Source organism: the organism of the source record quoted next, unplaced genomic scaffold (assembly GCF_019419815.1).
Source record: "Pyrus x bretschneideri cultivar Hongxiangsu unplaced genomic scaffold, Pyrus_bretschneideri_v1 Contig16, whole genome shotgun sequence".
NCBI classification, from domain to species: Eukaryota; Viridiplantae; Streptophyta; class Magnoliopsida; order Rosales; family Rosaceae; genus Pyrus; species Pyrus x bretschneideri.
This window is the reverse complement of record NW_025999457.1, coordinates 7,915,555-7,987,465: the sequence shown is the minus strand read 5'-3', so window position 1 is coordinate 7,987,465 and position 71,911 is coordinate 7,915,555. Positions and strand designations below refer to the sequence as shown.

Here is a 71,911-nt window from a genome sequence, read left to right as displayed (position 1 = left end):
GATACATATATGATTTGAATTGTGATTGTGGTGTAATTTCCATGGTGATTATGGAATTTCGTTTGTGGAAATTATGATTTGCATTGTGGCTGCAATATTTCATAATTTCTATGAATATGTGAGATACATATATATATTGTGGATTACTCACCTATGTGGTTGTGAGTACATGTTCCTATGAATTATGGATGCATATTCCATGAATGATTTGGATGACCTGAAAGTGAAAGGGACTATGAGGTTCCCTTGGGTTTCAATCCCCTAAACCTTCAAAGGGTGTTATACGGTTGGGTTAGTCCTGCGGGATAGTCTATGGGGTATGGCCGTTGGAAATGGACACTCCTGGATTGAGAGTTACTAGGAATGAGGGGCACCGCACGCTGCCTTGGGTTTCGATCCCCTAAACCTCTGGAGGCCTACACGACCGTACATGTATCATATTCCGTGGGGTGGGTACTTGGTTCTAGAGTGCAGAATTAAATGGACACTCTTGTTACCCTACTTCATGTTGTTGTGGTCGGATTGAAGTGAGGGTAATCGGCCGTAGGACTGGTCATCAGATTGGATTATGTTGGCACACAAATTCTGGGAGTGAATCGTGGTGATGGTTGTGTATAGCCAATAATGGTAAGTGATTTTACCAGTGATTGTGATTTCAAATTCCAATGATTTGGTTGAAATTTCTTATATTTGAATTGCCAATTTAAATGGTTTGGTTTGAAATTGTGATTTTTGCCTAGCCACTGATGATTATGGCTTGGTATTTTGGTATTTATTTGGTCGATGATGTTACAGCTTGAACTTATGATATTGGTTTTGCCACGGATGAAAATGGCAATAATGGTAAGTGCTTTCACCAATAGTAGATATGGCTTGAAATTTTGATATTTATTTGGCCAACCATGGTTACAGCTGGGAATTTATGATATTGGTTTTGCCATGGATGAAAATGGCAATAATGGTAAGTGCTTTCACCAATAGTAGATATGGCTTGAAATTTTGATATTTATTTGGCCAACCATGGTTACAGCTGGGAATTTATGATAATTGTTTTGCCAATGATGAATAAGGCAATGATGGTAAGTAGTTTACCAATGATTGTGATTATGATGCTAGTATTTATCTAACCAATGGTAGATGTGGTTGATAATCTGGTATTTGTTTAGGCCTGAGGATTATGGCTTGATGATTGGAATTATTTTTGCCAATGTGCATGGCTAGAATTTTCGATATTTATTCTACCAATGAGCATGGTAGGAAACCTGATTATAAATGATTACTTCGTGGAAGTATTTATTTATAGGGGCTTGAATAAAATCATAGACTGAGGTTATGATTTTATTCACAATAAATGGAATGGTGGAATTAGCTCTAAAATCATAGACAGAGGGCCGATGCTGCCTTTTTAAACTAATTTCGATATTCTGAATCCATATTTGAAATGTATTTGGTATGATTCACTTGTTTGAACCTATTTAGTGATTGTTAGTCACTTGAATGATTTTCGAAAATGAGTTAGAAATTGGAATTGTGAACTACGAATGGCTTGATCCCTTTGTAGGGTACGTAGGTAGTCTAACGAGGAGATTAGATGCAACCATAATATGATCGAATTTAATTTATGGTGGCTAATAGTATATTGATTAACCATGATAAATTTCGGGCCAACCTTAGTAATTAGCTTCCGAATTAGAAATTTCGGGACGTTACAGGCCATAACACTTTGCTCATCCATTTGGCACTTTTATGCTACTTTAAAATTTTCACTCCAATCAACTCTTCAAATTTTATCTTGTACTTCAAATTTTAATAATTTAACTTTATCTTATATTGTGGGCCTCAGATTTTATTTTCACTCTTTACTAAACAATATTTTTTATTTTTTGAACAAACGATATTTTCTACACTAAGAGGGAGGGGAATGAACTTAGCTACACAATGGGGTCATAATAATGTGGTTCAAATTCGTACTAAAATGTGTTGCTACCAATGTTGGCCGTAGTAGAGCAACATTGGTTGCACTTACCCCTATAACCAATATATTTCCATGTGCTTTTTATCTTGATCAATTGATCCCAATAATTAGTTCAAGATATCAATATTTTGTAGGTGAGTTTTAGGTGCATATGTGATGTGGTAGAAACTAACACACAAATTAAATCCTATAAATTATGCAATCGTAGTATAAGTAAGTAGGGATCGTTCTATTCTGGGGATTAGAAGGGATACTAAGCAACACAATTTAAACTTATAAAACTGAAAACTAAGTTAAACTAACAACAAAACAATAACTGGGGGGATTAAGTTGTGAATGAAATATGGATGAAAAGATAGCTAAATGATTCTTCTCCACACATGAAACATATGCATACAAATCGATTTCCAATTATTCTTCCTATAAACCTTGAATGACGATGCCCAAAAATAACTGTGAACAACACTAATTAACTCTCAGATTTTCCTAGGTTCATTGAATTGGACTTAGCAACGCAACCAAATTATTCTTCTCAAGTTCCCTAACTATGAAAAGCATGATAGAGATACATCTCAAAGATCATCAAGTTCTGTGAAAATCATAAGCATTGACAAAGCATTCGTAATTATGAAAAGCATGATACTCCTGCCAAAAATTTACTTAACTCAAACATGACTAGTGACTTTTACTACTTGCAAATATAAGTTCATAACGATTAGGTGAAATTCCCTTATATTCTAGCATCAAATCCCTATATGCAAACTAAGTACGCATCCTTAATAAACATTCAAGAATAAGTTCTCTATAAAGCAGATAAGTAAATTGCATTCATATTTTATGAAACAATAACCAATTTATATAAAACATATGATCATGGCTTCGAATTCACCTCTAGCTAAAAAGAAACTTAGTTACACATGTTCATCATAACTAAAAAACAATCTAAAATAAACATTGAAACTTAAAATAAAGATAGAAAGAACTCTAAAAATTCCAGCAACTTCAATGGATGAATGGTAGGCATGGCACCCTCTAAATCTCTACAGGAATTTCATATATATAGGGCGAATGGCTGAATCCATGGAGGAAAAGGTTTTCGCATTTTGAATTGTTTTAGGACTTTAAAAATCAGGTAGAGAGTCTTGGAATGTGATTAGGATTCCTCCTTGCAGCTGGAGATAAGATACGATAAAATTGGATAGGATAAGATAAGGTTGGATAAGATAAGATAAGATAATGTTCCTCTCTAACTAGGATTCCTCTTTCTTGTCTAATTCCCTGCCTTCCAATCCTTAACCTTAATTTATTTAGATTTTAGCACATATCTAGCACCATTTAAACACCAAAAATGTCTAGCCCATATGCTATCTACGCCTGTTATCCAATCCAACTCCAAAACTGCTCCAAATTGTTCCATTTTGCCATTTATTGTGATCTTTACCAATTAGACCTACAATAATACGAAAATAACTTAAATTACCAAAATAAATGGAAATTAACTACGTAAATCCAAAGAAATAAGATAACAAAGTAGCATAAATATGCTCCTATCAATATGTGTGTTGGACACATGCATATGCAAGTGCTTGTCAGTTGAACAAGTTCTCTGAAAAATGACTGCCTAATAAACTCAAATGTAAGGTGCTTAGCACATGTCAAATGTTGCAAATCTTCAGGTTGTAGTATGCAAATAGTTCCTAGACCTAAGGCATCATCATATATCTTGTGCTCATAGTTATGAACTTTGACTTCACCTTAAAGTCTTCACTACCTTGTAGGGCCATACAGTGTGTTGATTTGGTTCATGTGTATGAGTATGGAGTTATATGAATGTGCAATCTATCACCTTTTGATACTTATTCAATAAAAGGAGATATCCCTTCGAAGCCATTTAAAAATCCATTTAAAAAACTTTGGTTGAGTTGCTTGTTGATCAAGCTATGTTTGTAAGAACTACTTCAACATGAGATGCATCATGGTGATCATAGATATCTATGTATGCTTTGACATAAATCCATATCACATAAATCTTGGTCGTGATATAGATGATAGAAGAGCAGAATTGCTTATAACTACAATCAAGGTTTCGATCGAGTATCATGATTATACCACAAATACTTCTAATCTAGATAGCCATGACATGTTACTAAGTATCACTCATAGCTAATGGAATTAAATTAATTTATTAATTAGTTTCACTACCGGCTTTAGTAGAACCTAAGAGGTCACACACATATGATAGTACCAACAACGTTATATGGATAATGGTTATAATTAATTGTTAATTTATTGGATTAATTATGTGGGCCTATTGGAAATGTTTTTAATTAAAATAAGCTTTTGAGATTTATTTAATTAAAAGAGGTCCAAGTCATAAGCCTAAGTGGGCTTAAGTGATGGATTGTAAGGAGTTGGACTCCATTTCGTCAAGGCTACCAAAGGGTAATACATGTATTCTCTTATACATTCCAACGATCAGTTTTTGTGATTTGAACCTAGGATAGGATGATTATGGAGGGAGAAGTGTTGGTGAATTTCAAGCCAGTAGGAATTAGCAACAACCCTATCCAATCTTTAAAAAATAAGCATATCATCCTTATGTTTGTTTGTCCAAGTAAATGGGACACCTAAGGCTTGTAGAGAAATAAGGCTAGCATTGTTTAAGAAATTCACAAACTTTGTCATAAATATATTTCCACTCTGATTTCCACCCTATTTTTCTTGAATACTAGTAATACAATTAACATCACGAAGAACCATCCTGAATTTTTTTTTTTTTTTTCAAAATACACATGGCATAAAAAGAATTCACTTTGCCTAACCTAAGATCACTCGTATAACAAGACTCAAACTGAGGATTTAAATCAAACAGATCATCAAACACAGCATAATCAGGCAAGACCCACTCATTAATGAACTTAACAACTAGTCAAAAGTTATATCTAGCAATGCCCTGACAATCTAAAAACCCCATACTTACCTACTGATCACGCTCCTTAGCTTTCTTAGCCCTCCTCCAGTCTTGCACAATATCCGCCTTAGCCACCAACTTTGGCTTCGGGCTAGCAACCACCTCCTTATATGAACTATCCTCCCTAGAACTTTCGCCCAATCTTCTCTTATCCCTTTTTTACCTCCATCTTGGAATCACAGTAGTCCAGCTCTCTTCATCTGGGCCCACGTCTTCCACTCATTGTCCAGATTCCTTATACTTAGTATAGTTCTCCTCCACATGTGTAGCATTATGAAAACATAACATCCTATAAGCAACTATTGATATCCTCATCCACAATCAATCCTCCAGGTAGACATATGGCTCATCCTTAAAGCCTTATCAATCATAAACCAGCCATCTTCCGCTTTAACTTCCGCACACACATGACCTTCAAGCCTTATTCTTCCGTAGTAAAAACACACCTCAAAAATTTTCTCATAGCTAATCAAGATTGGACAATTGATGCGGGAATTAAACGCACACAAATTAAACCCTCTTTTCGTCAAATTGTAGTATATGTATAAGTAGGGATCGTTCTGGACTGGGGATTAGGAGGGATTGTTAACCACTTGGATTTGACTCAAAACGTAAAAACACAATATGAAATACTATACTAGACTCAAAGAATGCAAAACTAAACTTTAAAACACTAACACAAACCAAAAGACTCAAACATCACCCAAAACACTCAAAACTGCCTTAAAATCACTTTCTGGGCAGTTTTAAGCACTTTGGTGAATTTGGACGAAATTGGGAAATAAAATGAATCAAAACACTCATAAACACAAACTAAATGTATTTCTAACTAATCTAACACTTTAAAATAAATGGGGGATTGGTTTTGGATGAAATTAAACTAAAAATAGAAACTTGGAAACAAAACAGATTGTACAAACGAAATTGATGGAATAGAATGAAGAAAAACTAGTTAGAGGGTTCCTTATCCACACATGAACATAAGCATATAATTTGACTCCCAGTTATGACTTCAACAAACGATGAATGACAATGCTCCAAGTTAATTAGGTCTGCTTAAATTAACCTTCAGATTTCCCTAGATTCATTGGATTGAATGGGATACGCATTACAACCAAATTATTCCTAATCAAAGTCCCTAACATGGAATACGCATGATAGAGACATTCAACAAAGATCATTAAGTTCAACGGAAATCATAAACATCGACTAGGCATTCATAACTATGGAATACGCATGTTAATCCAGCCTAGGGTTTGCTAAACACAATCGTGACTAGCGATCTTTACTACTCATGAATATAAGTTCATAACGATTAGGTGAAATTCCCTTATATCCTAGCATCAAGTTTAGGCATGCAAATTAAGTGTCGACCCTCAACCCACATAAATAAACAAGTTCTTAATCAAAACAGAAAAGTAAACCACATCTAAAGTTCATGAATTCATAACTGGAGTAAATCAAATCATAACCAACATATGTAAATGGCTTCAAATTCGCCTCTAACTAAAAAAAGAGAAATTAGTTCCACATGTTTAACATAATTGAACAAGTTAAATTAAACATGAAAACATAAACAAGTTAATAAACGAGACAGAATGTAAATATGAAATTGAAATAGAATGAATGAAATTGAAATGGATGAATGCTAGCTAAGGGGTTCATCTTCACATATGTTACACTTGCATAATAAAATGATTTCCAATTGCATTTCAATAAACCATGAAACTCAACACCCCGGGTTAATTAGGTCCGCTTAAATTAACCGTCAAGTTCTCCTTAAGTTAATGAATTGGATGGGTTAGCGCAACGCAATCCATAACATTCTCCAAAAGTCCTTTACGTGAACATCACAATAAAGATACAATCAAAGATCATTAAGCATCATGAAAATTATAAGTATTGACGAGGCATTCGTTACTATGGAATACGCATGAAACTTATGCCAAGAATTCGTTTAACGCGATTGTTTATAAGCAACCTCCACTACTTGTGAATATAAGTTCATAATGATTAGGTGAAACTCACTTATATTCTAGCGTCATATTCATGCATGAAAATTAAGCGCGCATTCTCAATAAACATACATAAATAAGTTATCAATCAAACGGTTAAACAAATTGAATCCACAACTTATAAAACGCAATTAGAAGTAATCAAATCAAAATGCAAGCATAAACATATATTCGAATCATCCCCTAGCTAAAGGGGAGTTTAGTTCCTCATGGTACAAAACAAAGAGAATCAAAGAAACACCTAAACATTCCAACAACTCAAACTTGAATTGTATGAACGTTTAGGCCCTCTTATCTTCCATTCCTCATTCGTACAAAACAAAGAGCATTGAAATTAAATATTGAAATCAAAGAAGCACCTAAACATTCCAACAACTCAAACTTGAATTGTATGAACGTTTAGGCACTCTTCTCTTCCTCTTCGTTGTAGCACAAGGTCTAGGGATAGTTTGATGGTGTGAATGGTTTGGGGAGTGGTGGAAATGGAAGGATGGTGTTTGGATTGTAAGGGAAGGCACGGCACAAGGGTGGTTTGATGTTTACATTTCTGCAATGGATGAGTTTATGAATGGAATGGATGGACTTTGTGAAGGGCACGGCCCCAAGGGACTAATTTCTGTTCTGAATGAATGAAATAAGTGTGAATGAGAATGAATGAGTATTTATAGGTGAAATGGGGGGAACATGACAGCTAGGTTGCATGTGCTAATGCTGGAATGGTATGGTGAATGAATGTGCACGGCAATGAGTGTTGTTGGTGCTGAAAATGCATGTGTGTGCATGTGAAAGCTGCCAAGATGTGGTGAATGATGATGAATGCATGTGAATGAAGTGGATTTTCTGATGGAGTGTGCATGGCAATGAGTGGTTTGTGCATGTGGAGTGCTTGATTGAATGAGTAAATGCATGTGTTGGCTGATTAGAACTAGGGTGAATGGTGTGTTGGATGTGCATGTGAATTAAAGCTAGGTTGAATTAATTAAAGGGATTGCATGTGAGTTGGATATGTGGCTGAAATAAACAAAGAGTGAGGGGAATGATATGCACGGTTTTGGTTGATTTCTGGTGGTTGTGAGGTGGAAAGCTAGGTGGAAATGCATGTGGATTAAAGGGACATGTGGGGGTGGAAATGATGAATGAAATGCATGTGAATGATAGCTAGATATGTTGATGAATGCATGTGACTTGTTTGTGGTGAGTGAATGCATGTGCAAAGCTGGAAATGCAATGGGAGCTTACGGCATTGAGTGATTTCTGGGTGCATGTGAAATGAATGATTTCTTGGTGAGTGGATGCATGTGTTGATTAAAGGGGGAATGCAAAGGAAAAGCTGGAAATGGGAGTGAAGAGTCACGGCAATGTGTGGTGTTTGTTTGAATGTTTGCAATGATGAAATGGATGGGAGTGGTTTGATGAATGAGTGGATGGAATGATGAAAGAATAAATGGTGCATGTGTGAATGATTGAATGTGCATGTGGAATGGCTGAAATGTAAAGGGGATGCACGGCATGGTTATGATGAATGTATGTGACTAATGATGAAGGGAGAAAGGTGGATGAATGATTAGGGTCTTGTAAGGGTGGAAATGCATGTGGAGTACATGGTTGAATGATTATGTGTGAGGTGTGGCTGAGATGAAGGAGTGAAGTCACGGCACAAAGGTGAATGGGTGATGTGTGAATGTGTTGATGGTTTATGGAGATGCATGTGCAAAGGATAAAGGAAAGGTTTAAATGTCCTAGAACTAAAGGGAACAAGGTTCCAACACTTTGGTCTTCAATTAGGTCTTCAATTTCGTCCAACACTTTGGCTCCAAGCATAGGCTATCCATCCTTAGCCCAAAAGTGCTCCAAAAGTCTCCAAAATGCATCTTTTTGCTCCTTTAGCCCTTTGGACCTACAAACACACGAAAATAGCTTAAAGTACTAAAATAACTAAAGAAACATAACGTAAATGCATGAGAACAAGCCATTTAAGTCGCATGAATATGCTCCTATCAACAATCCTCCTCATGGCTGACAATGAGCACACGTTTAAGAGGGAAACATAAATCCACCTCTAATAGAACTTTAACAAACAGGCCATTCAACCCCATCGTCACTTCATCCACTTTAATCACTCGACCGATAGGTTGAGTAATATCCCTGATAATCTCTTCCTCTTTATATTGCACCGAGACACGATGACATCAGTATCCTTGAAGCTTGTTGTCCATCTTTCAGAATGGAAAATTTGACCACGAACGTACCACAACGTATTCATGAGGATAAACTTTAGATCATCTTCAGCAGTAAACTCGAGAGCAAACCATTTCCTTCCATTGTGATCTAGATAAAAGCTACTTTTCACCTCATTCTTCCGTAAGAGTCCCAACTTCCACTTGATCAAGCGAGCATCAAGTGGTTGGCCAAACATCTTCGCCATAAGAATCCTAGAAAGTATGTGCTCAACATTAATGGATGAGCAAAGGTGGGTATTAACCCTAGTCACACCACGCTCCATAGTGAATGTGCTCATAGCTTTTTCAACAACCACCGGATCTTGCCCAGGTTGAGGAACAGGAAAAGGATTCTCCCAGCTCAGGATATAACCCTCCGAGCAGATTCTAGGCTTATGGGCATTGCTAGAAGAGGAAGCAGCAGGTTGATGGTTTGTCATTATGAGAACACTAGGAAAGAAGGGGGTCAAAACCAGATAATTTTGTGGGGAAAACAAACGCCCCAAAGGTCGAATTATATAGAGCCACTTGGGGGGAAACCAATTGTCAAAACATACTAACACAATGAAGCTAAACAAGTACATGAAAGCCAAAAAACCTACATCATCGGTCATAATTACCAACAACCACCAATTACTAGGATAGAAGTTCGCGTGCTTGAAGCCAGGACAAAGAAACTCCAAAGTAACCGGCCTAGCTTCAATCAAAATGAATGGATCGGGGCTTGGGAACATTAACCGTCTCTAGGGAGAACTATCCCCAAAGAAAGTTAACCTAGCCCGACACCCCAAGTAAAGCCAGTAATAATTCAAATTGCAACCAAGAACCCTAAAAACGAGGAAACAAGTTCCCCAAATCTCATAATATAAAGAGTCACAAAAAAAACACAAGCCAATTAAGCAAAATCCACAAAACAGACAATCAAATAGACCAAATAAAGAGTAGAAAATACAACAAGCAATACTTAACCAGGTTAAGAAGCCTAAAAGCCCTAAAAATCATACCACATCGCCAGACATCACCAAAAACCTCTAGCACTTGGGAAAGGAGGATACATCAGTTTAAAGGTCTCCTCGGGGTTCTTTCCTCACTCAACTAGCAACCAATCAACAATCCACCCTAACCTATTCAAGCTCATGATTAACTTTTTCCCAATTATCAAGCATCCAATTAGGTTAACTAGGCACTCACCTAACACAAAATCATCAAAGCTCTCCTTACCCTAAGCCACTCAACTTCTTTCCAATTGATCCAAACCGACGGCATATACTGGAAGCCAACGCGATGGCGCCCGTGGCACCTCGCTCCCATAAGCCCTAGAACACCCATTTCTTATTGATATATTTTAATATATGAAAAATAAAACATTGGGGTGGGTATAACACCTTTCTTAAATCTTAATCCTACATGATTTATGTATCCTACTATGCAATGACAATTTTGACCTTATTAGGTTTTAAAAAATAAAAAATTTCTAAATACACCACAAATCACTTTTATTAGTTATCTTCATCAACTATCAAAACTCCTCCCACCCTCCATTTTTTTTTGGTTATCCTCAACTAGGTTTATCTAGTAGAAAAGAGAGCACAGAGCATTTAGGAAGCATGAATACTACAAATTGGATGAACACAGATATCCGATAGCTATAAAATTTGTTAACAACCCATAAATTTTCATATGAAAAATGCCTACAAATTGGTAAGAGCTTTTGGTTTCATTACACGGGCCAAACGTTGCTTCGTAAGATACTACATCAAAGCACAACTTACAAGTTCACATGTAGCAAAATCACCGTCAAAATATAATAAGCTACACACATAAGCCCTTGCCTGAACAACAGAGTAGAATGAAAAACAAAATCATAAGACGTTTAATTTCTAAGATGTTAGAGTGTGATTCAGATGGTGAAGCAAAAAACTCGAGTCACAGTTCAATGAGTCAACTAAGCTGTTTAAAAATGAATGAAAAACAACAAAGTAGAACAAAAAGCAAAATCATAAGACGTTTAAAAATGAGTGTTATAAGATTTGAAAAATGTAGGGTGTATGGAGAAAGTGTGAGGTGTATGTTGAGAATGTAGGGTATGAGGGTATTATGGGAAAGTGTGTGGGGTGTATTAAGATAATTTTTAATTAAAAAAGCAAATGTAGGATTTATTAAATAGAGTAAATCTCTGTTTACTACCCTCATGTTTCATGGTTTTCAACATTTAGTACATCAATTTTTTTTCGTCCTAGAGTCATACCTAAAGTGTAAATTTTGGGACAGTCTCATACATCCATTAGTCAAACTGTTAACTCTGCTGTTAACTGATGTCGTGGCACCCATATAAACAATGACTGGATGCCACGTGTCATTAAAGAGTCCACGTGGAATTTAAAAATTAAAAAAAAAAATTCGCCCAAATTTAAAATATTAAAATAATTAATTAAAAAAAAAAAACACCCAACCCCTTCATCTTCCCCACACTCGACACCCCTCCACGGCTCCACCCTATTCGTCTTCCCCTCATCGCCTACTCGATTAGCCTTCTATCCGTCAATGTGAAGCTTTCTTAGCAGCTTGCAGCATTCGGCGACAAAGACCAATCCTACATTGGTCCACTCAGGGCTCTTGACCAGGTGCAGAATCTCTGGATCCAAGCAATTAGAGATGGTTGGCAGTCTTATATCGCTAACCTGAAGCTTTTCTAAGTGGATCTCAACCATGGAAGTCACTTGCTCATTGATTTCGACAACCCAGTCATCGAAGACTTTCTCGAGTAGGCAACAGAAGGAGACCTCGTGGGGGCGGATGTGGTTTTGAGGAAGAAAACGAGGAAAGGTAATGCGACGAAATGGGTGGATATGGGAGATGCGGCCATGGATGAAGTGGGTTGGAACTAAATCTGGGTGGGGATTGAGCAATGGGGTTTTTAGGGCTCGGGGAATATGCCCATTTGCAATTAAAGGTGAATTTCTTTGGTTTTTTTAGGGTTTGGAAGTGGAAGAAAGCAAAGGACGAGGGTAAAGAATATGGAGGGTCCGCAGCGATGACGAGTACTGAGAGGTGGACGACGACGAGGGGTTGCTGATGAATATCAAGTCGTTGTGCTTGAAGATGGGTACTAGAGGTTCGTGACGGCAAAGAAGAAGGAATTTGAGGCTATGACGTCGCAGATGCCTCTGGCTTTGGGCGATTGTGTCGATCCGGCAAAGTTTGTGCTGGAGGCGATATCGAAGGAGTTTCTGGTGGACAATAGAGTGGAGAGGAGCGATAGGGGGTCTGCAGAGGAGAGTGGTTGCAGAGGAAAGAATAGGAGGGAGGGGGTTGGGGGGAGGTAGAAGACGGTGTACATGTTTTTTATTTTATTTTATTTTTTTTTAATTCCACGTGGACCCTTTAATGACACGTGGTGTCCAGTCATTGTCCACATAGGCACCATGTCATCAGTTAATGACAGAGTTAACAGTTTGACTAACTGATGTATGAGACTGTCCCAAAATTTACACTTTAGGTATGACTCTGGAATGAAAAAAACTTGATGTACTAAATGTTGAAAACCATGAAACATGAAGGTAGTAAACAGAGATTTACCCTATTAAATATGTGTGGTTTATTCAACAATACGTAAGGTGTTAATATAATAAGCCAGGAAAAATGCATATAAAATCTAAAACCATGTCTTCCTTATGTCGCTATACTTCCTCCTCTTCCTTCTATATCCACCGCCGCCTCCCAATAACCCCACAACCCTTTGAATCAACGTTGTTTATCGCCGCTCCACATTTCCTGCTTTGATACAACTTATGTATGCCTGTAACTCGAAGCAGTACAAATTACTTCCTAATTTCAATGGAAAATGGAAACAATTGAAATATTAACCAAGCCACCCACGGCTTAAGATTTACTTCACTGATTCAAATACATTTCTTCATATTATAAAAATTATTCCATTTTCAGCTTATTGTTATATGATAGTTATTTTGTTTTCAATTTTTAGGTTTTAGTTTTTGTATTAGAAAAAGAGGAATGGTGCGTGGAGGAATATGACGGAGGGAGGAAGGAGAATGAAGAAGAATACATGCAATAAAAATTTTTGTCCTTAACTTTATATTTTTATTTGTGTCTCATTCCATATATATTTACTCATCCGTGTCATCTTTCCCACCATTATTTATCTCATGTAACAAAAAACTAAAAATGAAGTGACTGTTGTAGTGCTAGTTATATTAGGAATGTGATTGTATAAATTTTAGGAAATTCTTATAGGATTCTACCATATCTTTTAAATAGTATCCTATTTAAGTTGTTATTCATATTGGGTAAGGAATTTACCTTCCCTACTACTAAAATAAGGTATAATGGGATGAGATAATACACACCTTAGAATTACACCGAACTCTCTCTCTTGCTTGCTGCATCCCTCTCTCTTTTGCTCTAAAATTCTTTAGTTAGATAAATCTAAATACGTTATTAGCACGCCTTTGCTTGACGCTAAGGAACTAAATGTTCCCGGAGGACTTTTTCTACAAATTGAAAACTCAATTTGTTTTCTGTGCCAATTTGGTTCTCCTAAAACTCAAGTTTAATATTTCTATGTCCTGATGCATGAAAAGATTTCTTATAAAATATGAACCCGCAATTTATTATTTTGCAATTATATATATATATATATATATGTTCATGCATTTGCAACTGATATTTGCTATGTTGAATTTTTTGAATCAAAGAAACCGAAAGAAAATAGAAGCATGAGTTTTTTGGTTCTAATAACCCTACAACAAAAAAAAAAAAAAGGAAAATCGCATCGAATTGCCGCGCCAACCGCTGTGGCTAGCCTGCGACCAAGCCGCGTTGAGCCAAACCACGACGACGTCGTTTTGATGTCTGGATCGCGACAGTAGCCCTCTGGGCTTTTCTGCGTGCGCGCGGACCAGGCTGAAGCGTAGGTTCTTTCCTGATGGGCTTCCAGCCCTCGGCCCACGGACCATCAAGTTTTCTACTTTTAGGGGCTTTTCTCTTTCTCGACCTACGTTACAGCAGCAAGCCTGAAGCTTGCCAACACACTGGGCTACATCTGCAGCCTTTCCCGAGCCCACGAGCAACTTTCCTTTGCTGTTGGGCGTGTTTTTCCTCGGCCTGCCCACCTGCAGCAAGGCTGCACCTTGACTTTGCAGCCTTGCCTAGAGCCCAAACTTGCGGCCTTACTGCACAGCAGCCAACACCCTTTTGTTGTGCTGCCACGATCCTCACGACCCAACGCCAACATTTCGGCTCCCGTTGCTTCTCAGCCACACCCAATTTTTGTGGGTTGTCCACAGCTAGAGCCCTATTAGGCTATATTTCTTAATTGCTTAGCCCGACGACAACCAAAACTAATATGACCTGAATGTCATTATTTTTTGCTTCCTTAGTCGATCCTATATGATCCCACTATTAAATTAAATTAAGTGACCAGTAGTCTATTAATTTAACAAAAATCCAAAATTATTGGCCTAGAGTTCACTTTTTAGAGATTCGATTCAATATTTTATTTCATTTATTTGAATTTTCTTAGTCCCGAAGCTACGCACACTTGGGCTTCTGAAGCAACCCCAAATTCACTACACTCGAATTGTATATTGTATTATGATTTCTTATAGATACCCATTTTTTATGAACCGGAAGTTTATACTAAATTTGAACTTATCGTTCTGAATTTAGCACCTTTGAAATTGGAAGTTTTCAATTCAAAACATACACCATGAAACCCGAAGTTTTCATATTAAGTTAAACCAATACATGTCTAGAACCCCAATGTTCTAACAGTATGTCCATGGATCTTTGATTTCCCATAAAACGAACCATGATCTTGTTCCATCCATTGCAGCGACATGTCAAACTTTAATAAACTCAACTTTGCCCCGCTCTCTGGAAGTATCCAGAAGAAACTACCTGAAGTGGGTTCAAGACGTGAAACTCCATTTCACCGCCAAAAGTCTCAGAGCCACCATTGAAGAGGCTACGAATGTCCCAGTTGGTGAAGCTAACAAAGTCATTGCGATAATCTTCATTCGAAGACATATGCATAATGCACTGCAACCTCAGTACCTTGCTGAAGAGGATCCACATACTCTCTGGCTTGCTTTGGTTGAACGTTTCGATCAATAGAAAGATATATTATTGCCTATAGGAAGACACAACTGCAGCAGTTGTGCTTACAAGACTTTAAGTCTATGAATGAATATAACTTTGAAGTTTGTTAAATTCGATCACTACTTAAGTTATGTAACAAGAACTTGAATGAACATGAACTTCTAGAGAAAGCCTATTCGACCTTCCATGCCACCAATATTGTCTAACAGTAGCAATATATGGCACAAAAGTTTACCAAATTTTCAAATTTGATTTTTATTTTACTTCTCGCTGAAAAGTAGAACCAGCTGTTGATGAAAAGTTACCAAGCTCGACCATCACTTTTCAAGGCCACAAATGCCACAGAAGCCGTCATGGCTGCGGCAAGGGACACAAATCCTAGCCACGAGCTTAAGGTCAATAAAGCAGAGGCCTAACCAAAGGAGGAAATTCTTTGCTTGGTTGCTACTTAGAATGCATTTCATCACTATAGTTCCAAATACTATAACTCATGCCCGTTTCATTCAAAGCATAAAATTGAGTGCATAACATATAACAAGATGAAGTTGTTTAGTTAAAACCAAAGCCAAAAAGCCTCACCATTTGGATACGTATCATAGGTTTAACCCCTTTGAGCCTTAGTTAGCCTATTTTCTTTGTTAGCCACATTATCCTTACCTAGCCTAGAATAGGACTATCCATACCTTTGTTCTTAAAGAATAGTAGAGCATGACTTAGAGGGAATTCCTTTTGATCAACATTTTGCAAAAAAACAAGTGTGGGGGAAGGTGTTTCTTTGGGATTCTATGAGGTTGTACGTTTTGTGTGCCAAAGAAAGAAAGAATAGGGCACGAAAAAAAAAAAAAAAAAAACAAAAAAAAAAAAAAAAAAAAGAAAAGAAAAGAAAAAGAATTGAGAAATAAGAAATAAGTGAGATTGAACTCACAAGTATTGGGTGTTGAAGAAAAGGTCCAAAAGTTTGAATCTGGCCCTAAGAGTTGTGTGAAGTTTCCCTTTGTGTTCAAAGTTGATTTCTGCATTCAAAAATGAATTCTAAGTGTTTATTTCATTACTTTGCTTACTATTGCTTTAAGAACTTTTGTTTATCCTTAACCTTTCTTTGTTAGCCAATACCTTAGCCCCGTTACAATCCTTAGACGTCTATCTTGATTGTTATGTGTTTCAATATGTGGAGTTTAAAATTGGTAGGAGCATATGGTATCCTTGGTTCTTGCGTCTAAGCAGTGGCATTCCGTTCATGAGATCATATACATATACATGTTAATAATTCCAGAAAATACCTTCTTTGATTATACATATGTGAATGCTAGTCTACATGTATACATCAATCTTCTCACATATATCTAGTGTAGGGAGTATAGTTAGAAAATATGTGTGAAAATAGAGAGTATATCCGGTGAGGAGTTGAGGGATTCTCTAAGGCATGTTACTACATTCAAAATGTTGTTTTAATTCATTAAATGCGAGCTAGTGAGTGGTGATTGCAATTAAGTATATGCCCAAGGGTAGAGATAGCTAAAATCTATGTGAGTGGTGATTTTTAACATGTCATGTTTCATTGGAAATCCCTAAGGCAATTATTGGAAGGTTTAGGTTGTGTTTGTTTGTTTTATTTTGCTCGGGGACTAGCAAAAGCTAAGTGTGGGGGAATTTGATAGGAGCATATTTATGCGACTTAGTTAGCTTGTTTTCTTGCATTTACATAGTTAATTTCTATTTATTATAGTGATTTAAGCTATTTTCGTATGTTTGTAGGTCCAAATGGCCAAGTTGGCAAGAAAGTGCATTTTGGAGCATTTAGAGCAGTTTTGGGCTTGGAATGGATAGCATAAGTATGGAGGAAGGTGGATGGATGAATTTGAAGATCAAGATAGGCTAGGAATGTGCTTAATATCTGGAGAAACAAATTTGGAAGCATTGAAGGTAAGGAATTAGATATAAAGAAGGAACATTATCCAAATTACCTTATCTTATCCAAACCTTATCCAACCTTATCTTATCTTATCCTAATCCTATCTTACCTTATCTCCAGCTGCAAGGAGGATTCCTTATCACATTAAACCACCTCCCATTTGATTTAAGGAGTCCTAAAATCATGCAAACAAGTAACCCTTTCCCCCTAGGAATCTGCCGCACCTCTCTTTCATTTTCCTCTTTGGTTTCTGCCATATACCTGACCTTTTCCTTATGGATTTGAAGTGCTAAAATCCTTTTCCTAAGCTACTTTTGTGCCACACCTAAGCCTATAAATATATGTCTATGCCACATAATTCAACCCACCACCCTCTACCATCAGATCACCACACCATTCACCACACCTCAAGAGCCTAAATTCAAAAAATCCCCATTGTGCTGCAGCAAGGAAGGAAGGAGGAGCCACCTGGAGCCATGCTTGCCATTCAAGACGTTGGATTGTTGGAGCGTTTCTAGGTGTATTCTATTCTTTGTTTTCAATGTTAAATTAATTATCTTTGTTTTGCGAACATGAGGAACTAAATTTGTTTTAGCTAGAGGAGACTTTGAAACCATGATTATATTTGCAATATGAATTGATTGCCTTCAGTTGTGATTTCATAAATTATGAATGCAATTTACGTAACTGTTTGATTGATAACTTATTCTTGTATGTTGATTAAGGATGCATACTTAGTTTGCATGCATGAATTTGATGCTATAATATAAGGGAGTTTCACCTATCGTTATGAACTTATATTCATAAGTAGTGGAGGTTACTAGTCACAATCGTGTTAAGTAGATTCCTGGCATGAGTATCATGCTATTTATAGTTACGAATGCGTTGTCAATACTTATGATTTTCACAAAGCTTAATGATCTTTGATTATATCTCTATTATGATGTTCATGTAGGGAACTATTGAAGAATAATTTGGTTGCCGATGCGTATTCCATCCAATTCAATGACTTAAGGAAAATCTGAGGGTTAATTAGTGTTGTTCACGGTTAATCCGGGGTGTTGAGGTTCATGGTTTATTGGAAAAGCAACTGGAAATTGATTTGTATGCAAGTGTGTCATGTGTGGAGAAAGACCCTCTAGCTAGCCATTCACCCATTTAAACACCCAATTTTGTCCAAGTTGTTTAGAGTCTTTAAAATCTGTTTGTCTTTACTTTAAATTCATCAAAAACTCAATCCCCTTTACTTTGTTGTGTCAAATTAGTTAGAATCTGTTTTATTTTGTGTCTTTTAGTATTTTGAGTCAGGTTAAAGTTAAAATTCGTTCAAAGTAATCCCTAGTGTCTAGTTCGAGTCAGTTTCATTGTTTTGTGTTGTTTTGAGTCATTCTAGTTTGTTTTGAGTCATAAGAGTCTAGTTTAGTGTTACTGAGTCTAATTTGAGTAGATTAGCATTCCTTCTAATCCCCGGCCTAAAATGATCCCTACTTTCATATACCACAATTCACAACACACATCCATCATACACACAAATCCCCATTATGCCGCAGCAAGGAAGGAAGGATGAGCCACCTGGAGTCGTGCTTGCCATTCAAGATGTTGGATTATTGGAGTGTTTCTAGGTGTATTCTATTCTTTGTTTTTAATGTTTAAATTTAATTATTGTTGTTTTGCGAACATGAGGAACTAATTTCTTTTTAGATAGAGGTAAATTCAAAGCCATGAATGTATATGTGATATGAATTGATTTCCTCCAGTTATTGTTTCTTAAAACATGAATGCAATTTACTTATCTGTTTAATTGATAACTTATTCTTGTATGTTGATTAAGGGTGCACACTTAGTTCGCATACATGAATTTGATACTAAAATATCAGGGAATTTCACCTAGTCGTTATGAACTTATATTTACAAGTAGTGGAGGTTGCTAGTCACAATCATATTAAGTAAATCCATGGTAAGAGTATCATGTAGTTCATAGTTACGAATGTCATGTCAATGCTTATGATTTTCACAAAGCTTAATGATTTTTTATTGTATCTCTATTGTGCTATTCATGTAGGGAACTATTGAAGAATAATTTGGTTGCCGATGCGTATTCCATCCAATTCAATGAATTTAGGAAAATTTGAAAGTTAATTTGTGCTTTTCACGATTAATTTGGGGCATTGTCATTCATGGTTTAAAGGAATAATAACTGAAAATCGATTTATATGCATATATGTCATGTGTGGAGAAAGACCATCTAGCTAGTCATTCACCTATATTACACCCAATTTCGTTCAAATTGTTTAGAGTCTTTAAAATCTGTTTGTCTTTACTTTAAATTCGTCAAAACCCCAATTCCCTTTACTTTGTTATGTCAAATTAGTTAGAATCTGTCCAAACTTGTGTTTTTAAGTGTTTTGAGTCAAGTTAAAAGTAATTTTCATCTAAACCACCCTTTAGTGTCTAGTTTGAGTCAATTTAACTTAGTTAGTGTGTTTTGAGTCTATTCACCTTGTTTTGAATTGTTAGAGTCCAGTTTTCTGTTTTTTAGTTAGTTTAGTGTTTTAGAGTTTAACTTGTGTAGATTAGCATCCCTTTTAATCCCGGGCCTAGAACGATCCCTACTTACACATACTACAATTATAGGGTTTTAATTTGAGTGTTAGAATATTTCACATCATTGTTCTACCTATACAAATCCTCGAGAGGATCTGCTACCCCCTCTGTCCTCGGGCTGATTCTCGCCTTGCTGGTTACACTAATACTGGTTACTTATCTAATCTGTACAACACACGTTCTTAAATGGGTCACATCTTGATTGTTGGAGACACCGCAATATCTTGAAGGTCCACTAAACAGACCTAATGCAACTGTTTCAAACCATGCTGACTTCCCTGCATGAAGCTACTTGAGAATGCTTCTGGTTGAGAGTAGTAATGGCGCATATTCGAAACACCTAAGGTATTTCTTTCATCGTTGACGTCTGTGCAACATTTTATGAAGACAACACAACATATATCGACCAAGTTAAATGGAGATATATCAAAAGAGACAACACCAAGCACATTGCGCTGAAAATTCTTCTTTTCACATTAACAACAGAAGTATTAGAACACTAAAGTCAAGCAAATCTATTCCCAGGATAACTTGGCCGATCTCTTCACGAAGTCATTGCCAAAGTCTACCTTTCAGAAGATTGTCCAAGGAATCAGTATGCATAAATTATCGGATCTAAATTTTCTGTATTTCTCATTTTTAGAAGTTTTATCAAACTCAGGAGGAGTATTTAGAAGTATACTCACTTGATCTTAGTGTACTTTTTTTCCGTACAATTAGGAGCATTTTTTCCACTGGGTTTTTGTTACCTAACTAGGTTTTAATAAGACACTCATCCTGGGCTGGTCATACCCTTGTTAGATTTTACTACTTTAATCCTGTAAACGTTTAGTTTTGACATTATACATACTTCTCATGTTTGTCCATAGTCTATGAGTTTTTCTCCCATACTGGGGGTTTACCATAGCGAGGTTTTATGAGTTTTACTACCAATGTATAATTCCATTAATATGAGACTTGTTGGGACCAAATTTGCTCACCGCCACAAATGGTGAAGATGCACAAATCCGAGTAACCTATAAAAGAGTAAACAACCATGAGCAAGCCAAAGACCGGATGAGGGGTGTGTGTGCCAGTCAAAGGCTCTCTGACGGTCAAGTTAGTAAGCAATAATGCGACTCAAGTAGTGGGTAAAAGAGTTAGAGTGCAATAATTGCGTAACTAGAGATGAACCCTAGAATGTTGTAATTATACTAGTTAGGAGAGAGACCTTTTTAGGTTAGAATCCTATATTAAACCCAGAGAATCCTAGAGGATATTTAGGAGTGATATTGCATTTCCTTGGGAGTGTGATTAATTGTGCTGCATGCCAATTCCTAGATTGTAGGAACTCAAAACAATATAGAAAATCTGGCTTATTTTGTGTTGGATCAGGTTCCCGTATCTTGTGGAATAAGCATGGTCAATCTCGATGAAGTCGTCAGACTTCACCCACTACTCTAGAATAAGATGATGGTGGCACCACTACTCTGTTAATCCAACTGCGCTCGAAGATATTGAGTCCATGACCAAACATCTGAGGAACTTGTATTCCGGTTTGCCTTATTCCAGTCCTGGAAAATCATGGTCCTATAAGATTCGCATTCGTCCGTTATGCCGACGACCTTATAAGCTGAACTTATGTGATGTTTTGTTTGTGTATCATTCCATATATATTTACTCATCTAGATCATCTCTCCCACCATTATTTATCTCATGTAACAAAAAATAAAAACTAAAAAATAAAAAATGAAGGGACTGTGGCTGTCTTAATTAGGTTAGGAATATGATTGCGTAAATCCTAGGAAATCATTACGGGATTCTACTATATCTTTTAAATAGTATCATGTTTAAATTGTAATACCTATCAGGTAAGGAATTTACCTTCCCTACTACGATAAATTGAGGTACAATGAGGTGAGGTAATACACACCTTAAAATTACACCAAACTCTTTCTCTCTCTCTCTCTCTCTCTCTCTTGCTTGCCGCACTCCTCTCTCCCACATCAGTCAATAGTAAAAAGTTATCTATAACTCGTTTGGAAGTGATTTTAAAATGAATGAAAACGCGTTTAAAGGAAATGTTTTTAAGTTACAAAAGCACTTGAAGTGCTTCATGCGAGAACCACCACTTGATTTATATTCCAGCAGCACCGAATTATTATATCACTATACGTACAACAATGTGTGAATCTATATGGACATAAGTGATTTTTCGACACTATTATTCTTTCTAAACATTGAAAAAAAAAAAAAAAAAAAAACAAAAAAAAAAAACAAAAAAAAAAAGGAAACAAAATATCTAGAAAAAAAAGAAAAGAAAAATAGTGTGTGAAAATCATGGGCATCTGATTTTCCCAAGAACATCATGGGCATCTGATTAGACAGCAAGCAAGCACATGTTCTTTGCCCTAAGAAGCATGCACTGTGTCTAGGAATTTGACACCTACCAAAGTTGTGATTTAGTGGAATCATGCTTTTCACCGGTTGGTAGTGGGTGAAGTTAGGTTAGGTTTGTCATCTTTCACATATGTATGTACTGATTGGTACCCGTCTTGCACACACTAGGACCATATATTTAAGTTGTTAGATGAATGAAAGATTAAGGTGATTTTCAATTATTTTTTATTATTATAATTTTGATAACCATAATATTTAGCTTCCAAATAATTGAAATTATCTTTGATATTTTATTAACAATTACTTGGACAAGATGTTTGAATACAATCACATTTGATTTAAACATATTGGTATAACTCAAATTGAGTTGGTTGGGATTGTTTGGAAGCGGTTTATAATTGTGGTGTTAATCTGGAATCAGTGGTGCATCAAAGCATAAAACTTTCTAATTGGCTGATGCATGCAACTGTTCTAAAGAGCCATACCATTAAGAGGGTGTTGGTTTCACGTGGTTTTGACGGAATACATGGCTAACATGCATTGTCGTTGAGTTTTAGGATAAGTCTTGACAAACACCAGATAATTGCCTATAAAATATGGCATTTTCGGTGGAACTCAACACACAAGTCAACGCTCTAGCAAACCCTCTCATCCATTTTGAGAAAAACTCTAACTGCTTTACTAGTTGTCAGTATGAATACAATCTAGTTACATAGATTTGGGTTTGCAACCAACAGACAACCATTACCTGGTTAGACGAGGTTTTCCATAGGCAACCAGGAAAGACAATAGCTTGGTTAGACGACACTGGAGTTGTAGAATTAGTTTGGATTAACAGTCTTGATTGCTTGGTTAGACGACAAGTTTCTCAAGCTTAAGTGAATAATCGGCGAAGTGTCTTTGATTCTTTCGCCGAAAGAGGTCACTTCATTAGTCTTTTCGCAAAAAGAGGTCACGTTCAACATTTGACATTTAGACCGTCAAACCCCTTTTATAATAAAGGCACTCATTTCCTTTGAGTGTCTTTGTCCCTAAAATTTGATATCGATTCAGTAGACCTATATTCTCACCAATATAGTCGATGCTGCTGAACCCGGTGCACAAGATCCAAAACTTCATGGTGATTTGCATAACCTTGCCTATAGACCTCAAAAACGAGGGTGTTCCTTCCTTGCCCAAGGTCATTTGATTCAGGAGTCGATGTGCGATCCACCACATTCACCACACTTAGAAATATTCGCCCAACCGAACTCAGTAGCAAATTGACAAACCCGCATCAGCAATTAACCACCAAAAAACTTAATTAACTTCTTTGCCGGCATTGAGCTACTTTTGATGTGGTCATGTTCATCAAGAGTTGGAGTTCGACTAAGTGGAGAAGTGGGGGTTTCGCGTGGTGCGATTAATGATGATTTCCTTTAAATTATACGCACGACTCTAATGTTTTTAACTTTCTATTCTTCTTCTTTAATTTCAGCTAAAGTATCTTTGTACTCATTTCTTCCTTTGACAATGCCAATATTCCACTAAACATCACGAAAATAACGCATGTCAGATAAGGCTTCATTGTTAAATATTTTAATAACCCAAAATTATCCTTACTGAAAAAGTTAATCCCACAACTGCTTCATTTTTAAGGGATCAAAACAAAAAGGAAATGAAATTTCATGCCATACAGAAATTTTGTAGTGGATAAGGGTAAAATGAAATAAACAAAAGTCTATTGATATGCGCTCACACACATCTAAAAGCCAATATTCATAAACACATAGAAGAGAGACAATTAATGTATTTGAATTTTTTTTTTTTTTTTTTTTTTAAATAAGAGACTGTTAGAGTCTTCTTCCAAAATGTACTTTCTCTCTTATCTGTTTATATTCTCTCTCACAAGGTCAATTACGTGTTTCACAAGCAAATTACCTATATCATACGCAAATATTTCCAGGCATGTGAGAAACCGATGATCGTTGTCATTATTTATTAGGTGAAGGTATCGCAATGTCATAGTAGTAGCAGAGTAACAATTTGTTTCTACTTTTATTATCTTACGAGAGAATATGGAATATTAAACCTACCACTCCTAACCCTATCTCAAAAGCGTAGTTATAAGAAAATGATCTGAAAGCCAAATAAAAAAAAAAAGGCATGGTACGTTCAACTGGAAATATTATTATTTCTTTGATCTTGATACTTGTAGGTGGTGTGACTTGTCATGATGGTTAGCCATATTCTTTTTCACTCACTATGTCTCGAGTTTAAAACCTCATTTTCCACAATTTAATATTTTGGGTTGTAATATCGTTTCTACTAAAAGAATAAAAGACTTCATAAAACCACAAGGGCAAAACAAGAGTGCTCTTCACAAAAGGAGAACTTCCGACATCAAGGTGAAAACTTGGCCCTTGGTACTAACGGGCAGGCTTTTATATGATGCCAAAGCCAATAGCGACGATACTCTATTTCATTGAACTGAAGTTAAACTTTCAAGTATCAATTCCCTTTCTGCAGTTGTCCAAACTCAGATGAGGAACTATCCATGGAGAACCACTGAAGAATGTTGCCGGCCAACGTAATGGAGATTTAATTAATTGCCTTACGACTGGGACCTCAATCTTTAAAGATAAATAAAATCAACTCAGGTTACTTTTGAGTTTCATATTAACCAGGGACGTGTGCCATGGCTCCATCACTAGTGGTCCTATAAAATGGCTCCATTAACCATTGGAACTGCTTTCTCATCTGTTTGTTTTATTCTCTTGGCCGCCTTTGTCCGTTCCTTTTTTCTTGGGTTAAATTGTTTTAGTTAGTACATAATCGTGTTGTAAGTGGCTATTGACTTTTTTCTTTCTAATAATATTACCATTTGACCAAAAAGATTTAAATAAAATCACTAACTCGAAGTGATTTTCAAACTATTTGGAGTAGGGGTGTGCACGGTACAATTTGGTTTGGTTTAGGACTTGAACCACATGTCAAAGTAATAAGATTTTACATATGGAGTTATTTTGGTTTAGACTTCAAACTAGCTAGTAGACCACAGGTCCACAACTAAACCAAACCAATCTCTACAGTGCGATTGGTTTCGAGATCAATTTCCATCCGATTTTCTAAACCAATCATCTCATTTTAATCGACATTAATCTATTTTATCTCGTTTTATCCCTAATTTTCTCTCATTACGTAAGAATGAATTTGGAAAATTTTACCCATTCTTAGATAATGTTCACAGTTTCATATCGCACACTGAAGGTCAAACAAATCACCGAGAGTTATATTTCAGTTTGACATGGTTTTAACTCGACTTTTGGATGTTGAACGAAACCAAATCGCACGTACTAGTTAACTTTTGGTAGTTTATTACCAATGAAAAGAAGTTAACGCAATTGTTACCATAGTTTTGGCGTGTAGTGAGTGAACTCTGTAGACGGCTTTGACTAGGGAACCATATCCATTATCCAACAGATTTTGCTACTTTGTGGATTCTTATTCGATGTAATCAATTAGTAGCGTGATTCTTACCAGGAGGTAATGATAACGTTTTGCTTGTCGTGACCTGATTGGATAGTAAAGAACACTTTCCTATCCCGGATCGACTCACAAATGAGGATGGACTTATACAGTACAGGTACACTGTCACAGTAGCATTCTCGTGACTATGTAAGTTGTTATTCCACAAATGAAAAGTGGTGTTTGCTTTGCCAATCAATAGTATTTCGACCAATGGATAAAATCTAGGGACGTTTTGATATAGACGCCTCATTTTTAAATGTCATAAACTATATATCTATTCCTTTCGCAGATTTGATAAAACATTTTCCCTAAAATTTTGATACTTTAATTTTATTTCATTAGAAGTCTATTCACGTCAGCATTCCCTTTTTTTCTCCTATTTTATGCATCTCTTATTATGATGATTTAAGATTTTTTTTTTATTTTTATTAAAATATTTATTTTAGTAAATTAAATAAAATGTAACAAAACTCGTTGTTAAGTACGTTTGGTTATATTTGTACGTTTGATTATAATGGTACATTTAGTTACTTGGTATATTTGAATTTTTGGTCCATTTAGCTTCTTGATACATTTGAATTTTTGGTACGTTTGTTTTCAAAACATAAGTTTTATTACTTTTTGCCCTAATAACGAGGAATTACTTTAATTAATTATTTTTTTATAGAAAGATTTGTTAACAATGTAAAAGTTTAAATTACTTAAATTAATTTTTTTTTATATAGAAAGAGTCATTAATCAACGGATGATAGCCTTTTTGTTAATTCAAAATTATATGATTTATCGTTATTATTTAGCATTATCTACAATAATAAGGATTTATCTCCGATCAAATAAAAGTTGTTCCAGAGACTTATTCTACCAAAAAAACAAGATTATCTAGAGTATTGTGTGTGAATCAAACATATTTTTAAACATTCCAAAAAGATGAATATTCATTTTAATATAGTTTATAATTGGGTACGTTTTAATTTGGGGTTGGTACGTTTTCGTTTGACATTGGTATGTTTTCATTTAATGTTGGTACGTTTCCATTTGGTGTGGGTGTACATTTAGATTTGTAAAGTTTAAATTTTTAGACTTAAATATAGTTAAAATTATTTAAAATATATAACAGATATTTAAATATAAATTAATTTCAATTAATATGAAATAGTTCAAATCTGAATATCTTAATCAAATGTTTCAAAAGATTAATCAAAAACTCAAAAAGCATAAATGTTTAGTCTACAAAAGTTTAAAATGAGGCATCCAATTCTAATTTTTCTATATAAACAGAACTCCACTTGTAGCTCAAGCAATATGTAGTTCTCTCTTTGATAAGTAACTTTCTGTTTCTCTCTATGATAAGTGATCTTTCTATTGCTCTCTAAATATAACTGATCTCTCTCCCTCTCTTTCTCTCTCTCTCTCTCTCTCTCTCTCTCTCTCTCTCTCTCTCTCTCTCTCCCCCTCTATTTACCCATCTCTCTATTTATTTTATTCTACGTCTATCATCAAAGATGGAGATGACTGACCGGAGAGCTGAAGATAAGGCCATCACCGGCCAAGCCCAAAACACGAGTATCGCAGACTTTGATCCCCCAAAGAAAGCCAAGACAAAGAAGTTTGCCATTGCCTGTGGCGTTTTGGCTTCAATGACTTCAATCCTACTTGGTTATGGTAATTGTCCAATATTCTTCTGTAGTTCCCTAAAAACATATATCTTATGAAACAAGCTAGATAAACAAGAAGAGTGCTTATTGACTAATTTGGAAAAACTTTTAAAAACAGCTTTATTTTTATTTTCTACTTTAAAGAACACTAGAGAAGAAAATTTAGAGTTGTAATTTTTTCTCTCGAAAGTTTTAGTACTTTTCTACTTTGAAAGAAAGTTATCTTCACATGGAATGCATGTTTGTTCCACTTTTATGTACAGATATTGGTGTAATGAGTGGAGCGTCACTCTTCATTAAAGAAAACCTCAAAATCAGTGATGTTCAAGTCGAAATTCTGAACGGTACTTTGAACCTCTACTCCCTTATTGGCTCCGCCTTGGCTGGTAGAACCTCCGACTGGATTGGACGCCGGTACACCATAGTACTTGCAGGAACAATCTTCTTTATTGGAGCTCTCCTCATGGGCTTTGCCCCTAACTATGCCTTCCTCATGTTCGGACGATTCGTTGCTGGAGTTGGAGTTGGCTACGCTCTTATGATAGCTCCCGTCTACACTGCGGAGATCTCTCCGGCCTCATATCGTGGCTTCCTCACATCTTTTCCCGAGGTTTGTCACATTACAATATTATGTTATCATATAATAAAGTCTAAGAAGCTTTTGTCAAAAAATCATTGGAAACAGTATATATCAATATTCTAAAAAGTCCCACTTAAGCGTTGTTGGCCACTCCTACGATTAATTTCTAGACGTTTAAAAAATACAAAATTGTGCCTAGATGACCGCCTAAGTCGCGACTCTCACATAGACAGAATGTGAGATCCCACATCGTCCGGGGAAGAGGAGGTGATGTGCCTTATATGTACATGCCCACCTCCCTATAGTAAGATGTGATTTGGGTGGAAGTCTAAGAACAAATCTGTGAGGGCATGGCCCAAAGCGGACAATATCTTACTATGCAGACTGGGATGTGACAATTTGGTATCAGAGCTACTCCTCGGCCGGAAGTGTGCCGACGAGGGCATTGGGCCCCTAAAGGGAGTGGATTGTGAGACCCCACATCACCCATGGAAGTGGATGTGACGTGCCTTATATGTACATGCCCACCTCTCTATAGTAAGACGCGTTTTAGGTGGAAGCCCAAGAACAAATTCTTGAGGGCGTGGCCCAAAGCGGACAATATCTTACTATGCGGACTGGGATGTGACAATTTGGTATCCAAGCCACTCCCCAGCCGGAAGTGTGCTGATGAGGGTGTCAGGCCCCTAAGGGGGGTGGATTGTGAGATCCCACATCGCCCAGGAGGAGAGGAGTTGATGTGCCTTATGTGTACATGCCCACCTCCCTATAGTAAGATGCGTTTTGGGTGGACATCCAAGAACAAATCCGTGAAGGCTTGGCCCAAAGACAATATCTTACTATGCGGACTGGGATATGACACACAAAATAGATAACTTCTATTTTACATTTTATTTTTTAAATAAATTATAAGAGACTTGGATAAATACTAATTATATGCTTATTCACAATATTTTCAAAATGTTCCAACTCTTCATAATTTATGTATCATTCTATTTTGCATTATGTATTCCAATACGATTATGCATTTTTCAAGTAGACATTTATTTATGGGTAATGCTAATTAAGTTATTATTAGTAAACTTCATAGAATATTATAATCGTTATTCATTTTTGGGCTCCTTGCCTTCACGTTTAATTGTGTTGCAACATGAAATTAACATTAAATGTCTGAATTACAAGAAATGTGAGATTACACTATAGTAATCAAAGTTTACACTCCAATTATCATATAATAATGTTCAGTTTAGTAAATAAAATATAATGACATAGTATTACTGTAACAAGTTTGAATTTTTTGTTTGAACATCATACTACACTGTTAAAAGGTAAAATTTATGTTTGCTGTGAGGTTGGACAGATAAAAAGTTCAGGCCTCAAACATTTCACGTGAATCTTTTTTCTTCAAGGCTCTGCTTCATATTTATGGATTCGATTTGTTTTGAAAATATGTAGGTGTTTGTTAATATTGGCATATTACTGGGGTACGTATCCAACTATGCCTTCTCCAAGCTCCCCATTCACTTGAACTGGAGGATCATGCTCGGTGTCGGCGCATTTCCATCTGTTATTCTTGCCGTCGGTGTCTTAGCCATGCCCGAGTCGCCTCGTTGGCTCGTCATGCAAGGGCGACTTGGAGACGCCAAGCGAGTTCTACAAAAAACGTCAGAATCCATAGAAGAGTGTCAGCTTAGACTAGATGACATCAAAGAAGCCGCAGGAATCCCCAAAGAGTCCAACGACGATGTTGTTCAGGTATCTAAACGCAGCCACGGTGAAGGCGTGTGGAAAGAATTGCTCCTTCATCCCACACCAGCCGTTCGCCATATTTTAATCGCAGCTCTTGGTATCCACTTCTTTGAACAATCGTCAGGTATAGACTCTGTCGTTTTGTACAGTCCCAGGATCTTCGAAAAGGCAGGAATCACCTCCTACGATCACAAGCTGCTCGCAACGGTGGCTGTTGGAGTTGTCAAGACTATTTGCATCTTAGTCGCCACGGTTTTCCTTGATAAGTTTGGAAGGCGTCCTTTGCTTTTGACTAGCGTGGCTGGAATGGTATTTTCACTCAGCTGTCTCGGTGCAGGCCTTACAATCGTCGATCAACAGCACGGAAAGATCATGTGGGCCATCGTGTTGTGCATCACCATGGTATTACTTAACGTCGCGTTTTTCTCCATCGGGCTGGGCCCGATTACATGGGTCTACAGCTCCGAGATCTTCCCATTGCAGCTGCGCGCGCAAGGGTGTAGTATGGGAGTGGCCGTAAATAGGGTGACGAGCGGGGTCATCTCCATGACTTTTATTTCATTGTATAAGGCCATCACGATTGGGGGAGCCTTCTTTCTTTACGCAGGAATTGCTGCAGTTGGTTGGGTCTTCTTTTATATGTTGTACCCAGAGACTCAGGGCAGAACCCTTGAAGATATGGAGGTATTGTTTGGTAAATACCATAAGTGGAGAGAAGCAAATGCCTTGCTTAAGAAAACTAAGCAAGTTGATGGCGACGACAAGGGTCAAGTCCACTAGGCATAAAATGGCGAATGGTTAAATAATCGGTGTTTGTTAGACAAATAAGGAATATGGTTGGAGTCCTTGTGTAATTGTATATAATATTATTATTGGAAAAATAAGCCGTCCTACAGCCGTCCTACCTTGTCCTACGTACACACTAGCCGTCCTACAGCCGTCAAGCCGTCCTACAGCCGTCCTACTTTGTCCTACCTACACACTAGGACGGCTACCTTGTCCTCTACAGCCGTCCTACCTTGTCCTACCTACACACTAGGACGGCTACCTTGTCCTACCTACACATTTGTATCATGTATATATATCCTTGTAATCTTGTAGAGAAAAATTAATGAGAAAAAGCATTCTCTTCCATATTTTCCACAAAGCATTCTCTTCCATATTTTCTACGGTGTTTGATGCACTTGATGATGGATGGTCGTTTCCTGATAAGAATTTCTTTCTTTCGAAACGTCATAGGATATTTCACTTATATATGTGTAACTGTTGCCAATTACATCTTATCTTCCTTTTCAAGTTGGAAGAACTTGTGTGTAAGGAAGAAATTATGTTTGTCAGATATGTTTATACACGTTTGATCTTCAATTTGATTCCCTTACCATTGAAAATAGCTTACGAACGCAAGCTTAAACGACCAATAATAGGACACACACACACATACGTATATATGGATAATGCTAGGGAGATTAGAATTGTAAACGAAATTTTGTAAACTAAATGACATGGAAGTTGATGATTGGATTATTACTTAAGTGTTTATAAACATGCTCATTCTATTGGTGGCACATCATGTAGTTTACAAATTTTGTCTTCAAATTTAGTCTCCCTAGTATTATCCATACATTTACATATATGTATGTGTACATTTACATATATGTATGTGTATGTATATATTCTGACGTGATAATGTTTCTTGTCTAACATACATTTCTTGAGAACAAGGTTAATAATTGCACTTTTAGGTTCTTTTCTGTTTGGATTTGTGAATTGCCTTTCTTCTTCATCTTCCAATTCCTCTTTCCTCAATCCTAAACCTTTAACCAAAAGTGTTTTTTTTTTTGTCAAATCTCATGAGAACCTTGGGAAAACAACAAAAAGATTCTGAAAGTATATAGTTCTCCATTATCTTACGTCGAGTACCATTGTTGTTGATATTAACGAGTAATGCTACACTTATCACATTTTTTATGTTGTATTTGTACCATATCTACTAGAGGTAGTGTCCACCAATACAAATGGGTATCATCTCTATAAGAGATGTAGTGTTACAAATATGGTATAGAAATGTGGTAAGAATAATATTTTTGGACATTGACATTTTCCACTTTACTTTCATAATTGAGAGCAACATCAAAAAACAAACTCCAAGTATAGGATGAAACATTGCTTGTCCAAGTGGCTTTGTAAATATGTCAGCAAGCTGATTCATAGAGGACACATGTGTCGTTGTAATGGCTTCTGACATGATTCGTCCACGAACAATGTGGCAGTCTATCTCAATTTGTTTGGTGTGTTAATGAAATACCAGATTTGCAGGTATGTGAAGTGTTGCTTGAAATATTTGAGAATCGAAAAGAAAATGGAGTAGAAAGAGTAATTGAGAAAGATGAACTAGAGAGAATATAGAGAGAGAAATATGAGAACTGTATATTGACTTGAAAGAATCACTACCACGAAACCATTTATTAGTGTCGCTTTAATAACCAACAAGAAACGTGTATTACTGTTGGATATTAAGCAAAATTCGACAGAAAATGAATGCAGTGGTGGATATAATAAGCGATAAAATTGCCAGCATCAGGAAATGAATTTTTCGACACAAAATACTCTAAAATCGATAGAAATTGTGTGGGATATAACCGACAGAGAATAAATTAGTAATGAATAAATAAGAGCATTCTATGTCGGATAAAATTGACAGAAGATACATAAAACCAACAGAACTTATGTCAGCTATAATTGATAGAGAATATATTAATAATAAGTAAGAGCATTCTTTGTTAGATAAAACCGACAGCAATATATTAATAATAAAAAAATATAAAAAGGACATGAGAGCATTCTCCCTTCTCCTTCTCCTTCTCATTGAGCATTCTTCTCCCATTCTGCTCGAAATGACCCAACTTGCTTGAACCAGATTCTGCAGCTAATGAGCAAACCAGATTGAGCTAATGAGAGATTAAGACATCATATTTTTCAATTCTTCAAGACAAAAGATACTCATGAGAGATTAATATTAAGGATACTATTGTAAATTCATCCTCAAGAGATAATACTTAGAGACTAAGTAAAACTGTTAGTTTGTTATAGGTTTGTTTTCTCTTAGTTAGAAAGTGTTGTGACTTGCTTTTGGCTCACAACTAGTATATATACTCATATTGTAAACTTATTCATTTGTGAAATACAAATATAATTTCCAAACATGGTATCACCCGCCTGAGTCTCACGACCTTTCGATCCCAAATTTTTCCCGCTTCTCTGTCGATCTTCTTTCTTTGATCTTGTTCTTGCTCGTCTTTGATCTTGCAATCCTTTGCTATTGCTTGTCTTCTCCTCTGATTTCTGTATCTCCAATCATGGCGTCTGATTCCTCCTCGGCCTCAGAATCTCAATCTTTTCCCCAAATTGTTTCTTCAAACCCTAATTCTTCGATTACGGTCCAGAACATTGGATCTATGGTTCCGATTAAGCTCACCACTACCAATTACCTGACCTGGAGTGCTCTCTTTGCTCCAATCTTTCGTCGTTACAATCTCACCGGGCTGATTGATGGCTCCATGGTGGCGCCGCCTCAATTTCTCACTGATTCCTCCGGTGCTCGCACTCTCAATCCGGCGTATATTGCCTGGTATGAAAATGATCAGAACATCCTCATCTGGATCAACTCCTCTCTCTCTGAATCCCTAATTCCCTATACTGTTGGCGTTTCTTCGGCTCGTGAACTCTGGGCAAAATTGGAGTCACGACTTGCTGCTGCCTCCCATTCTCATATCCATGAACTCCGATCTCGCCTTCGGAATCTTACCAAAAGTGATCTCACTGCTGCTCAATATCTTCAACGCACTGAAGAAATTGCAGATGCTCTTGCCAGTGCTGGTGCTCCGGTTGAAGATTCTGAATTAATTTCTGTGGTTCTTCATGGCTTACCTCCTGAGTTTGATTCTTTTGTGGATGCTATCCAATTTCGTCTCGGCTCTACAACTCTTAATGAGTTACATGGATTGCTTCTCAGCAAAGAGATTCAATTGACCAGTCGCAAGCAAAGTACCCCTGTGTCTTCCTTTCAGGCTTACAACACCTCCACTGGTCTTCTACCTTTGCCTGTCAACTCTGTCTCTCAAGGTCCTGTTGCTCAGTTTTCTTCATCTTTCAACAATTCCAATCGTGGACTGGATCGTAATTCTAATCGGAGCAATCAGTATAATCGAGGTAATTTCAGGCAATCTAATTCTCAGAGGTTTTCCCACTTTCATCGAGGCAATAATCAGAGGTTCAATCGTGGTGCTCGCCCGAATTTTTCATCCACCCGGAAACTCTCGTGTCAAATCTGTCGCCAATCTGATCATGAGGCCTGCGCCTGTCCTCATCGCATGGATCCTCACTATAATACCAAGTCCTCTCAATTGGCTTTGGCTGCTAGCACCTCCAATCCTTCTTCTTCTCCGTGGATTGTCGACTCCGGTGCCACCTCTCACATGACCAACAACTATGCCACGCTCCAGAATCCTGAAGCTTACACAGGCCCTGAACAAGTGTATATTGGTGATGGCAAAGGTTTGCCTATCACTCATTCTGGCTCTTCTCTTCTTACTGCTTCACCTAGTAATTTTGCACTCAAATCTGTGTTGTATGTGCCTGCTCTGAAACACAATCTTCTGTCTGCCAATCGTTTTTTAATTGATAATCAAGTCTCCATGCATCTTTATCCATCTCACTTCGTTGTGAAGGATCTTTCTTCGGGGAGGATGCGTTTTAAAGGTCCTGTTCAGCATGGATTCTATCAGTTTCCTCCACATTCTTGTACTACTGCCAGGCATCTCGCTCTCACTGCTGCTCCCAAAGCTTCCAGGACTCTTTGGCATGGACGATTGGGCCATCCTTCTGTTGCAGTTCTTAATAAGCTAGCTTCCAGCTCTCGTATCTCTATGTTACAGAATAAGAGCACTTCTCTTTGCTCCTCTTGTGTATTAGGCAAAAGTTCTCGGTTGCCCTTTGTTTCTACTACTAGTACTACAAAGAAACCCCTAGAACTCATTCATACGGATGTTTGGGGCCCCTCTCCTATTGCTTCTAAGGAAGGTTTTCGGTTTTATGTCATATTTGTGGATGACTTTACTAGATATTGCTGGTTCTACCCTCTGCGTTACAAATCTGATGTACTCTCGTGTTTCATGCAATATAAGTCATTGGTTGAGAATGTTTTGTGTACTAAAATAATTGCTCTAAGATCTGATTCTGGTGGTGAATTCTTGAGCACTCAATTTTCCAATTTCCTGGCTCAACATGGCATTCAACGTCAACTGTCCTGTCCTCACACTCCTGAACAAAACGGATGTGCAGAACGTAAACATCGCCATCTTGTGGAAACTGCAAGAACTCTCTTGGCAGCCTCTAAAGTCCCTCATATCTATTGGGTTGATGCGTTTGCTACTGCCATTTATCTCATAAATCGGTTGCCTACTCTATCTCGCCCTTCTCCTTGGGAGTCTCTTTTCCAGAAAGCTCCTAATTATAGTACACTGCGAGTTTTTGGCTGCTTATGCTTCCCATGGTTGAAGCCTTATATTTCTTCCAAGCTGGATGCTAAGAGCAAGCATTGTGTTTTCCTGGGGTACAGCCTTCACCATAAAGGTTACAAATGTCTTGATCCTGGTACAGGGAGACTGTACATCTCTCGGCATGTGGTCTTTGATGAGGTTCAATTTCCATTTCATACTCTTCCTCCTCCTCCTCTCTCTTCCCACCCTCCCTCTACCCTCTCCACCTCTCCTATACCATCTTCTCTTACTTTTACCTCAATCCCTCCTCCTTCTTCTCCTCCTGTCCCTTCCCCTCAACCTGTCCCTTCCCCTCAACCTGTCCTTTCCACTCACCCTCCTCTTCACCCTGTTTCTTTCTCAGCTTCCCCACCCCCTGCCTCTTCCTCCCCACTGTTAAACACTCATCCTATGCAAACTCGCTCAAAATCTGGCATATACAGGCCTCGAGCCCTCACTGCCACTAAACATCCTCTACCTTCTCAATTGTTCCCAGATTATCTTCCCACCACTTATCTTCAAGCTTCCAAACATCACCATTGGCGCACTGCAATGCAGGAGGAATTTACTGCTCTCTTACACACTCGAACCTGGTCATTGGTTCCTTCCCATCCCTCTCAAAACCTAGTGGGTTGTAAATGGGTCTTTCGGATTAAAAGGAAGCCCGATGGCTCTATTGATCGTTATAAAGCCAGGCTGGTTGCCAAGGGATTTCATCAACAAGAAGGTCTTGACTACACTGAGACCTTTAGCCCTGTGGCTAAACCTGTGACAATTCGTCTTCTCCTTACTTTTGCTGTTCAATTTGACTGGTTCTTGAATCAACTTGATGTCAGCAACGCCTTCTTGCATGGTACTCTTTCTGAATCGGTCTTTATGCAGCAACCACCTGGTTTTCAAGATCCCTCTAAACCGAATCATGTATGTCAGCTCCATAAATCCTTATATGGTCTGAAACAGGCTCCTCGAGCCTGGTATGATAAACTGCATGCTGCTCTTCATTCACTTGGATTTGTTGGTTCTCAGAGTGACCACTCTCTCTTCGTCAAAGCGGATCCTTCCTTAATCTTCATCCTGGTTTATGTGGACGATATTTTGGTTACTGGTCCTTCCTCTGCTGCCTGTCAAGCTGTGATTCACAAACTCAGTGCTATGTTTCCCATCAAGGACCTTGGAGCTTTACACTACTTTCTTGGCATTGAGGTCAAACGTTCCTCTACTGGCATTCTTGATTTGCTTACTAAAGCAAACATGGTTGGTGCCAAGCCCTGTGCAACACCCCTTAGCACCTCCAAACTTGATCATGACTCTCCTCCTCTTGAAAATGTTACCGAGTATCGATCCTTGGTAGGTGCTCTCCAATACTTAACCTGGACACGGCCTGATCTTAGTTTTGCTGTTAATCTTGTCTGTCAGTTCATGCATCTTCCACGAGTGTCCCATTTTCAAGCTGTCAAGCGTATTCTTCGCTATCTTAAGGGCACTCTTGATCTTGGCCTATGGTTTACTAAATCCTCATCTCCTCTCTCTCTCACGGCCTTCTCCGATGCTGACTGGGCAGGTTGTTCGTTAGACAGGCGCTCTACTGGAGGTTATTGCATTTATCTGGGCAATTCTCTTATTAGTTGGAGTGCTAAGAAGCAACTCACTGTTGCTCGTTCTTCCACCGAGGCTGAGTATCGTTCCCTTGCTAACACTGCCTCTGAAATCACTTGGATTTGTAAACTGCTTACTGATATTGGGTATTGTTTACCTTGCTCTCCTCACCTCTGGTGTGACAATATCTCTGCCCTGTCTCTTGCTAAGAATCCTGTTTTCCATGCTCGCACCAAACATGTCGAGATTGACTATCATTATATCCGTGAACAGGTTCTGGCTCAGCAGGTCTCTCTTCATTTCATATGCTCCCAGGACCAAGTTGCTGATATCTGTACTAAGTCTCTGTCCAAGCCCAGATTTCTGTTCCTCCGTGCCAAACTTCCACTTCGACCTCTCCAGTTTCGTTTGAGGGGGGATATTAAGGATACTATTGTAAATTCATCCTCAAGAGATAATACTTAGAGACTAAGTAAAACTGTTAGTTTGTTATAGGTTTGTTTTCTCTTAGTTAGAAAGTGTTGTGACTTGCTTTTGGCTCACAACTAGTATATATACTCATATTGTAAACTTATTCATTTGTGAAATACAAATATAATTTCCAAACAATTAAGACATCAGCAACATTCAACATTTATCAGTATCTCTTCCCTCTTAACACTTCTACAGCTAAAAAATAAGGAGAAAAAATGGCGCACTCCGCCGAAGCTTCTCTAGATGCTTCCCTTCCTACAGTTCATCCTGAAAATACAAAGCACAAGGCGCAAAGATTAGTAAATAGATTAGTAGTATTAGTTGAGTAACTGCAAAAGGAAATAAGCTTACATATCTCTCAGACTCCTCGGCACTCTCTTCAGTTGAGTCCGGTTTAGATTTAGCATCAGAGTCATCTTCCACATCATCTGTGTTGGCGTCATCCTCTTCCTTAGCCTGAAAGAACACTGCAAAGCTGTTAGGGACCACAAAAAAAGATGACAAAGCTGATAAACTCTCAGGTGTCACTTTCGTATGCCTACATCAGAGTCAACTGGATATTTTGCTTCCTGGTAAAAGGAATAAGGTAACAAGTTAATAAGCATGAAAAAAAAAACACGATTACTGATTGTTAAAATAATTTTGGACTACTTGAATAAATCCCTAAATATCTATGAAATCCCAATAAGATGGAGCCTTTATTGATATCTTCCAAAATATGAATTATTCATATCCAATGAAAACATAAATTAAGTCATAGGTGGAAGCATGTGAAGGGACTTATAGTGCTTCGCTTGTCTCTGTGCTCAAGGGCTTGCATAGCTTTTGCCTTGTTCATCCATAGTGATTGAAGCGAGAAGGAGAACGAAATGAGGATAGGAGAAAAGGGGGAAGGGAGAAGTACCGGTGCAAGGAAGAGATGGAGGGTTTTTATTTTGGAAAATTTTTCATTACTGTCAATTAAAACCAACAGAAACATTTTTTTTAAATAAAAACCGACATAAAATTTTCATTACTGTCGGTTTTTTAAAATAAAAACTGACAAAAAAATTTTCATTACTGTCGGTTATAACCGACAGAAACAAAATGGCGGCAAAAATCCCCCCAAAATTCCCTCCCAAAATTTTGTTACGATTTTAAAAAATAAAATAATAATTGTTTGGTTTAATAAATAAATAAATAATATGTATTTAAATAGAATACGTTTGTGACATCCCACATCGCCCAGGGGAGTGATCCTTAAATGTATATTCTCATCCCTACCTAGCGCGAGGCCTTTTGGGAGCTCACTGGCTTCGGGTTCCGTAGGAACTCCGAAGTTAAGCGAGAAGGAGGCTAGAACAATCCCATGATAGGTGACCCACTGGGAAGTTGCTCGTGAGTTCCCAAAAACAAAACCGTGAGGGAATGGTAAGCCCAAAGCGGACAATATCGTGCTACGGTGGTGGAGCGGGCCCGAGAAGTGATCCGCCCTGGGCTGGGATGCGACAAATTGGTACCAGAGCCTAGTTCTGGCCGCGTGTGTGCCGACGAGGACGTCGGACCCCTAAGGGGGGTGGATTGTGACATCCCACATCGCCCAGGAGAGTGATCCTTAAATGTATATTCTCATCCCTACCTAGCGCGAGGCCTTTTGGGAGCTCATTGGCTTCGGGTTCCGTAGGAACTCCGAAGTTAAGCGAGAAGGAGGCTAGAGCAATCCCATGATGGGTGACCTACTGGGAAGTTGCTCGTGAGTTCCCAAAAACAAAACCGTGAGGGAATGGTAAGCCCAAAGCGGACAATATCGTGCTCCGGTGGTGGAGCGGGCCCGGGAAGTGATCAGCCCCGGGCCGGGATGTAACACGTTTTTAAAAATTAAATAAATAATTGTTTGGTTTAATAGATAATTTTTACACTTTTGGTTTAATAGATAATAACCCATATAAAACATGCGATAAAGAAACAAAAAGAGAATTGTACAATGAAAATGTCAACATACAAACTAAATATTGTCTAATCAATACTTGAAAAACATAAATAAAAATTTAGCACAAATCCCACTTCAAAATTTAAGCAAATTTAACGAAGATATGTATTCTAGGAAACTAGTTTTCATGATCTAACCGTCAAATTTGTTTTTAGATACTAAAAGATCACATACGTAAAAAATCGCAAAAAAAAAAAAATTAAACATTCAAAGATTAGGTAACGGAACAAAAGTTTTCGACGGTTTTAAACGAAAAATTACAATTTAACGGTTATTTTAGCTCCGGCTTTGATGATTTTTTTACAGCTACACTCCTCGACCTTATAAGAATGCAATGAACGATTTTGATCTTTAATTTAAAATATTTATGCTAGTGGATACCATAAAATCTTATTTTGTACTTAATGGAAATATAATATTAACTCTAAGTGTTTGTTTAATATACCATTTTGACGCGATATGCATTCTACAAAATTTTTTTCAACGATCCAACCTTCAAACTTATTTGTACACACTCCGAGATTGCATACGTAAAAAATCATAAAAAAAACAAATATTCAGATATTACATAACGGAACAAAAGTTTTCAACAGTTATAAACGAAAAATCACAATTTAACGGTTATTTTAGCTCCGATTTTAATAATTTTTTTACAGCTACACTCCTCGACTCTATAAGAATGTATTGAATAAATTTGATCTTCAATTTAAAATATTTACACTAGTGGACTCTTAAGTGTTTATTTAATCTACCGTTTTGACGCGATACACATTCTACAAAACTTTTTTCAATGATCTAACTGTCAAACTTATTTGTACACACTCTGAGATCGCATACGTAAAAATCACAAAAAAACAAACATTAAGATATTGAGTAACAGAACAAAAGTTTTCGACGGTTATAAACGAAAAATCACAATTTAACGGCTCGTTTAGCTCTGATTTTGATGATTTTTTACAGTTACACTCCTCGACCTTATAAGAATGCAGTGAATGAATTCAATTTTTAATTTAAAATATTTACACTAGTAGATACCACAAAATCTTATTTTATACTTAATGGAGAAGTATAACATTAACTCTAAAGTGTTTGTTTAATCTACCATTTTGATACGACACGCATTCTACAAAACGTTTTTCAATAATCCAACTGTCAAATTTGTTTGTACACACTCCAAGATCGCATACTTAAAAAATTAAAAAAAAAAAACAAACATTCAGAGATTAGGTAACAGAACAAAAGTTTTCGATGGTTATAAACGAAAAATCACAATTTAACGATTATTTTAGCTTCAATTTTGATGATTTTTTACAGCTACACTCCTCGACCCTATGAGAATGCAATGCATGAATTCGATCTTCAATTTAAAATATTTACACTAGTGGATAAATCTTATTTTATACTTAATTAAAGTATAACATTAACTCTTTAAGTGTTTGTTAAAATATTTAAACCATCTGTTTATTTATTTATTTATTTTTAATCAATACAACATTTTAAAATAATAAAATAGTCAATTTTTGTCGATTATAACCGACAGAATACTAAAATAATAACCGCCAAAATACTAAAATAATAAAATAGTCAACCGCCACCATTAACTAAAAACTGCCGGAATATGTTAAAAATAAATTTCTACCAGTTATAACCATTAGAATACTAAAATAATAACCGCCAGAAACTAAAATAATAAAATAGTCAATTTATGTCCGTTATAACCGCCACCATTAACTAAAAACCGTCAGAATATGTTAAAACTATTTAAAAAAAACAATTACAAATACTGGTAGATATAACCGACATGATTTTATTTTTATCCGACACTAATTGAATGATGTGTCGGATATCTTTTATCCGACATAATGGCTTATTAAAGACACCTAAAACTAATATTGTAGTAGTGAATGAAGATTACACACTGTTTTTATACTAGAAAGCATAACAACTCTAACGAAGTACTAACATACTTGCAAACTATAGTGCTAACTATATTTATAACTGTATTGCTAACTTATACCCTTAATACTCCCCCTCAATCTCAACTGGGGAAACCCAGTTTGAGATTGGAAGAACATATGCAGTCACTACTATGAAACCAGAAAACAGAACAGAGTTGAACCATTTGCATTCTTGTAATCCCTATGGATGACTGAATTTATCCACCTCAGATTCATTCCATATCATAATATCTTTATGTATATCACCTTGTTCCATATGAAAACCATTCCCATCTGAACCATCTGCAGTATCTGTCAATGTATGATAATCGATGCCTTCACCACTTTGCAACAACCACTTTAACCGGAATTGGGGCCAAGTTATTTGCTAGGGACCTGAAAATAACCAACACTGCAGGGTTATGCATTACATTCTATGTCATTAGACCTCATAAAAGAATTGTAATGCATTCCATGTCAAAGCTATATTTTCATCTCAAGCAATGTTCCTTAACTACCGGCATCATTCCTTAATCCCATATTCAACTCTTTTCCAAATTAATCAAGAAAATGAACACTTGCCCAAGAGATGAATAACCAGAAAACACAATAGCATATGCCACAACTCCTAATCACAAGAATTACAATGTGTCTTGACTGTAATCTTTCTCAATGCCTAACAATTTTCATAGAACAAAACACATACCCATTTCACCAAACTTGTACTCTGGTGCTTTATCATTGAGATTTAAACCACCTATCCCATTGCTCGTTGACTTCTGTTGAAAACCCTTGAGGTTGGTGGGATAAACCATTTGCCATACCTTAACAGCCCCACTTTGATGACCCGTTACAAACCAGTTCATAACCAGCCAATTAGAAAATGAACAACTAGTAATAGAAAGAATTGAATCAGAAACAATCTTCATTAATGAATCAAAGAAAAGCTTAGAACTCAGAAGAGGAAACGACTTCACTGTATTGTATTTTTAAAAACATACCAGCGTTATTACAAGAGAACCAAATATAAAGGAATATCACTATTTGCTTAATGACCAAGCTACCCCTCAACATATCTAACTAAATCTTATCTATTTAACCAAATCTTACAACTCTATCCAACTGTCCTTACAACCAATTCCAACTGATTTGCTGACCTGGCAGCTACCATGTGACCATACTCATCATCTCTCCTCAATCTCAGGTAGGGTGACCAACCCTGAGATTGCAGCAATGCTTGAAAAAGGCAGGTCCATGGAGACCTTTGGTAAGAACATCAGACGTTTGTTCTGCAGTGGGAACATATTGAACTTGTAAGTCCTTCTTCTGAACCTTCTCTCTTACAAAGTGAAAATCAGTATCCAAATGTTTAATCCGTGTATGAAACACAGGATTAGAACATAAGGCTAACGCAGAGAGGTTATCACACTGTAATAATGGTGGCATTGACAAGAACTGATGAAGATCTTTGAGCAGCAACCGGATCCATATTACATCAGATGCACAATGAGCTAAGGCCTTATACTCAGCCTCTGTGGAGCTCCTAGAAACGGAGGACTGTTTCTTTGATTGCCACGAGATTGGATTATGTCCCATATACACCACAAAACCTGTAATAGATCTTCTAGTATTAGGATCAGTTGCCCAATCCGAATCAGAGAATGCTGTAATAGAGTTGTCCGGAGATGCAGAATATGTAAGACCACACATGGCAGTACCTTGAACATAGCGAAGAATCCTTTTCACAAGACCATAATGAACATCAGTAGGTGTATTCATATACTGACAAGCAATGTTGACAGCATAGGAGAGATCTGGTCGAGTAAAGGTAAGGTACTGTAAAGCACCAACAAGACTGCGATACATAGTGGGATCACTTAAAGGAGTGCCATCAGATGCTAAGAGCTGAGTATGAGGCTTACATGGTGTGGATGCAGGCTTGCAATTGTCCATACCAGCTTTGTGAATCAAATCTTTGGCATACTTAGATTGATTTAAGAAAATATCACCATTAGCATGATACTGAATCTGCAACCCGAGGAAATAAGACAATCTGCCCATGTCTTTGAGATCAAAAACATCTCCCAATTCTTGAATAATAGCCTGAACCTTTGTGGCATTAGATCCTGTCAGGATAATGTCATCAACATATAATAATAAGGCAATAACATCAGTGCCATCATGTTTGATAAACAGACTGTTATCGGATTAAGACATTGTAAATCCCATAGTTGGAAGATAGCCTGTAAACTTAGCATTCCAGGCCCTAGGTGCCTGTTTCAAACCATACAGAGATTTAACCAATTTGCACACAAAATCAGGATGTGTAGAATCCACAAAACCTTGAGGTTGCTGCATGTAAACCTCTTCTTCTAAATCTCCATGTAAAAAGGCATTTTTAATGTTAAGTTGCCTTAATTCCCATTTGTTTTGAGCAGCAAGAGAAATAATCAACCGAACTGTAGTATGCCTAACAACAGGACTAAAGGTTTCAAAATAATCCAAACCAAACTCTTGAGTATAACCTTAAGCCACTAACCGTGCCTTATATCTGGATATTGTACCATCAGGATTCATCTTCAATTTATAAACCCACTTACTACCAATGATTAATCTATGTGTTGGTGGAGGAACCAACACCCAAGTCCCTTGGCTGGTTAAAGCATCAAATTCTTCTTGCATGGCATTTTGCCAATGAACATTAGATGCAGCATGCTTAAAAGATTTAGGCTCAGACAGATCATTCAGACTAGCCACAAATGAAAAACCATCAGAACAAGACTCCTGGACATCAAGCTGCAATGAGTGTAATTCTGGTAAGGATGCTATGTAATTAGCATAGGTCTTCCTCGAAATGGCACCAGTTTGTAACCTAGTTTTCATTCGTGGAGGAGAAGAAACAGTAGGATGTGGAGTACCCCCAGTAGAAGATGAAGGAATGGGAAGAATGACCTCCAGTTGTGCAGGATCAAGGACAGGTAACACCAAAGCTGTCGAGGAAGATGAGGGAGTTGTTTCAGATTCAGGGACAGTCAAAGACGGACTCAGCAGGCCAGACAATTGCTGAAAAGGATGCAGAGTCGTAGAATCAGACAAAGCAATACCATTTCGACCCACAACACCATTGAGAGATGAAGCATCAGTAGGCACTGAAACTGACTGTGGCATAAAGATAGCAGAATGTATTGGAGAAGATACATGTGTGGAATCGGAAGAACTACTTCCCTGAGATGTAGTCTGCAATGAAAGCTGGGACTTATATGGAAACAAATCTTCATCATGAATCACATGCCGAGAAATGATAAATTTCCTAGACTTTAAATGGAAACAGATAACTCCTTTATAGCCAGAGGCATATCCCATAAAAGCACATAACAAAGCCCTTGGTTGCAATTTATTCACATTGTAAGGTCTAATGTATGGATAAACCGCAGTACCAAATATTTTAAGCCCTTGTAAAGAAGGAGAAACACCATATAGACTTTGATATGGAGATTGCATGCCTAAAGCCTTGCAAGACATTCTATTAATCAGAAACACAGAATGTGCACAAGCATGATACCAAAGATCCTGAGGTAACTGAGCAGTAGTCATAAGGGTAATAGCAGTTTCCACAATGTGTCTATGTTTCCTCTCAGCAAGTCCATTTTGTTGAGGAGTGTATGGACACGAAATCATATGTACAATGCCCTTATGGTTCAGAAAATCAGCAAATCTTTTACTTATATACTCCCCACCACCATCAGATTGCAAACACTTAATTCCAATATTAAACTGAGTGAAGACAAAATTGTAGAATTTCTGAAAGACATCAACCACTTCTGATTTATTGATTAAAGGAAATATCCATACAAATCTAGTAAACTCATCAATAAAACTGACATAGTATTTGTAACCTTCTATAGACATAGTAGGTGATGGACCCCACAGATCAGTATGCACCTTTTGAAAAGGAAAGTTACATGACTCGTTTCTATCATGAAATGGCAGTCTACACATCTTGCCAGAAATACAACAAGAACACACATGTTGATGAGAATCAGGAGAACAAACTATACTAGACTGTTTCAACATTACAGACAACACTTCATTGCTTGGATGACCACACCGTTGATGCCATACTTCAGACTTTATTTTCTGTCCAAGAAGAGCCACTGACTTCCGAGATGAAGACTCTGATAACAACTTCACTGGAATCCGAAACAACTCACCCTCATTTGTCCTTCCGTGATACAGAACAGCCTTGGTTACCTTGTCCTGCACAAAGAACTCATGATCATCACATATAAACCAACAAAAATTATCCTTGCATAATTGTTTAACTGACAGTAGACTAACTGCAATAGTAGGAACATGTAAAACTGTTCTGAGAAGTAAAGACTGAGGTAAAGTATGTAAACGTGCAGAACCAATATTTTCGATTTGCAAACCTTCACCATTTCCAATAGTAATCTTATCAGATCCTGCATAAGATGAGACTTGCTGCAGGGAGTTCAAATCAGCAGTCATATGGTGCGAAGCACCAGTGTCTACTATCCAAGAATCTTAAGGGAGAAGATTAGAAGAAGCATGAGCTTGCATAGCAGTCAAGGAAGGAGCAGGAGATATGCCTTGATAGGCAAAGTTATTACGATGATGACAATCCAAAGCACTATGACCACGCTTGCCACATATTTGACATTCCATAACCTGTCCCATCGAACTAGGACTAGTAGATCGCTTCCAACAATTAGGGGCTGTGTGACCACGTTTAGAACAGATTTGACATTCTGGAACAATATGAGATCTAGTTTCAGTATTCCCTGACCAAGACTGCCAAGTACCTCCACTTTGTTTAGGACCAGAAAACTGTCCACGTCCACTGCCAAAATTTGGACCTCTATAGCCCCCATTAGGCTTAGAACCAGAGAAAGGCCGCGAACCATGATTGGAATTAGGAAATGGCCTAGAAGAATTACTATTGCCCATAAAACCATAGACATTTGTAAAATCAGGATATGTAGGAGGCAAAGATGAAGGCATCATGTATGAATTAGGAGAAAATGGAACTTGAGGAAACATAGAACCATCCATAGAATAAGGAATCTGTGGAAACATTGGACCTGGTGGCAGAGCAGGCAGTGCATTAGAACCCTGAGACATAAATGGCATACTCACAGGTGGAGCATTATTGGGAGCTCGAGTAATAGTACCAGCAGTGGAGAAAGGAACATTATCAGAGTTACTAGAGGAACCCTGAGAATCACCGGACTGAGAAGAAGAACCTTGCATATACAACCCAGAAAAATTATGAGCCAAAGTGTTAACCATAGAATCAGCCTCTCTCTCTGCACACAGTAATTGCTCTCTGAATTCCCTTAGAGAAATAGAAGTATCTCGAGTAAGAATTACAGTTCGTATAGCAGAATACTCTCTCGGTAAACCAGATAAAGCAGCCACCACAAAATCATTGTCTGAAACAAATTCACCAGCTGCAACCAATTGTTCTTTAACGTGCCTCATTTTGGACAAATATTGATCAACTGAATCACCCCCCTTCTGAATTGTTTGAAATTCTGTTTTTAACGTATTCACCCTAGCCTTTGAGATTGATGCATATCTATCTTGAAGATTAGACCATGCCTCATGCGCAGTCTTGCACCCCAACACATGTTCGATAGACTCATCAGATAAAATAGCAATCAATAGACTCAAAAGAGCTAAATCAATAGATTCCCATTCAAGAAAAGCTTCTGTAGCAACATTAGTAACCCCAGAGGTCGAATCAATCACAAACTTAGGAGGACATATAGCAGTTCCATCAAAATGACCAAAGAACTTATAACCCTTTAACACCGACTGAAATTGAAACACCCATTTTGAGAAATTCTTATCAGTTAATTTGATCGTCAACATTCCAAGCAAACCCTCAATTTTAACCCCAGAAGACGCCATGATGATTAGCAATCAAGAAAACACAATACCAATTCAACAATTATCAACGAAATGGCCTACTAAACAACAAATCTTGCAAAACAAAATTACCCAGATGGCTTCGTGCCCGCTACACAATCTTGAATTGGCTTCGTGCCCAGTCCATAATCCAGAAAATTACTCAGATGGCTTTGTGCCTGCTACAAAATATTGAAATGGCTTCGTGCCGCAACTGATGTCATAAACCACAAACACAGAATCAAAGCTCCATGAACACCAAGAATCACCATGAACCAATCAAGCTCTCAGAAAAACCGCCCCAAGAAACTACGAACCACAGGAGGAACGAAGGCTCTGGATACCATATTAACTAGAAAACAGAGTTTTGACATTGAACAAGATCTTTAGAAAATGGAAGAGAATCAAAGAATCAAAGAAAAGCTTAGAACTCAGAAGAGGAAACGACTTCACTGTATTGTATTGTTAAAAACATACCAGCGTTATTACAAGAGAACCAAATATAAAGGAATATCACTATTTGCTTAATGACCAAGCTACCCCTCAACATATCTAACTAAATGTTATCTATTTAACTAAATCTTACAACTCTATCCAACTGTCCTTACAACCAATTCCAACTGATTTGCTGACCTGGCAGCTACCATGTGACCATACTCATCAAGAATGACTAAGAAAGGATGGTAAAACCTTGAACACTGGGCATCCAAGATCTGCAGTTACATTGTTTTGACATTAAATTTCATTGACGCATAAGATCGAACATGTGATATGCAAGAACCCATTACCCAACAGCGTGCCGATCACATGGCAGCCTCACTAACAACGAATAAATACGCGAAGATGATGGTGAAAGATAGAGAGAAGTATCGGTGAGATCAATGCTTCTGTCATTGCGTAAATAACCCTTTCAGTCGATCGAGTTTTGAGAGGATTCCGATGAACAAAAAAAAAAAAAAAACACCAATTTCTTGCGCAATTGTCAGACTCCAGCGAACAAGAAGCAAAGGATTTTGGGGAAGCAGCACCACATTCTGAGAAAAACCCCAATTCTGACAAAACACCAAATCCTGAGCAAGACACCAATTTCGGCGAAGCATCAATTTCTGAGGAAAAATCGGATTCCGACGAAGCAGCACAAGATTCAGACGAAAACCAACAAATTGATGATGAATAATGAATGAGATGAAGATATTCCACTGGATCCAAGAAGTTGCTTGAAAATCCCCGAGCCCCTCCAAGATGACGTCCTGGAAGATTTTGACGGTTGACCTGACCAAGACCGGCCTTAGACCCCGTCCATGAGGATTCATCGTGGAAAATTAACCCACCAATCTTACAACCCAGAAGGAAAATTAACCCAGAAGTTACAGAATGATTGCAGAAGCACTGAAGAAGAACTTAACCGAAGAGAAATGCCATGTTAACTACATTGAAATATTTGAGACTCAAGAGAAAATGGAGAAAAAAGAGTAACTGAGAAAGCCTAATAACAACCCTAACCAAATACTAACAAACTTGCTAACTGTATTTCTAACTGTATTGCTGACTTGTACCCTTAATAACAAGTACTCCTTCAAGGAATATGCAATAACCTATCACTGATCATCTCGTTATGAAATAACGAGCCCAATCCGCATCACAGAAACCAGTTAACAAGAAGTTGCCTTTGGAAGGAAAGAACAAATCTTGCCCATGTGCTTCTTTCAAGTATCGCAAGAGACGATGGACTGCGTCAAGATGTGGTTTTCGTGGCTGCGCATTAAATTTGGGAGGCATATAGTGCCTTAAAAGTTAAAAGCACTTAGACCTGAATTGGTCTAATGCTGCAAAATTGTTGGCTCTATAATAACTCCTGAATTGGTGTTTCATTATAGACCAATAAATATATGTAATGTCAGCTATAAAATTATTAGGGTGCTTTTGCACCTAGATCCATCTATGATAACATTCTTATTACTCATGAGTTATTTACAACCTTTAAAAAAAAAAAAAAAAAAAAAAAAAAAAATTGTTAGAGCAGGAGCAATGGCTGTTAAATTAGGTCTTGGAAAAGCTTATAAGCATTGAATTGGGATTATATCAAAGTTGTGTTAACCAGATTTGGATTTGGTAATCATTGGGTAAAACTCATAATGGAGTGTATTTCTTCAACTTCTTTCTTGGTGCTCATTGATGGCAAAGCTCATGAGCATTGTTAAGTTGTTTAGTTGGCTTTTGCTTCTTAATAGATTACATAAATACATTAATGCAATTTGCTCTAGTTTTCCTCTTCGTAATCTGGACAATGAAAATCAGGACCATTTATTTGTAAACTGTACTTTTGAAAGGCGGGTTTGGAATGCTACCTGGTTTTAACTCCAGTTAATGATAATGCTCCTATTAGTCTAACAGATTGGTCTAGCACACTTGAGAGGTCTGATGAAGGCACTATATCCCACCGAAGTATAGCCCTTCTAATTTGCTGGTAAATTTGGAACGATAGAAACTAGGTGGTGTTTAGAAATAAAACGGAATATTTTGTAGCCAATAATGCTTTTAAGTCATACAAAAAAATAAAACGGAATATTAAATGGGATCCTCCACAAGGAGGGCTCCAGAAAATTAAATATGATGGTTCAATCATCAACTCCGAAGCAGCAACTGGTCTTATCTTTTATGTATAAAGAGTATGGAAAAGGTAAATAGTGATTTGGTGTCACCATGCTTCAACAAAATTATTTGGACAAAAATGCCTTTAAAATAAAAAACTTCAAATGCATTTTAAAATAATACATCAAATAAGGTAGGGTTATTTTCATCATTTTAACAGTATTTCTTTAATAATTTACTTTTTGGTGCTTTTTTTTTTAATTAGTACCGCACAATAAGCTAGCAATAATGTGATTCAATTTCTTTATTTTTAAACACGTTTAAAACATCTTATTATGCGTGTAATGCCGGTTCTAAAAAATGTTTTTTGCATGCGGATAACAATGTAATTAAATAAGTTATCAAATGATTGTTTTTTTTTTTTAACAAGCAATATTATCTACACTAAGAGGGAGAAGATGAGCTTAACCTCACAATGGGCTAGCAATAATATGATTCAATCAGTTATTTATTAAATATTATTTTCTCTATTTTTAAACACGTTTAAAACATCTTAAGAGGCGTGTAATGCCGGTTATAAAAAAAAGATCTTTCGCACACGGATAATAATGTGATTAAATTGATTGTCAAATGATATTTTTTTTAATAAACGATATTATTTATACTAAGGAGGAGGGGATGGGCTTAGCCTCACAATAGGCTAGCAATAATATGATTCAATCAATTGCTTATTAAATATTATTTTCTCTATTCTTAATGTAAATTCTATAGTGATCGATTTTATTATGTAAATGTAGCTACTTTAATTGGTTTATGAGAGATTTCTTTTAGCATGATCTAAAATTATTCATTTACTTCAAATATTTGACTTTCCTTTTGTCAATTTATGCATATAAATACATTTAAAACATATAAATCACGAGTAGCACGCCATGATTCAAAAATACCTTCTGCACGTGCGTGAGTGCGTGCATGAATGCTAGTAATAAGGAATGAGGGTGGAACATCAATTGTAGCTGGAGCTCGTAGCGTGGGGCACTACTACATTAAACACTTTGCGAGATCAGGGAGTATTTGTTGCGCAAAGCATTTCCAGGTCGCACAAAACAATTACGCAACGCTTTACTGCTCGTTGCAAGAAAGGTATATGGACGAAGGTTTTCGTCGCACGATATAAGAGAGTACAAGTTTGCTTTGTGATGAGAAATTTTTGGGGACGTCTATGGTTTGTCTTGAAAATGTTTGAGCAACAGATGAAGCAGAATTTTGAATAAATTAAATAACATGCATATTGTCACCTTAATGTTTGGGTGACAAAACATGTAAGACGCGCGTGGTTTTGCACGATGACATATCTTTGTCGCACAAGTGTAATTTTTAATTAAAAAAAAAAAAGAATTTAATAAATAGAATGTTATTTAAAATATATATTTCATACAATTGACAAAAAAAATAAAAAATAACAAATTAATGAATAGAAAAACAATTTATTTATAATATAAATAAAAATGTAAGTATAAATACAAAGTTTAAAAAGAAAGCGGGAAAAAAAACTACGAAAAAAATGCGGCATAATCTACGGGCAAGTCGTTCGGAGGTGCTTGGTAATCTTGCTGTTGGAAGGGGTTGGGGTTGGGGACGGGGTTAGAGGTCAATAGGTCTAATTGCTGTGTATACTCAAGGTGGAGGGGCTTTGATGGTGATAGTGCAGAAAAATTGAGGAGACGGATCCCGGAGGAACTGAAGGCTTATACAATCAATGACATCTGAGTCTTGTACGATGTGAGCTTACTCCTTAGGCCAGCGAGTTCCTACATCAAAGCTGTAACCTCGCCCTTCAACTGTGAGGATGAAGAGGCTCCACTCTCCCGCTGCCTGGCATTTCCTATCCCCCGACAATATGTCCTTGGCCTTCGACAAAATGTCTGGTCAAACGTCTCTGTAAGGATGTGAAACCCCGCATCCTCAAGGGGATCCACAGACTCGATCGACGTGTCCAGGGGAAGCTGAGAGGCAGACTCCTGAAGGACCGACTGACCTTTCTCCACCATATTCACCTGTGAAATAAAACATGGAATATTAATAGCAAACAATTTGAAATAATTAGTATAAATCTTTAATGGATAAGAAATTAATTACATGAAGGGACTTGGTCAACTCATCCCCGGGCCAAACATAAACGTTAGCAAAGACGTTGATTTTCGGGAATTTTGAACCCCCTGGAATAGAAAAAGATACGGAAAATGTTAGTTCAGAAAAAAAAAATAGCGACATTTTAAAATTGGAAATGAAAACTTTAATATATACCTTCTGCCATGCCTCCATCCTATATGAGTAATAAACATTAGTAAAAATTTAAAAAAGTAAAATGAAAGAAGTCATATTTAAAAAGGGACCACATAGCCCGGCTCTTGAAAATGACCACAGAGCCAAACCTAACTATCTTCTCGGTCCTCGAAGTCCTTTGGGCAACCCTCCTCAAGAGTGACCTGCGGATCATCAAACATCTCAAAATACTAGTGCAGGTCACTCTTCCAGTACTTGTAATATTAGAAGAAGAGCCGATTGAGGTACGCCAACATGTGCTCGTTGATGTTATCGAAATTATAGTTTGTCTACAATGTAACAAATATTACAAAAGTATTAGTAATAAAATACATTAATAAATATAAATATATAAATTTCATGAAAACTATTAAAAAGGCGACAATACTTACAAAGCCGGCCCTGAGTGTAGGGAGTAAGCGCCCACCTAGGGCCCCCACTTCGGAATGGCCCCCAATTTTTAGGTGGAACTAGGAAGGTTTGGACGAAGATAGGCGGGAGCTATGTGGACTTCTATGTAAACACCGGAATCTGGAATTCTTTTATTGCAGGGTCGGCCTTACGTGAGGAAGAAGACAACCCTATTCCCAACATCATTTTAATTGCACGATTTTACTTAAGATGGTCCAACTATCTTCTTCTTCTTCTTCTATTTTTATATTTTATTTTAGCTGCATGTCTTCTCCCTTTTAAATAGTCCACACCATCTTATTTTTATTTTTTTGCTTCTTTCTTAAATATCACCTTTATGTTTATTTTTATGAGGTCTTATTACCCTATTTTAAGATCACACCACACATATCTTTATTATGTACCTAAAAGATTAAAACTACCTTTTTGAAAATGACATATTTAATCTTCAAATTAATTAATTTATATAATATATAATAAATTATTCAAATCCGCCTCGTCCACGGTTCGTATACGAAAATTATTATCCTCTTCAATCTAGTATTTTTCCTAGTTGTAAGATGTTGTCTCTGTAATCCAACCATTCATTCATTTATTGAATGTAATAAGTAACATTGTAACAATAGAAAAATGATTGGAATTTGGTGTACCGGGGTAGTGACTTCTCTTTCGGTTTGAATTGGTTGAAAAATTAAATTATGTAAACTTAATAAGTGCATTTGCATCTAAAAACGCGAGATAGGTAATATTTGAGTAATGTTTGTATATCCTTTTTTTTTTTTTGGGTATTAATTTTTAATAATATTTGATGTAGAAATAAACTTTTCATGTATTCAGTGAATTTTTTTTTTTTACATATGTCAATGTACAAAGGGTCGGGAGTTAGAGAACTCTAGGGCTCCACTTCGAAAGTTTGCCTAGGGCCCCCAAATTCTCAGGGCCGGCCCTGGACACTTAACGACAAATGATTGCGCACCATGTTCTTCACCTCATTTGGCATCGCCTTCCAAGATTTCCACCGCATAGGGCAAAAGGTCCGCACGATGTGCCAAATGGGCCAATGCACTATGCTACTTCACCATTGGTGCTACTCGATGTCGCTCATCGTATCTGGTTGTGATACGATCATTGGTCACCAGGGTGACCTTCGCCGTCTTCAATTGCCGACAAGGTACTCAGGTGTTTTTCTTGGCTGTAAAGAAATGAAAATTTAAAGTTAACCCAAAACTAATAACAAACCCTACCAAAATTTTGGCAAAACCTCCCTATAGTTAAAACTTTTCCCAAAACTCTGAAAATAACAAACAATATATGTATCCAACAAAATGATCACAACTGTTTAATAATGGGTTCGGAACGATGACAATAATAAACAATATATATATATATATATATATATATATAATAACTTTTTAATCCTTAAATGATATAACTTAACAAACTGAACCTAAAATAACAAAACTAAGTTAACATGGGAATAAGAGAGTTAATTAGGATAATATACCTGGCTGTGGACTCGAGGCATCGGTTGTGGATCCCGATGGTGAGATCTACTCCGAAGTACGGGGACGTTGTCAGCATGTTGAGCACTAACAGGTAGTGCCACCAAAGAAGTCGAAGATGCAGGTGCCTATGGGATTGGAGGACCAATAGGGTAGTCGTCGGACGAGGTGTAGTCGTCATCGCCTTCCGGCTTCTAATGAGCTGTGACATCTACAAAATTGGAAATAAATTTGTTCGATTACAAAGATAAAAATTATTGTACACATGCATAATAATTTATACTTAAATTTAAAACGAATAAACCATTACAACCCTAAATCTAACTCATTGTCCTAATTCGAAACCCAAATTTAAGAACCCTAATTCCTAACCCCTAATTCAAAATCAAGTAACCCCTAACTTAAGAACCCTAAATCTAACACCACTGCCCTAATTCTAACCCTTTACTTAAAATTAATAAACCCCCAAATTTAAGAGAGAGTGGTATGATAATCAACGACTTACTATCAAAGTGGGATTATTAGATATCCAAGAATCATGGAAGAAATTGACTTACCTGTTATATATTTGATTTAAGGGGCATTTTGATACAAGTCCAAAAAAAATCACCTACTTTCAGATCAAGTCCAGTTTCATTTGATTTGTTAGTATGTCCATTTTGCCCCTTAAACTAAAAATAAAAATATATTTTAATTTGTTAAATTTGAATTTCAAATGCCTTTATCTACTTTCTCATAAAAAAATTTAAAGATCCATATACAAGTATGATAAGTTAATAAAAAATAAAGGTAAAACAATTGTGAGAGGTCGATAAAAAAAATTAAAAACTGTGATAGAGGTACGTAAGTTATGTGTTTTTGTCCACCTCTATGGGTGGAAAAGGTTTTTCATTCTACCTATGTGGGTGGAATTAATTAATTTATTTTTATCTACCTGTTTTGGTGGAATGATTTATGCATTTTCAATCCTCCTTGTGTATAATTCATGGCGCACCCAATCCATCCTCCCCGTATGGCCAGAGTTTTTATATATACATTTGATTCAAAGTTTGGTTTAGTTTCTGTGCTTGTACCTTGGTGTTTGGGGATCTTTAATTATGATGCCATCTTAATTTGTTTGATATTCTCCCTTCCGTCCCAAAAAAACGTAACAAAATTTTGTTTACCTGAATTGGTGGAAGGCGCAGATCAAAGTGGAGCAGCAGTTTGGTGACTACGAGTGCTGGGGATGGAGGGTTTATTCCTTTGGTGGGGCATTTAGGATTTTATTTTCCAGATGCATTCAATTTTATGTATACCTACTCTTTAGGAAGACAAATACTTTATACCTATAAAGTAGATTTATTCTACTTAATACATACCAAAAAACTGAAGAAGAAATTAATCATGAGAGCCTGCAATTATATTGATCATCTTTATGGAAGGAGGAGGAGCAGAAGATGAATATTATGGAAGAAGATTACTGGGCAGAATAATGCAGGAAGAGAAAGATATTGTGAGGGAGAAACAAGAAAAGAAAAATGAACGGTTTGTGGAAGGAGGAGAAAAAATGAGATTTAAATCCCTAAAAATAATCCTATAATTAAGGATAAGATTAACTTTAATCAAAAATAAAAAAAAAAACTGTAATTACTTGATTAGTCAATTTTTAAGGGTAAATGTGGCAAGAGAATACAAATAAGCTGATGTGGATAATAAATTATTGGACCTAACTCAAAAATTAAACAAAATTGGACTATAACTAATAATGGCTCGTAAAATTAGAGTTATATTAAGTTTTCCCTTGATTGAACATAGAATAGCTTAATTATAGGAGTTGTTTTTGGGGGAAATTTTAGAAATATAACCAAAATTTGTAATTCAAATAGAATTATAGCCATAATTTTAATTTTATGATAACTATAATCAAAAGTTAATATAAAAGTACTACTATACCCTTAATCACTGAATACTTATATGCTGTTTTTCTAAACCCACCTGTAACCAATATCCATCCAAGTTAGTTCCGACAGGGAGTTGCGACTGAAAAGCTGAGCTTTGGATCATTCACTTCACACGCGTTTTTGCCTCTCTATCTCTCTCTGCCTTTTTATTTTTTATTTTTTTATTTTTTCCACCTCTAGTCTTAAAAAGTTTCTACTTTTAGCTTCTGGGTATTCAAAGGAGAAGAAACAAGGAGGAGGAGGAAAAAATCGGTAGAATTAGAACATAGAATTATCAATTTAACTTCTTTAACTTGTATCTAAATTAAATGATCGTTGAGTTGTATTGAGTTTTCTTCTACATTTTCAAAATTTTCCATCTGAGTTTTATCTCTAATTATCATATGTGGTATTGAATAGCTGATGCATTTGATTCTTCATCATCATCATCATCTTCTTCTCTCCAAACTTTTTCCATTTTTTTAATTTATAATTTTGGGTGAAAAATTCTAATCAATTTTTCCAGTTGGGTGGAAAATAATTCAAGAAAAAAGGTGTTTGAGGCCACTTTTTAGGGATGGTTTTATGGGGCATGTGGCCATCTGGAACCCACATGGTGGGGGTGGGGGGATGGAGCTATATTGTGTGTTGGAGAAAAAATAGAGGAAGGTGGGGTGGGGCGGAGTTGCAGTGAGTGTCAAAGACAGAGAGGTCAAGCTTGCAGAACCTACATGGTGGTCATAGCAGGTAGGAAGCTCAACGTTGATTAGGTATTAGGGAGAAGAACTACAAGCTTTAGGTAGATGGAGACTGGGCTTGACGTCGTAGTCATGGTAGTAGCCACCGTCTGTGTTCAATGACTTGTGGGTCAGCTTTCGCAGTAAAGAGCGAAAGAGAAGTTTCTAGCTTGTAAGGATAGATTAGTAATTTCAGATAACTTTGTGAATACAATCATCATAAACTTAAAGATGTGGCTATAATACTATATGAGGTCCAAATTTTAGTTATTTTTCTAAATTTCCCTTGTTTTTGCTCTTTGTTGTAAATATAAGCCCCTCTACTATACTCATAATATACAGAGAAAATAATTGACCAATCTTTATTTTTAAGCCATGACTTACTGTTTGCTCAGGTTTATGAAAATATAAATTAATTTATAATATAGATAACATGAACTATACTGTTATTGCTAATGTATTATAATATTAATAATGTGTGCAAATTCTAATCCTTATTTATAATATTAACTTCGAATTTTGTATAATATGAATCTGGGGTACAAAGAGCGGGACGGAAATCTTGATTCAGCACATGTTCTTAACACAAATGATCCTGTAACTTCCATGATGGTGATTTGTCGTATGTGATTTGGTAGCGTGGATCACTTCAATATTTCGTGGAAATTAATTCAACTGATACACGTCAGTTCATGGGAGATTTAAAGAAAACAGTATAAATATGTCCATGAAAATTTTGAAGTTGCAGCATCCATTTGTCTTTTCTCTTGATTTCACTCAATCCAAAGTTCCAAGCACAGCATCACTCATAAGCATCCTAAATCCAACCCCCACTGTCCTAATTCTAACCCCTAGCTCAGAATTAAAAAACCACTAAATTTAAGAATCCTAATTCAAACCCCTAATTTAAGGACCCTAATTGCAACCGACTGCCCTAATTCTAAACTCTAATTTAAAATCAAGAACCCTAATTGCAACCCACTGCCCTAATTCTAACCCCTAATTTAAAATCAAGAACCCTAATTCAAGAACTCTAATCTAACCCTAATTTAAAATTGGAAGCAAACAAAACCCAAAGTTCAAAGAAAGGGAATGCAAATTAAGATGAAATTACCTCTTGGAGATGAAAACACGATGATTGGAGAGCAATTGCAGGCGAGGTGAGGTGAGCGACGGAGAGAGGGGTTGCAATCGCGTTGGGAGACAAAGGGTATTGGACGAAGAAGAGAGAAGTGAGGGGAGGAAGAAGATCGATATAAGTATTTAGAAGCTTGCGCGACGGAGGTTTTGTCGCGCAAGCTTCCATGCTTCGTCGGAATTTTTAAATTTTTTTTTGTGAAAAAAAGGCGCATTTATCACTTGCACGACGAAGTATGGTTTCGTTGCGCAAATATCCTTTGCGCAATGAAATATAGGTATTCGTCGTGCAAGTGTTTGAATTTTTGTTTATTTATTTATTTTTTTGGTCAAAAGATAGACTTTATTTATAATCTAATCTAAATGTTTACATCCATAGCAAGTGTCTGAAAATTAATTCCACGCGTAAAATTATAATGCTTGTGTGATGAAAAGTGTTGTGCGTCGCGCAATTATGTTTAAAAATGGTTTTTTTTTTTTTTTTGTGTGTGTGTGTGTAGAATTTTGATTACAATTTATTATAAAATACTAATAAAATAAATGTATTTACAAAGTAATTCACATATAAAATGCATTAACCATTTAATGTATTTTACAACAAAAATTACAAATAAATTGCATTAATCTTCATCCGAACTATAATAACTTTCACTTTTGTTGCTATCATCATTTTTAGTGTCCCATTCCTCATCATCATCGATAGGTACATCACTATTGTCGTTTGTGCGCATTGGACCATCGTAGCGCGGAAGATTACCGAGGTCAATTGTGATTAATTGAATCGGTATTTCGATTGAAGATACTCCTTCAATCTGAAATGATTCTTGGATAAGATTAGTATCTCGGAGTGTTTCTGCACCAATTTCCATCGAAGATTCTAGCTGTTGGTTAGCGACATTGTCGATGTCGTCATCAGTTGGGTCTTGTTATGGTATAGCATACACGTTCCTATGATCCATCTTCTGAACAACTTTCCAACCCCTCCCAGCTTTAGGGTCTTCTAGATACAAAAATTGTTTTGCCATGTTTGCTAAGATGTGGAGGTCTTCTTTTGGTAGTGTTCACTGATAGTAATCCATGATCTTTTTTAACACTTCCATGTCTATTTGGGTTTGTATCAAACCATCAACACTTAAATAGGATCACTTGGCATCGGTCTTTGTAAAGCAATCGCACGACACTTGTTAGTTTGCCATATAATTCAATGTTTGTACTTTCGCCTCCACCTGAGACATGAACATTGTTGTTTTGCGTACACAAGTTGTCATCTCATGCAGCCCCTAAGAACTTGATGCCGTTAACATGGCAACCCAAGAACAATTCAATGTGAATTGGCCCGAATGCCAAGTTATATAACTCTTCACTGTACGCTGGGGAATTCGATGCTTGCAATTGATTCACCTAATATTACACAAACACTTAAATTTGTTAGTTCGAGCAAAATAATTGGTACAATATATATGTCCAATACAAAACACTTCAAACTTACATATTCAAGAAACCATCGTGGAAACAATTCACAGTGTTTCTTGGCATACAAATGTGAAGGATGTGCCTGCTTCATCATATCTTCATGCTCGTCTAGGTATGACATTGTCTCATCACAATTGTTGAGTACAAACTACCTCCATGTCTTTTTTTGAAATGACTCGCTTCGTATTGGATCTCCAAAGGGTCGAGCGATATGGACAAAAACTGAAAGTTTCTCATTTCTCACATCCCCATCATTATTACGAGGAGGACGATTGAAAGTTGTCTCCACATCCTTTAAATACATTCCACAAAATGTAAGCACCTTATATGCCACCCAAGCTTGTAAAATTGATCTTTTGGGCTTCGCTTTGTTTCGTACATCTTTCTTCAAGTCTCTGAAAAATGTGCCAGAATAAAATGATACAATACAAATTTTACTAATCGTCAAATATTGATTAATAAAAATGACGAGGATTATATACCTTTCTATTGGATACATCCATCGAAAGTTGACTGGTCTAGCAAGCAATGCCTCATCCGGTAAGTGAACCATCACATGGTTCATACTTGTGAAGAAAGCTGGAGGAAATATCATCTTAAACTTGCATAGAACTTGCACAATGTCATGGCGCAACTAATTAACGTCTATCTTTCACAATGATCTTAATGTCAATTGTGAAAAAAATATGGACAACAACATGATTGGTTTCACTACATTGTCTTGCAAGAGATGTTGAATACCAATAGGAAGTAGGCATTGCAGAACCACATGACAGTCATGACTCTTTTAGTCTGGCTAATTTACCCCCATCAACGTTCACGCAACACGCAATATTAGAAGCATACCCATCGGGAAACTTTACAGACGAAAGAAACTTTAAAAATTCTTTTTTGTCTTTTGGATTCATGGAAAAAAAATGCAAGATCCCTTCTCGCTTTATAATTGTCCCTATTCATCCATAAACCTCGTCGTATTCCCATTCACTCCAAATCAAGACGAGCTTTGATCGTGTCTTTTGTCTTGCCCTTGATATCTAGAATTGTGCCGACCAATGTGTCAGATACATTTTTCTCAACATGCATAACATCGAGGTTGTGTCTCAATTTTAGTTTCAACCAATACAGGAGCTTAAAAAACATAGACTTATGCGTCCAATTCATATGTGTAGAAGGTCTGGTCCTACTTACAGTTTTCCTGAATGAAGCAAAATCCAAACAGTTAAGCTGTTCAAAAATCTGATCACCGGATCATTCTCTAGGTCTGAGGTGAGCCTCTATTTTCCCGTCGAACTCTTTATCCTTCTTTTGCCACTTCTGGTCCCATGGTAACTATCTCCAATGACCAAGGTAACAAACTTTTCTGGTGTGCCAACTAGATGTTACATCTTCCTTGCATACAGGGCATACCATATAATCCCTAGTGCTCCACCCGAAAACCATTGCATATGCGAGGAAATCGTTCACAATCCACATCACTACTGCCCACAAAGTGAACATTTTGCTAGTACATTTAGCGTATGTGTGCACACCATGTGTCCATAAATCCTTTAGCTCATCCACCAACTACCGTAAATATACATCGATTGACCTACCAGGATCCTTAGTTATCAATAGAGTCATCATCATGCATTCTTTTTTCATACATTTCCATGGCGGCAAATTATACAAAAATATGAAAATTGGCCAAGTGCTGTGGTGTTAGTTTAGAACCCTGAACGGATTGAATCCGTCAGTGGCAAGTCCTAATCTAACGTTTCGAGGATCAGCAGCAAAATCAAGGAACGTCCGATCGAACTCTTTCCATGCCTCCCCATCTGCAAGATGCCTCATCACATCGTCATCTACCCGCTTTTCCTTAAGTCATCTCATGTCGATGGTAGTATGCGTTGACATATACAACCGCTGCAACTTAGGCTTCAAAGGCAAATAATGCATGACTTTTTATGGGATCTTCGCCAATCTATTCTGAAATGTCATTTTGAACCTCGATTCATAGCATACAAGGCATTTATCCAATGCTTTATTCTCCTTATATAACAATATGCAATTGTTTTTGCAAGTGTGAATTTTTTTATAACCCAATCCGAGACCATTCAACACCTTTTGAGCGCTTCTATGATCTTTCGGCAAACAATTGTTCTTTGGTAGCATTCTCTTGAAAGCCCTTAAAAAGTAATCAAAACACTGGTTCGACATATGACACTTTATTTTGTTGTGCATTAGTTCCATAATAACTGTGAGAACCGAAAAGCCCTCACACCCCAGGTATAACTCTTGGTTGGCATTTTTTAATAGTTTTTCATATTTTTCAAATTGTCCATTGTCCATTGGTGTAGCATGTCATCTTCCACTTCTTGATTGGTATTTGTCGACACAAATGGAAAAACATCATTTAAGATTTCCATGACTTGTTCATTAGGATCTATATTAGGTTCAACATTGGCCACTCTTGTCGCATTTGAAGATGAAGCATTGTCTAATTGTTCCTCGTGATGGTTCCAAATATTATAGGTCTCTACAATTCCATTCCTTACCAAATGAAATCGAACATTTTCAATAGTGTCCCTTAACATGTTGTTACACTTCCTACAAGGACATCAGATTCGAGTTGTATCTGGGTTGTGTGTACATTCAAAGTCAATAAAATCCTAGATTCCGTTCAAGTATTCGTTGGCGCATTTGTTCAGGTTTTGCATCCAAGTTCTGTCCATCATTCCTGCAACCACAATAAGAGTACAACAATCACAACAACTTCAACATGATCTTGTCACCTTATGCCTTCAGTAAGGGCCATATCCCATTCAGGAATGCAAAATTATGTCAAGTAATTTATGGTTACTTCATATTAGATTTCGACGTGGAGAAATTTTGGCAGCATCTCTGTACAGTTCTTCAAGTGCACGGCATAGATATGAAATACCTATGTGCCACCACAAGAATGCACAGAGATGACACTGAAATCCCTACAACCGAAACTTGATCCTTTAACAACAAAATATGCATCATAACTTTGCATTCCCAAACTATCCAAATAATGGGACAATTCAAGAATTAATTGGACTGCAGTTATGCTTTCGCGTCCATGCTTGACATCCAACTGATCATCAAATGGGAAATTAAGTTTTGCTAAAAAAAAAAAAAACAAGTACGAAGTTAATTACAATTAACTCCTTACATCACAACACATATTTGTACGTCATGTACAAATTTGTACATATACAATTCAACATTATACACAAATTTTTTTGTAATAAATATAATTTAACAACTTAATATAAACATAACAACATAATTTCAATATAATTTAACTAATTTATATTTTTTAAAAATAAAACGAAGAAAATACCTTCCAAATTGTTATTCGCCGAGCGCTAGTCACACACAATATCCCTCTACACAATGAATTTTATGGTGATAGTATGAATTGATATTGATACTTGTAAATGAAAATAACAAAAAGCCTACAAAACACACCGAAATAGCTTGATCAACCTAGGGAAGATAAAAATTTAGATGGACGAAGTATTAGAGGAAGAAATTGAGAGAAAATGGGAACAACGGATTCCGAATTGAAGAAAAACGAAGGGAAAGGAGGTGTAGAGGCGAAATTTGCAGCTTTCTACCTCTGCAGCTAAAGTTACGTTATCAAGATTAGTTTTGGAAGAATTACTTCGTGTGACGAATATAGTATTTGTTGCGCAAGTTATTTTTGCGTGACAAAAACTAACTTCATTGCGCAAGAGTCAATATTTTTTTGCAAAATTCTCTTTTTCGCTTTCTTTATAATTTACTAATGTAAACTATTTGCGTGACGAACACTATATTCATCACGCAAGTTGCATTATTTGTTTTTCTGTTTTGTTTGTAACTAATGTAAATGTTTTTTTTATCCAATTAAAATTATCAAACCAAATTATATATTACCAAAATATTTATTAAAATTAATTTATTAACAAAAATATATATTATAACTAATGTAAACTTTAAGCCATCCATGTAACATAAATTTTAAAAATAAAGTCCAACATAAGGTTCAAATAAATCTTGTTTCATAAACAAATAAAAAAAAAAAAAAACCAAATTAAGTTCACTCTTCCTCTTGGTCATCAGCAGGGGCTTCAGCAGTAACATCGTCAACTCGTGCCGCTCTGCATCCCGCTGTACATCAAACTTCCACTGTCAAAACTGCATCTTGAAAAGGTCGCCACATACTTCTGCTGCTTCTCATCGGTTTCATCAACATCCCAAACAACTTGTAATGGCAATAAAATTAAATTAGTTATCACAAAAATATTATTTTTAAACAAAAATAATTACACATTCTTTAATACAAACTTACCGATAACTCTTGCACCATGGAGTTCTTCAAGCCAACAGGCACCATTTTCCTAGACTTAAATTCGGTAGAACACTGGTTTTGAACCAATCCCCTTGTGTCGAACCTAAGTTCGGTAGACGCATCAGCTGAACTTTTGTCATCAAATAAGGGCCATTGCTTACGTTAGTATCTCTCTATTGTCAGCACAGCTTTCCTCATTTTTTTTCCTAGCACAAAAATTTAAAACGTAATAGAATATTAAAACAATAATATTGACCATATCAAATGTAGAACAACTAATTCAACAATAATATTTTTTTTACCTTTCCATTCACGAGAGCCTTTTCCCTCGCAACCTTTCGTTGAATATGAAACCGAATCGGCCATCATTTGAACCAAAACCTTTGAAAAATAGGGTTTTCAAACATCGTTTATATAGAACCCGACACACTTTGTGCGACGAATCCTTGGTTGCGCAAAGTGTGTTATAAATGTGCACTAAATGGGAGTGTTCAATGTGTGACTGACTGTTTTCAGCAACACTTTGTGCGATGAATATGTAGAAATATTCATCGCGTAATCTTTTGGCTCCAAATTGTATTTACCTGCCTTTTCTTGTCTGACGAACAATAGTAATCGTCACGTGAAGTCATCTTGTGCGACGAAAACGTTCGTCGTGCAAAGTTTTTATTTTTTTATTTTTATTTTTTTTGAATTCCTCCAATGTTTGCGTGACCTAAATGTGTTTTCGTCGCACAAGTTACACTTATGTGATGAAATATTGTTCGTCGTGCAAGTTGTTTTTTCTACTAGTAGGGGAAAACACAATTACTGTAGCATAAGTGCTAGCTTTAAGGGATGCACTTTGGATGGCAAAAGAAAGGGCTGCACTTTTCAGTAAAGATGTTTTTTTATGATGGTATAATCATTATCTTACCTTACTGTACTATGACTATGCTCTGTATCACATGTGAAATGGGTCCAGACCCGCTCATCACGCACTCGTGTACTTAAGCACTTTTAGGTTTTAATTTATTTACATTTTATATACTATCACACTTTATGGCTTCGTCACCTTGCAAGTGTCGGCCAACACAACTCGATTCAGGGTCTTAGTGGACATTCCGAGTCGGGGTGTGTTAGTTTGGTATCAGAGCATATGTTGGGCAGTATTATGTTCATCACAACGTGATGTGAGCATTCTTGGTTTTGTGTCTAATGTTCGAATCTTGCCACCTCGTCGAATACGGAAAAATACGTTAGCTTTTCTGCAATTTTGGGCAGTTTTGTGGTCTTGATGACTTTTAGAAAAATCATTTTGGCATTTGTCCTTAGAATTAAAACAAATTTATTCCTTGTGGAAGAAATGTGCAGATTTGAGGCAAGTTGATGGCCTAAGTTAATGTATTGATAACCGTGTATCACCGGAGATTTTGCCAACCAATTCCATCATCATTCTTCTATTGTTAGTATTGATCTTTTTGAGATTGGAAATCCCAGTTAGTTTTCATTTCTTGGTAGTATTGTTAGAATATCGCCTAATAGAATTCTTGCGAAGTCTACTTTTGTTAAAACTCTAGAAATGTCTCATGTGACAATGTGGTGCTAAAGTGGTAACACACAGTGGAAGAACATGTTTGGGAAATTACTTTTGGTCCCTGGTAGTTTTAATATTTTGTGATGTTACTTTTCGATCATCAAGAAATCTTGTTAGATTATTCTTAAATTTTACCTTTCTATTTTTGGCTTGGGACAACGTCGAAATTGTTTAGGTTTTTTTTTTTATTTTTTTTTATCATAAATCATCACTTTTGATATTGTTCGACTTTTTGATATTAGTCTGCACTAGCTTTGTTCGTACCCTCAACTTCACCTCCTGGTATTAAGGGTAATTGGGTTGATTTAGAATCACCAGTCTGTTTCCCATATCATTTCGGATATTGACAAACTGTCCAGGAGGATCACTTAGACATTGAAATTGTATATTTAATCCAGATATTTTGTATTCTAGATTTCATGAACTTGTTTTGACCCTTAAATTCTTAAGTGTTCTTTTAACCTTCTCGACATGATTTCTTGCTCGGTTAGTGAAGAATTCATGATAGATCGACTTGGCGGGTGCTTGTGCCACTTTCATATCGATGCTAGCAGGAACCATTGAAATATAATCTTATTGTGAGTTTACCAAACTTACCAAAAAGAATTCTAAACAACTTTGAGTTATGGGAACGTGAAAGCTGAAACACTTTTTGTAGCCGAATTGGTGCACCTTGGGATAGTACGGTATCGTGATTGAGTTATGAGGCAAACAATTTAGGCATATTCACACAGGAGGAACAAAATGATATTTTGGTATCTCGAGAACTTCTCACTAGTTGTTGAGATGACGATAAGTTATCTGTGTTACGGGTTGCAAATTTAAATGTCAATGGTCGAATTGTTAGGTTCACTACACAAGTGGGCAAGACCGCTCATTTTCGGCAACATTTACTAGTTAGCTATGGTTCAGACTCATTAGTAGAATTCGTGACACAACGAATGTTGGGCGAGGTCCATTTTCGTTTTGGGCTTTGATTTGTGTCTTGTAAACATTTTTCTTACTACATTGTTTTATTTATACGGGTATTACACTATTATATAGGAAGAACGTGTGAACTTAGAGGCATGAAAAATGAATAATTACATCCGATTGCGACGGAACCTATTTGATAAATAAGTATTGCGAATATGTATTTGGATGATTGAGATTATTACACAGAAAATTATGATATTTGTTGGTGTTACTCGTGAGGATAGTGCGTGAGTATGATCAAGACTTGGATCAGATGATTTATGCGTATTTTCCCAATGGGGGGCTTGATGGTAAACCTGCATCCTAGGAAATTTGTTACTTACTTAGCATGACAATAGAGAGTTGTCGATATCGCAGTCTGCAGACGATAATATCAAGGACTTATTCGCTGGACTAGTTAAGCAAGTAAATATGTAGGTCTTTTCACGTGAGTACATAATTATGCATTTGTTGTATTTTACCTATTTATTACTTGGGCTCAACCCAAGGATATTATGTACTTACTTCCAGAGTTCGCAACTTTCGATTGCGTAGTTGAAAATATTATTTTTAGTTTTAAGTATTGGTACCACTACTCTAAACCTTATGTTGTTACATATATATTTTTCAACGGGACATTAGTGCATATATTTTATGTTTCCTTAACTTTGGGTTCTGTGTCCCAAATCATTTTAAATTTCGGGGAAGAAATTTTCTTAAGGGGGTAGATTGTGACAACCTGTCCCTAATTTTATGTTTTTATTAATTTTAAAAGCGTGAATTTATGAAAATGCCCTAGAGGCAAGGACTTTGACTTTCATTGACCATCGGTTTGAGAGATGTGGGACTTATTCTTTTAGCGTATCCTCGTAGTACTTGTTCGTACGAACACATAAGCGAAAGCCGTTTGTGAGTCCAGATTATAACGGTATAGTTACGGACGTTATTCAAGGTTTAGTTTTAATTAAATTAAATACCCACCTTGTGGGGAGAAGCCCAATCAGAAATCAGGAAAGAAGAAGAAAAAAAAAAAGGGAAGTAGCCTTCCCGTTGACCCACACCCACCGCGAGCTCCCATTTTCCAAGGTCGATTCCGGCCAACTCCGGTGGAGATTTTCGATGCCACCACCACCATCTTGAAGCTCTCATTCCCCTCTACAAAACCCAACTAAGAACCATCTTGATTAACCACTGTATGAGACGGTTTGAGGCCATGAAAATCGACCGTTCTCAAAGTGCTTCGGTCACCTTCTTCAATTTTTCGGCTAATCGGCAAAGCGATGGCCGATGCCACCACTTGGGCTTTGTAGCCCATCATCCCAAGAGAAAATCTCAACCAACCTTCACCCCTTCGACGCCAGGAAGGTTTAGGCACTCGCCGGCTTCATGGGAAAATTGGCCATTTTTCGTCCACTTTTGGACTTCGTGGCAGGTATGAAAGTTGTTCCTCTCATTGAGATCTCCATTTCTGTGAAATTTGAGAATTTTTAGAAATAGTGGAATTTTCCAGCGAACCATGGCGGCACATGGGCCGAGGCCCCACATGACCATCTTAGACTAATTTTGATGACCCTATTCCATATTTGTCATCCGCTTAGTGAAATTTTAATGTTTTAATGAAATTCGTAGTTGATCACCTAGTTGGCCACCACGAGGTCCTTGCATGAATTGACGATCCGACTGTTGGATCGTCACCAAACTTTAATACATTATAGTATGTAATATTTGATGACCATAGAAACTTACAGATCGAGAATCTAATGTACAGATCTTTCCGAATTGGATTTGTAAGTTCGTAAAATAAATGTTAATCGCCACTTGGTTTGGGCAATTGGCGGATATCTAACTGTTGGATTGTAATGAAAATTTAGTATGTCATTCTAGAAGTATAATGTGAATCTTTGGAAGTTGCAGATTGGAAATCTGATATGCAGATCTTCCGGATCAAATTATACATGGTTGTTGATCCTACCGTCGATAGAATGTCCTGGAGGATGTGTTTATGTGAATTACGTATACTATCGATAAGAGTTCTGAGATGTAATTCGATAATTGGTCTAAGCGTCGTTCGTCCGGGACGCCTCAATGTTCATGCTAGGAAAATGATAGGGCGGACTTCAGGTGAGTAGATCTTTTCCTTTTTATCATATATATATATATATATATATATATATATATATATATACATGATTGATAATTTCAAAATTACTTTTAAATTGAATTAAGCAATTTGTGCTGTGTTATATATATTTATATGCTCTAAAGTACTAGGAGATGGTCGAGTTTAGATTATGTCATGGTATATCCATATGCATGTTACCTACAAATAACTGATGTGAACGACGATTGGCTTGATCCCTATTTAGGGTACATATGCAGTCTAACAAGACATTAGATGCAGCCATACAATAAATGAGATTAAATAATCGAGACAAAAGCCTTGTTTGGGGAATTGAGCAATGTGAAGGAAGTTGGTGGAAAGGTGAGATTTAACCTTATGATTTTGGTGGTTAAATGTTGGTTATAAATCAATGTGTGAAGAATCAAGAAATCAAAGCAGGGAAACGTAAGTAATGATAGTTAATTAAACTAGTGTCTAGTTGGGCTCATTACCGATAATTATTTCTGAAAATAAATAGTTTGGAAGTGGGGCGTTGCAGATTATGCATTTCACGCTATGTTATATTTATATATTTGGAAACACTATGCTGGTTGAGTTTTAGATTGCATCATGACATATCCATATGTTTATTATTTGCACATAATTATTGTAAATGCTTTGAAGTGCGAAGAGGAACGCATGACGCACATGTAAGTTCAGGTGAGGTTATGGTGTTACTCAAAATGATCGAGTTATGGCATGTCTATATTTATGTTTTTAGGCAACTCCGACACTGTCGTATAGGTTGTCCATGAGTCGTACATGTTATGTTGAGATGCACTGAGAGCTCATAAACCTGCAACCCGGTGTTGGTGCTCCCGCTCGTGGCTAGGGCACAATCTTTCACGTGATGTTCACCTCCCACACCTTACGCTCACCTTGGATCCAGGGTAGGTTCACAGTCCTGTCGTATAGACCATAATAAGTGGTTCCGACTCGTAGGTGACCCGTGATTATTCGCACAGTCTTCACATGATCGTAGCACTTGAGCGTATTTATTTAGACCTAGTCTTGTCGTACAGACCACTTTAGGTGGTTTCGACTCGTGTGTAGGTATACTTGTTGAGCTATTGGCTAGCATGTTGATGAGCTGTTGGCTAACATGTTATTAAGCTGTTGGCTAGTATGTTGATGAGCTATTGATTAACATGTTGATGAGCTATTGGCTAGCATGTTGTTGAGCTATTGGCTAGCATGTTATTGAGCTATTGGCTAACATGTTGGTGAGCTATTGGCTAGCATGTTACTGAGCTATTGGCTAGCATGTTGATGAGCTATTGGCTAGCATGTTGATGAGCTATTGGCTAACATGTTACTGAGCTATTGACTAACATGTTACTGAGCTATTGGCTAACATGTTGATGAGCTATTGGCTAGTATGTTGATGAGCTATTAGCTAGCATGTTACTGAGCTATTGACTAACATGTTACTGAGCTATTGGTTAGCATGTTGATGAGCTATTGGCTAGGATGTTACTGAGCTATTGGCTAGCATATTGATAAGCTATTAGCCAGCATGTTGTTGAGTTATTGGCTAACATGTTGATGAGATATTGGTTAACTTGTTATTGAGCTATTGGCTAGCATGTTGTTGAGCTATTGGCTAACATGTTGATGAGCTATTGGCTAGCATGTTGATGAGCTATTGGCTAGCATGCTGATGAACTATTGGCTAACATGTTATTGAGCTACTGGCTAGCATGTTGATGAACTATTGATTCAGTCGTACAGGCCACAATAGGTGGATTCGGCTGACATACCATTTCATATTGATTTATTTCACCTAGGTTACTTATTCTTGTTGAGATATTTGACACGGCATAACTGTGAGACTATTATTTTGGTTATGATTTTGAGTTATAATCACGCCTGTTATTTTATGGGAAATTATATAGGTGTTACGGCGAGGGGGTACTGCCTTTGGTAATTGAAATTGGTTTGAAAAGTTTTGTTTCGCTCCAAGTTCTAGTAGTAGAGTTTCGTATCGATGAGGATTCGTGGCACTTTTGAGTACAGATGTTTTCTTATGAGGATTTGTGGTACTATGCTCTGTATCAAGCGTGAAATAGGTCCAGACCCGCTCATCGCGCACTTGTGTACTTTAGTATGTTGTATTGGTTTGAAAAGTTTTGTTTCGCTCATCACGCACTCGTGTACTTTTGAGTACAGATGTTTTCTTATGAGGATTCGTGGTACTATGCTCTGTATCACGCGTGAATGGGTCCGGACCCGCTCATCGTGCACTCTTATAGTTCGTAAAAATATGACAAGTCTCACCATATAGACAATGGTGCCACAATTTCAAGGCAAACACTACAACTACCAATTTTAAATCTTGGGTAAGATTGACACACCCCGAAGCAGAATGTCCACTAGGATCCCGAATTGAGTTGTGTTGGTCGACACATGGGAAGTGACGAAGCCATAAAGTGTGATAGTATATAAAATGTGAATAAATTAAAACCTAAAAATGCTTAAGTACACGAGTGCGCGATGAACGGGTCTGGACCCATTTCACACGTGATACAGAGCATAGTTATAGTACAGTAAGGTGTGTTTATGTGACTGTTAGACTGTTGCATTGTAATGAAATTTTAGTATGTTATTCTAGAAGTATAAGGTGGATCTTTGGAAGTTGCGGATTGGAAATCTGATATGTAGATCTTCCGGATCGAATTATACATGGTTGTTGATCCTACCGTCGATCTTCGATCGACGATTGACTTGTGGTCAATGGATCTCAAACTATTTTAGAATGTCCTTGAGGATGTGTTTATGTGAATTACGTATTCTATCGATAAGAGTTTTGAGATGTAATTCGATAATTGTTCTAGGCGTTGTTCGTCCGGGACGCCTCGATGTTTATACTAGGAAAATGATAGGGCAGACTCCAGGTGAGCGGATCTTTTCCTTTTTATCATATATATATACATGATTGATAATTTCAAAAATACTTTTAAATTGAATTAAGTAATTTGTGCCGTGTTATATATATTTATATGCTCTAAAGTACTACGAGATGGTCGAGTTTAGATTAAGTCATGGTATATCCATACGCATGTTACCTACAAATAATTGATGTGAACTACGATTGGCTTGATCCTTATTTAGGGTACGTATGCAGTCTAACGAGACGTTAGATGCAGCCATACAATAAATAAGATTAAATAATCGAGACAAAAGCCTTGTTTGGGGAATTGAGCAATGTGAAGGAAGTTGGTGGACATGTGAGATTTAACCTTATGATTTTGGTGGTTAAATGTTGGTTATAAATCAATGTGTGAAGATCAAGAAATCAAAGCAGGGAAACATAAGTAATGATAGTTAATTAAACTAGTGTCTAGTTGGGCTTATTACCGATAATTATTTCCGAAAATAAATAGTTTGGAAGTGGGGCATTGCAGATTATGCATTTCACGCCATGTTATATTTATATATTTGGAAACACTATGCTGGTTGAGTTTTAGATTGCATCATGACATATCCATATGTATATTATCTGCACATAATTATTGTAAATGCTTTGAAGTGCGAAGAGGAACGCCGGACGGACATGTAAGTTCAGGTGAGGTTATGGTGTTACCCGAAATGATCGAGTTATGGCATGACTATATTTATGTTTTTAGGCAACTCCGACACTGTCGTACAG

The 71,911-nt window shown here is 36.8% G+C and overlaps 1 protein-coding gene and 1 long non-coding RNA gene across 3 annotated transcripts; one reads left to right on the top strand and one right to left on the bottom strand.

Annotated features, from left to right (window-relative positions):
* Nucleotides 1–27,004: 27,004 nt before the first annotated feature.
* Nucleotides 27,005–31,077, top strand: LOC103964608 (polyol transporter 5-like). Of its 2 annotated transcripts, none has more exon segments than NM_001302320.1 (4): nucleotides 27,005–27,367; nucleotides 27,624–27,970; nucleotides 29,396–30,496; nucleotides 30,859–31,059. In NM_001302320.1, coding segments are annotated over 3 exon segments (1,581 nt in total). In that variant the 5' UTR covers nucleotides 27,005–27,207; the 3' UTR covers nucleotides 30,470–30,496; nucleotides 30,859–31,059.
* Nucleotides 31,078–41,056: 9,979 nt separating this feature from the next.
* On the bottom strand, nucleotides 41,057–48,220 carry LOC125475797. Its single transcript, XR_007257220.1, has 2 exons — nucleotides 47,824–48,220; nucleotides 41,057–42,093 (listed from the first exon to the last, which is right to left on the bottom strand). It is a non-coding gene; the product is annotated as an uncharacterized LOC125475797 (long non-coding RNA).
* Nucleotides 48,221–71,911: the final 23,691 nt, after the last annotated feature.

Coding starts and splice junctions, on each gene's coding strand:
- LOC103964608 (XM_018651725.2), top strand. CDS start 27,208: ATGGAGATGACTGACCGGAGAGCTGAAGATAAGGCCATCACCGGCCAA. Junction 27,368..27,623: donor TTCAATCCTACTTGGTTATG/GTAATTGTCCAA, acceptor TTTTATGTACAG/ATATTGGTGTAATGAGTGGA. Junction 27,971..29,395: donor TCCTCACATCTTTTCCCGAG/GTTTGTCACATT, acceptor GAAAATATGTAG/GTGTTTGTTAATATTGGCAT.